Raw genomic sequence first — 70,276 nt, 5'->3', positions numbered from 1 at the left:
ACTGCACTCCTTTCCCCAACCACCAGGGGCCTGCGCGAAGCCATGAAAGCTGATGGTAATTTATTATTATTATTTTTTTAAATAAAAATATACCCAAATGCCCTTCTTTACTGAAATATCAAATATACAAGTCAAAAGAGTAAAAAACCCTCTAATGATTAGAGAACCAGACCAAGAGAAACTGAACTCCAGAGCTGAGCTCAAACTGTGTACAGACTGTGAGACTATGGTGATGATTCTGGTCATATCAAAGAAAGGGTTTTGTACTGACTTTGTCCTTCAACTCCCAGCTTCATAAAAACATTGAAACAGTGACTTATAAAGAGGTCGTGGCCCATGACTGGTTCTTCATGAGAAAACATATTTATTCAGTACTTCATAGACTAAATAATGTGTGTATGTAAATTTTTCATGAATAAAGTACAGTAAATCAGTTTGAGATGTTGGAGAATCAGTCAGTCCTACTTTAACATCAGTATTTCACACATGGATTGTCTGGCTGATGTGTGTGTGTGTCTGCAGGGATAGAGTTCTCACTACCTCTAGTGGAAGAGAAAAAGAAGAACAGAGAAAGCAGCTCCTCACAACTCAATGACAAATCTCAACTGACTGACGGAGATGAACAGTGCAGTGATCTGTGAGTAATGAATGAGCTGCTATTTATTTACTAAGCATGTGACATTAGCTATTTTAGCACTTCACATCATAACTGAACACTTTTTTTTGTCGTTTCAGGACATCAGAGTCCAATGATAAGGAAGATGAGGAGCATGAGGAGGAAGAGGAGGATGATGAGGAATGTTTCTCCTGGCTGAAAGAGATGGGGGTGCAAGACAAGATCAAGAAACCTGACACTATCTCAATCAAACTGTACGTTAAACATGCTGATGCACAGCATGCGCCTGTGTTTTGTGTCATTCGCTTATGAACTTAAAGCCCCTGCCACAGCATTTGGGTTGAGGTCTGGACTTTGACAAGGCCAATCCAAAACCTTGATATGCTTATTTGTAAGCCGCTTTGGTATAGATTTACTGGTGTACTTCGGCTCATTGTCCTTTTGAATGACTCGATTTCAACCGTGCTTTAGCTGTCAGACAGATGACCTCATATTTGCCTCTAGAATACTGAGGAGTTTATGATCAACTCATTGACTACAAGGTGCCCAGTAGTGATGAATCATTTCAGTGACTCGGTTCTTTGAAGGGTCTTTGAATCTCGTTCATCAAAATGAACAAATCTTTTTTTTGAGTCATTTAGTTCATTTAGTTCATTTAGTTCATTTAATCAGAAATAAAATTGCATTTTCAATAAAAAGACCCCCAATACGTCTACATACACAAATTTTGGCTATAAAATATTACAATTCAGCTAAGGACATATTATAATAAACAGAATGAGTAGCTCACCTCTCATACCCTCCAGTCTGAGTCTTTTAAATCTATTGTATTGTATAGCGGCTATGGGAGTCACGTGACAAAAGAGCAAACGACTCATAGTAGAAGAGTCATTGAGAAAGAATCGCTCAATTCTGTTTTCTGTACATGACCTAAGGGGTTTTGTGATGATTTGCGCATGCGCACCAAGTGGAAAATAAACAAAACAGTCTGAGAGTACTCGTTCTTCTGAGTCACGTTAAAGATTTGTTTAAAAAGAACAAATCGTTCATGAACGACCCGTCACTACACTAAAAACTAGGCTTTAAGGCCAAACAACTCCACTTTGGTCGCTTCTTTCCATAGGACTTGTTTCAGAAACCTTGTGGTTTGTTTAGATGCAGTTTTACAAACTTCAGTGGTTGTGTGTGGATGGATGGATGGATGCTCAGTAAATGTGTACACTGTGATATGAAAATGAATCTAAATCTTGTCATTCCTATTGTGCTAGGCGTAAAGAGCACAACGAGGTACGACTGGACCACAGGCCTGAATCAGTGGTTCTGGTGGAGGGCTCAAATACCTTCACCTTGATCAACTTCCTAATCAACTGCAAGAGCCTGGTGGCCGCAGCTGGTCCTCAGGCAGGGTTGCCCCCTACACTGCTCGCCCCAACAGCGTTCAGAGGAGCTACACTGCACACGATGAAGGTAGGAGTCTCTGAACAATATACAGCGGTTATTAAAATGTATTACATCAACAGATAAACTGTATGTTTGTGGTTGCTTGCTGTGTGACTCCAGGCACGAAGTGTCAATGTGAAGACCCAAGTGAGGACGGGGTATCAGGATGTGTGCAGTCTGGAGGTCACCGGCCCGATAATGCCTCATGCACTACACACACTTACACAGCTGTTGAGACCGGCACAGAGAGGAGGCTTCTCTATGACACTCTACACACACGAGCCCAGTGCTGTTCTCAATGTACCGGTCACCAAGTCAGCTGACTCTGACACAGCGGTAGGTCACGCCAGCAAAAATTTCTTTATGTTGTGTGTGTTTCGTGCCAGAAAACATTTTCGTTAAACTCCAATCTGGACCAGTGCAAAAACACAAGAAAGAAACTTTAAGGGAAGTGAAGATATGCTAATTTAAAATTTAAATGGAAAACGCCCTTATATCATAAAAAAATTAATCTTAAAAAAAATTATTATGAGTGTGTATGAGTGATGTGTGTGTATACAGCGGAACCTGGACATTACAAATTTAATCCATTTCCGGAGGTGAGTTCCTAAAACGAAGTTACGTATTGTGATTCACTTTTTCCCATAAGAAACAATGTAAATGTAGATAATCTGTTCCAGCCACATCATATTTTTTCATAAACTATTAAACAATTTAGAAAAGACATAAAAACTAAGTAAAAAAAATTATTTATGCTTCCTCTTGGCGCCGGTTTCTTTTTTTTTTATGATTAATTCTTTTGAAATTTTCACTGGTCTTCCTTTATTTATTTATTTTTCTTGCTACCGTCCATGATAACTTTCTTGGGACTGCGGGTGCTATGATTTCATTAAATTTTGCACAAATAAAAAAATAAATAAATAATAATAATAATAATTAGCAAAATTGGCTTGGCTTTTCACTGACGCAAACGGGCCATCGATGATTTGATAAAAATAATAATTATTATAATAGTGCCATTTATAGCAAATAATGCTTTTTGTGAAATATCCCTTATTAAAAATAAATAAATTCATTATTATGGCACTGTTACAATTTTACTATGATAAGTTAATGCTAATAAAAAACTAAATTTTAAATTGTGTAACTTTTTTAATTTCGAAAACAGTTGTTTATTTATATGAAAAAAGAAGTGTATAAACACTTCAGTGGGTTGAAAATTTTTTGAGAATACTCTGCAGTCTCAGTCGTGAAGCAGATCGGTGTTGGCTGGAAATGTTAATTCTAACCATCGCTCATCCTGTCTCGTCTCAGAGTAACGTGTCGGAGGAGTTGAGCCGCTGTGGTTTGCAGCAACACACAGTGCAGCAGCTGATGGAGCAAGCGACGCTGGGCAAGAGCGCACTGCGACACCTCGACATGAGGGACTATTCATACAGTTGGAGGTCCTGAGCACTTCCTGCATCACCACAGCTCGCCTCCATGTGCTCTACAGACTCGGCGTAAAACCTCACAGCCACAGAAACAGGCAGAGTTAGTTTACAGCACATACACAACCCATGGACCTCTTTAACCTGTGCAATGTTTCTTCACAAAAAGGAAGTCTGTTACTGCCGCTTCATAATTCTGAAGGTGGATTGTTTTAACCTGGTGTGTTTGTGTGTTAGTTTAAGTTTTAAATATGATTGTGTGTTGGTGTTTTATTCAGCACCGGATTTCTTGTAAATTTCCACTTATGATCTTTTTACCAACATGCATACGTTTATGATTCTAGATGAAAAAGCAGTTTTATTTAATGATTTGTTCTTTTAATTTTAACCTTGTAAAAGGCATTGTATTTTATGTATATTAAATTAACTGGGTTTTATGTGTCATGGACTACGTGTTTTTGTTTAAAAATATATAATGTAATGGAAATGTAAGAAGATTAATTCATGTTACGGTAAAAAAGCCTTTCATTTATCTTCTTTACTGCTTATACTGTACAGTGTCACACACACTCATTTATACATTATGGGGCAATTTAGAGAATGTGCAAAACCACACAGACAGACCTGAGACGGGAATCGAACCTGGATCTTGAAGCCTGGCTACAAATACTAACCACTCCACCACCATGTCACCTAATAAGACATTGTTTAAATGGTTTCTTTATACTGTACTTTTTAAGATAATGTTTGGGAGCCTTTACTTCTCACATATACTGTACATTGCAGTGTGATAAAGTAACATACAATACTTTTGTTCCCAAATTCTACTTAGGAGGGTGGATTATAAGTCTTGCAAAAAAGCCCAGCAGTGGCAGCTTGGTGGTGCTGGTGCTTAAATCCACAACCTTCTGATCAGTAACCCAGAGTTACATAATATAATCCTAAATAATATTTAATTCTTTATACTAAACATTTTCACCAAGTTTAACATTAAAGTGTTTCGCATTAAGACACCACTCGGACTCCAGTTTCCTCGCAGAGCCCAAAGACATGCAGGCTGTTGTTTCTATTTTGTCCAAAGTGTACAAGTATGTCCTTGTGCCCTGCGGTTGGCACCTAGGTTGGTTGAAGTGGTTCGTGGTAAGACATTGTCATCCAAAAAGCATTATTTCGGGTTCTTAAAACAAGTGTAGATACAGATACTGATCAGTGTTGTCTGAAAATTTAAGTTTACTTAGATTCCTTATTTCAAATCCTTACCACTATCTAAAGATCAGTGCTGTGTATTACTGAACACCACTGTTGGGGGATGTTATTTTTTAACACAAAATGACTGTCATTAAAAAGTAATCGGTTACATTACAGTGTTACATTCTGATGAAAGTAACTAGTAGAGTATTTTTCTACTGCAGAAAATGAAAACTCAAGTCATCTAACGGACAAACACGTTAGATGACTTGTTACATCAAAAAAGTAATTACACCCAACACTGCTGGACACGCCTCATATCACGAGTTGAATAAATCAGACTATCTTGGTCTTGCTTATAAAGGCCTTGCTCTTCTCTCCTGGAGAAATCGATCAGCCTGAGAACCTCACCGGTGTTTCCATGTAGCACTTTTTCAGCAACCATGTGCAGCATGAACTATGATGGACGTTTAAATAATAAATTATTTCACTGGCTTTCTGTTCAGCTCCGCCCACTGATTCCCCTCCCACACAGCCATTACAATTAGTCACTCAAGATGTTTTTGGAGACGACAAAATTTATTACATTTTATCAAATAAAATATTCTACCTGTCCGTAACCCAAAACACTGGGGTAACGGGAGTGGTCCGAATTACATCATGTGCACAGACACAGACCAACGCAACACTACATCACACCAGTAACTTCTTCATAAAGAAGAAAATAAAAAATAAGTATATTTAACCATTATGTAACTAGGTTTTCATTTCTTTTAATTTAACCATTGTGTATAAAACAGAACCCAGAATAACCGGGAGGTGTATCATCTCAGATCGTTTAACAATCAAGTCTGCGGTACAACAGAAGGAGACAATAAACAATCTGGATTACAGAAAAATAGGCTCTTTTATGAAACTGAAGATACCTAACTTGTTAGAATCTACTGGTCAGTAATGAATTTTGGCTAAACCAAGAGATCACGCTTCAGCTCAAACATATACCGTTACAAATACAGATGTTTATCCTGCTGGACAGGTTTGTGTGAAATCTAAAACCAGTTACGATGGGTAAAGAACCAGAACGGATATCCCGCACAAAAGTCAATGAGAAATGTGTGTGTGTTGCGATGTTAATCAGGTGCTGGTGGCTGCTGTAAACTGAGGTCCTGAATGGACGCTGTCCCCTGCGATCTCCCCCATAGCCTGGAGAGCGACTGTAGCCGCCATGGCCTTGGCATGCTTTTTGTTGGGGCTGGCCGTCTGGGGCTGATAATCACATCCATTCACTACGACCTGAAAGCAGACGGACGAGAAAAATGAACACACAAGCCACATTTCTATTGCTTGAAGTCAGAAACGGTCAAATTAAAAGAGTCAACTGAAGAGTCTGTTGGTTGCAGTTGGAGTGTTTAAAGATGCCACAAAATCTCTGCAGTGAAGTAACCTTAATGAGATTTATCCATTTTATATCGTTACACTTCTCTATCCATAATACAGAACTGCTTTCAGCTTATCAGTGATTTGTCATCTTTCAGTGAAGCTGAAATGGAACCTTTGATATGAAAGTGGCAAAAAAAAGATCCAAAATTCTGAATTTGAATGTTTCTGTAAAGAAGGTTTCTACTGAGGTGTTGCTTCTTCTCTTTAAGAGATGCTAAATTGGATTAAAAACGTATAGCTAGGAGACTTAGCTTAAGAGCAATTTAGGACGCAACTCCGAGCAAGGAGAATAATAAACTAGTCTCAGAGAGGGGGTACACTGTCCCTGTTGCAGGTTATGACAGTCTTATAAAGAATGTGATTGGCTGTTAAAAACATAACAAAACAAAAAACACAATGAAGTGCTAGGAATTTGCGGGTCGACTGAAAAAAACAGCACTGTTACAGCACATTTGATGTTTTGCACCAGAACCACAGAGTGATGGTGGGGTGTGAAGAAATAATGAATTCATTTCTATAGAAAATACAGTGCTCAGCATAAATGAGTACACCCCACTACATTAGTCAGAAAACCTTTGGTTTCCTTTCAGAATCAACATTTTTTATGAGATACTATACTACAAAATACTCCCACAAATGTGGGCCATTGATTGCAAACAAGATTTGTTAATTTGAACACACAAAAAAGTGATTTTTCTAACAAATTCATTCAAGCCCATGTTGCAAAAATATGTACACCCCAATTATAGTCTAAGGAGAAAAGCCATACTTAAGACTACAAAATTCTAATTAACAGGCATTCAACCACAGGTGAGTCTAATGATTAATTAAAAAAGTGTCCAGCAGACAGGTGACTATAAAAGGGTATTACTTAAAGAAAAGCCCTTCCTATTTTATGCTGTCAGCAATGGCTCCACATGGAAGAGAAATTGTGAGGGCTACAAGAAGATCAGCAAAGCTTTACATATCAGTCAAAATACTGTAGCAAAAGTGATCCAAAAATGTAAGAAAGATGGAATTGCAACCATCTTACAGAGACGTTCAGGCCATCCATGGAAGTTAACATATCAACAGGAGCGTCTTCTGATAAGAAGCGTTGAAGAAAATCGCCATGCAAGTTCACTGCAGTTAGCTAAAGCAGTAGAAAGCCAAACTGGAGTGACCGTTTCCCATGGCACCATACGGCGAACACTGCAGAGGAATGGCATGCATGGGTATCGTCCACGAAGGAAGCCTCTCCTAAAGCCCATGCACAGAAAAGCATGCCTAGAATTTGCTAGGGCCCATGCTGAATAAGATGAAGACTACTGGGACTCTATACTTTGGAGTGATGAGATAAAGATCCCTGTTTTTGGAACTAATGTTTTCAAAACTGTATGGTGTCGTAAAGGTGAGGATTTCAAAGAAAAATGCATGGTGCCTACAGTGAAACATGGTGGTGGCAGTGTCCTTATGTGGGGCTGCATGAGTGCTGCTGGTGTTGGGGAGCTGCATTTCATTGATGGCATCATGAACCCAACAATGTACTGCTCTATACTGAAGGAGAAGATGGTGCCATCACTCCGTGCACTTGGTCGTCATGCACTTTTCCAACACGACAATGATCCAAAACACACATCTAAAGCTACTGTTGCATTTCTGAAGAAGAACAGGGTGAGAGTGGTTGAATGGCCAAGTATGTCTCCTGATCTGAACACCTGTGGGGAATTCTAAAGCGACAAGTTGAGCATTACTCTCCATCCAGCATCCAGGCTCTAAGACAGGTTATTCTTGAAGAATGGAAAAAAAAATAGATTTTGCAATATGTCGCCAACTTGTTCATTTCATGCCTAGAAGACTTGGTGCTGTTCCTATTCATTTTTGCTTCAACCAATTTGAGTAAAACTGAATTTTGTGATCCGAAAAATATTATTAACCTTAATCTCATGTTATGGAGTTTAAAAAGTGTTCAATAAAACTCAGCCTTGTGAAAATTTTGGAAAATGTTCTTTTGTTCATTGAGCTACTGATTAAATTCATACTTTTAAAGGGGGTGTACTCATTTATGCTGAGCACTGTATAAGCATTTTAATCCCTCATTACTTCCTGGGCTTATGTAATTGTTTGTTTGACTGGTAGTAAATCATTTCCATAAATACTAATACCATTCTTTCAATTTAACACAAAGATGTACACCATGCACTGACCTTAAACAGAAAATTTTTCCGGTGATCAGGTCCACTGTGAAGCACCATGACAAACTCTGGCTGTGGCCATTTTTTCTTATTACACAACTCCATTAATGCAGATACTGGATGCTTCCCTGTGTGAAATTATATAACTTATGTCATAAATAATGGCATTTATATGGTATAAATAATATCAAATACAGCTCTAGAAAAAAAAAAGACCGCTGTGTGTTGAGCAGTTTTTGTTTCACTTTTTTGTGAACTGCTGATAATATTTCTCCTAAATTCAAAATATTAACTATTGTTATTTAGAGTGTATATTTAAGGGAAATGACAATATCACAACACATCAGAATAACCCAAGATCATGTAATATTTGCATAACTAAATGCAAATCGTTTGTAAACAAGTTGTGTTAATGCTTTGGCTAAATAATATTAGGAAATCAGTATTTGGTGGAATAATGACCCCGATTTGCAATTACAGCTTTCACGCGTTTTGACCCTTCACCAGTTTTTCACATTGCTGTTGGTTAACTTTATTCCCCCTTTTTTTGCAAAAATTGCAAACACCTCATTATTCCTCGATGGTTTATGACCCTCTATCTTCCTCTTGATGACATTGAAGAAGTTTTCAGGAGTACATTGCAGTGCTCTCTTTTTTATTTTTTTTCCAGAGCTATGTTTGTCAATGCCTGATAAGGCACCAAAGCAAACAGGATAACAAGATTTCAACATCTGAACATTATATTATACATAATATATAGACCCGCTGGATGGAATTTATGGGATTTAAGGGGTATGAAAGTCAAACCAGGACTTGTGATGAAATTTGTCATGAATTAAGGAGTAAAACTGATCAACATTTAGACTTACGACTGTAACCGCAGTAAAACATGTGAATGGTGCAAACGCTTCAAAGAAGCCTGCATGTCTGTGAATGAGGTGGCTCAGAGCTCACTGCAGTCGTTCCCGCTCGTTTGCGTAACTTAGTTTGGGAGTGTTTTGCAAGATGAGCAAAAATTTCAACTTGATAAATGAGCGAGGATTTGCACTAAAAGTAGTTTGTATACGCTTTGTCTACTGAGCGTCATAAGATCACAACTGATCCAACGGTTCTTCTCTTTCCAGCGCTGTGGAATTTTGGGTAATCATCTCCCATGCTCGGTCTCAGGGTGCGTGCACCACTCCTATAGTACTGTTTATTATAAAACTGTGACCGTGTGTGTGTGTGTGTGTGTGTATGTGTGTGTGTGTAGTGACTGCTCTTTAGTAACTGTACTGCAATAATGGCTCTGTGTAACGGTGCAGGAGAGGAATCTGTTTAACGACAACGCAAGTTACATTTCCATGAAATCCTCAAAAGGAAGCAAAAAAAGTGTCATTAGAGAGGTTCCTTGTTAAAGTCGAACAAAAAAAGATTCCAGTTTAGCCAACAGCAGTGATTTCGTTAGTGTGTGTGTGTAAGAAAGTCGTCCTACACAATAAACGCCTCCCCTCTCTCGTCTCCATCACACCAGCATAATTCTTTTCAAAAGGTAAAGTGCAGGTTAATTAGTTTTATTTTTACTTTCTATTTTTATATAAATATTTTTGCATTGTGGAAGAATTATCTAAGTTTGCATTATTTTTCATGGACTAATTGCTTCTATAAGAGTGCTTTGGATTACAAGCACATTTCTAGAAAGTATTACACTCGCAATAACTATCTGTTTAATCTTTCATTTAATACCTTTAAATATTCAGCTCTAAATATTTTTTTTATAAAAAGAGACTTGCCTAAAAGATCCTTCATCATGACCAGATTGCCTGATTTCTGGGTCTTTTCCCCCTCAGCTACCAGACCTAAATGGACAAACCAAACCCAATGCATTATTAGATGTTGGGAATAACCACATTTATTGTAAAAGTGTATATTAAAAAGAGTGAGAACGCCTCACCCTTGCGGTCAGTTTTGAAGTCTATTACGATGGGTTCCACCGTGCCTTCTCTGTGTTTGCCGAGGCCTTCTCCAGAGCGCCACCCCATCTTTTTCATCAGCAACTCTCCCATGCCTCCCGAGACCGGAGCAGCACGCAGGAACTGGTCCTGGATGAAAAGAGCAGAAGAAGAAGAAGGGGAGGGTGGGGGGGGGTGGGATTGGAGAAAGATGGAGAGAAAGAAAAAAGAAAGAAGCACAAAGGAAATAGTAAGAGGTCACAGATCAAGAATGGACTTGAGCTTCAGAGCTTGAGCTTAAACAGAAATTAAAGGACCTCTTAACCATACTAGCTACAGTATCTTCTGGACCCAAGGACCTACAGATATCAGCAAAATCTCAAATAATAATACTGCTCATTATAATAGTAGTAGTAATATTACTTTCAGATTAAGCATTTTAAGAATGCTCTAAAAAGCAGCATTTCCAAAGATATATTTAAAAAAGTTATTAGTTTTTCTCTTACCAGGTCCTAATCGTGTAGGCATAGTTCAGAAAACTTCAAAAGAGACTAACATTACCATGCTACAGAAATGATATAAATATTTAAGAAAATGTCATTGTTTTCAGTGACAGAGGAATCAAAAGCAACCTTACCACCCACCAGTTCAGTTGAAACACACACACACACACAGTCATGGCAGAAATGTTTTCATTAGAGTGGAGACAAAGCCACATGAATAGAAATATGGGTGTTGTATGACGTACGTACCTAGGCCCTCATCATCGGCTGTGCATCTGACGTGAATAGAAGGGGCCTGACAGTGACCATGGCAACAAGGCAGCTACAAGGACTGACCCTGCAACAAGTTTCCATATAGAGTGGTGAGAGTTCACAGGGCACACTGTGAACCCCCACCCCTCTTCTGCCCCTGCCCCACCACCCCAAACCCCACCAGCAGGGAAACATATCAAGTAGTGAAACACCTTGTGAAAATCCTTGAACCCAGAAAGTGAGATACTGACAATGGATGATAAATACTACATAAATTACATCTTAAGAAAAGAAAAAAAGAAAACTCTTCACACAAGTCTGTATATTTAAATTAAATGTTGTCTAGTTTGTATACAAGTCACCTCCTTGGACATTTTTGCAGATCTTCCTTACAAATGAAATGCTGATCAAATGCTATAAACTAATACTTAATACATATGTGTGTGTGTGTGTGTGTGTGTGTGTGTGTCTGTCTGTCTGTATGTCTCTCACTGTCTTCATTTATAATATAATTGAAAAGTGTCGTATGTCTTTAAGTAAGTGAACTTTTCCATGGCAGAAGCAAACCACTGATGAAACAGACTAAATCTCTCTGGATTTGTGAATGCTATGGCATTCACAGAGAATGTTCTTTACACACACACACACACACACACACACGGTTGAAAAAAGTTTAAAAAAAATGTGAAACAGTTAATAAATGGTTTTCATTTAGAATGTTATTGAAGCAGTAAGGAGCTTGGAATATTTTAAGAAATCCTCTTGGATGAACCCTTCAGATGTACACAGATCAGCCATAACATTAAACCCCCCTGCCTAATACCATGTACGCTCTGAAGGAGTGCTATGGTATCTGGCACCGAGACATTATAAGCACACATATATAAGTTGTGAGGTAGGACCTCCATAGATCAGACTTGTTTGTCCAGCAGATCCGATAGAGTAGGGTTCGGCAAACAGTGGCTCCAGAGCCGCATGTGGCGCTTTCATCCCTCTGCTGTGGCACTCTGTGGCTTTGGAAAATAAATAAATGACTATTTAATTTAAATAGATTTTATTTTAGTTCATTAGTTTTTTTTTTATTTTAAACTAAATTTTGGGATTATGGTGATCTTGTAGCATTAAAATAAAACGTGTTTAATTTTTAAAGCCTGCCAACACGCGATTTATTGAGCTCTGCGTGTACCGACACCCTTCCATTCACTTTTTTGAGCGATTCTGTGCTAAGGTAAATCTCCTGATGGATCAGACCAAACTAGACTTTATTCTCCACATGGATCAATGAGCTATGGCCTACCCCATCCCCCCAGTTCACCTTCCTTTGGTAAATACTAACGTGAACAACCCATGAGACCTGTTTTGGAGATGCTTTAACCCGGTCAATTAGCCATCACAATATGGCGCTTGTCAGCGTTACTAAGGACCGTATTCCTGTCAATTTGTCCTACACATCAAGTTAAAGAACTGACTGCTCACTTGCAGCCTAATAGATCTCACCCTTGACATGAGCCATTGTATGTAGCCACTGACGATCAATGTTTGTTTCTTCACCTGTCAGTGGTTTGAATGTTATGACTGATTGGTATAAACAGTTTTGATTTAACTTCCTGGTCACTGCATTATTCCATGTGTGTTAATGTCTATATAAAAACAGTTTCCATCAAAAATAGGACAGATTGTTGTTCCAGTTCCCAGGATGTCCTAGTAGACTCCCTATCACTACTACTGGAAGTTCACTCTTTTATTTTTGATATAATAAACTTTGATATTTCAATCAGGGTTGCTCCATGTGACTTACTTCAAGTGCTTTTCCTTCCTCCCATCTTTCAAAGAAAACTTACTAAGTAGTCTATAGTCAATGAGTGAGGCATGATGGCCCTCTTGCAATGCACCTGCTACAACAGAATTTCACACACACACACACAGACAAAAAAATAATAAAATCTGCATGACCCTGCTGGAAAGGTGTACCCACACCACAAAAAAAAAAAAAAACACATCATAAACACATCCAAATTAAATCACTGTGTTGGAGGAAGGTGTGTGTTCCAGTGCTAACAGAACAGACATCTCAAAAAAAGATTTTTACATCATGGTGAGACTTGCGTATCGAAACAGCAACAGAAGCTGTAGGAAAAGATATTAAATGCTTCCCAAGTGTGCTGCAATGATGGCTGTATATCTACAAGAGTTAGGGGGGACATGCTGTCCTAAACATAATATAAATCACACACACAAAAAAAAAACTAGATCCCTGTTCCAAATTCTGGCACTAGGTCGTGCCTTTACCTTCTTGATCCAAGCCTGTGGGCCACTGTTGGACAGCTCTTCAGATGAGAGCACTTGAGCACCTGTAGAACCGGTGAATAGGCCTGGGATAGTGTTGGACTGGGCCCAAGCATCCACCTGTAAATACACAACCAATTACATCTAAATAAAAAGAAGAAAAAGAAAGAACACTGTACACTAACCCTTGCTGTTAAAGATAAGTGCTAAAATATGTTGCTGTTGAGTTGAGTGCAGCATCTGTCTTTCTGACAAAGGGAATCACGCTAAAAGATCTCAAAAAGCCTGTCACCATGCCGCGATCTAAAGTAATTCAAGAACAGATGAGAAACTATGGGGTTTGGTCTGGGGTTGGTTTGCAGCTTCAGGATCTGGACGACTTGCCATAATTAATGGAACTATAAATTCTGACATTTAGATCCCAACGGCCCCCAACAGCAGTTCGAAAATATGCGGTCGCCTGGCATCACGTGGTTTGGAGGTAACATGTGACAGTCTTCGGCCCTCCCGACTGAGTTGTAGTAGTAGCCTTAATGTGGAAGCCCCCTAGTGGCGAGGAGGAATTGGACATGACTAAATTAGAGAGAAAATCCATTTTTTTTCACCATCTCTACAAGCAAGTGTTTGAGGAACAAAGTGCCAGTGGTACTAAACCCACCTGCAATAATTAGCAGTGGTGAGCCTATTCACATACCATGGAAACTATCTAATTGAATGGAAATTTCATGGTTTATTTTTACATAATTAAGAAACAAGTAAACTGTAATTTATTTACGTGCTTTTTCATAAATCCTCTCTCATCACTGTTGAGCCTACCTGCTCCTGTGCACGATTAAGCATGCACATGGCGTTGATGTCAAAGGGATTCTCTGCCAATCTCTTCTGCGCCACTGCTCTTTCACTAATTGCAAGCGTGATGTCCACTGGCTGAAGACATAAAAGAAGAAAATGAAACACTATTTAGAACTATTGCATCCAAGTTCATAAGGAGGACCGCAGTCTAAAATGAGGAGAACTGACCTGTGAGGGTGCCTCAGGGAAGACGCTATCGCTGACTTTGGTTTGATCCTCAGCCCCAGAAGATACTGACGGGGTCCCTGCCTTATCAGTCTTCTTGTCCACGGGCATCCATTCTCCGTACACACCATCTTCCTCTTTTTTGCGGTGCTGAGAACCCGAAGACACCGGGAACTCCTTGGCAAAGGCAGCCTCAGACCTGACTGTCGGCTTTACCGAAGGGTTCTGAAGAAGGGGAAGGGACATGGTGGTACAGGAAAATGGGGTTACTGTAAAATACAGGAAAGGGAGAAATTCAGTAACATGACTGGTTGAAGAAAATCTATTGGAATCACAAATGGACGACCAAACCAAATAAAATGTTGAAAAAAAAATGTTCAATTGTCTTATCGTTTTTTAATTATTGATCTTCAACCACTCATGTTGAGTTCATTTTTATTTCCATGCAGCTGTTATAATTATAAACCAGTGAATCCGATAACAGATTGCTATTTATCAATAAAACCATGACAAATCAAAAAAGTACTTCTGTATCTATGTGCATCATACATACACTGAGACTGAAGGTAATGCCCTTATTCTCCTTAAGGGCAGCACCTCCAAACGGCCTGTCATCGTCCTCATCATCTGAAACATGCGGCTTCGCGATAGCCATCTCCTCCTTACTCTCTGCGATCTTTTTGCATTTCTGAAAAGCACCATGACGAATATTTATATATTTAAACGTATATTTTTTTGGTTGTATGTGCAAAATCATAGCATCTTTCAAACAAAAATCTCATACTTCCGTGAGCTCCTTGATGCTGTAGCTGTTTGCTTGCTTTGCCAGTTTCTTTTTCGCTTCTTCGATAGAGACCAGATTGAGATTTGGTGTGGCTGACGGTGGAGGCTTGTTGGTTATTGTAGGCAGGGGGGCCAACTGTGGCATGGCAGTAAGAGCGTTCATGCCCGATAAAGCTGCGGTCATGGTGGCAGCAGTCATGCTAGCCACGGCAGCATTCATGGACATGTTCGACATCCCTTGTATTCCCATGGGAATATTAACAGGTAAGGGAAGAGATAAGGGCAATGATGCGGGATTTGGGGTTGGCAAAGGCAGCTGAAGGACGGTTTTTGGCCTTAGGCTCTCTGGAATTGGCATGCCGGCTTTAGCACACATGGCTGCGGCATTAGCCTTGGCGATTTCAAGAAGCTGTTCTTTATCTGTAAAAGGAAAAATGGTTTAGTGAAACACAACAAAACAAATGCGAAAATAATAGCATTTATAAGTTAGAAACTCATGTAACACTCGGTGAAAGAATCGACACTACTCTACAGTATATACTTGATAAAATGCAATGCAGTGCAGTGTGATAGTGATGAGTCGTTCATAAACGATTCGTTCTTTTTGAAGTCTTTACTGAGTCTCAGAAGAACGAGTAGTCTCAGAGAGTGATCTGTTAATTTTCTACTGGGTGCGCACGCGCAAATCATCACAAAACCTTTGTGGGTTATGTACAGGAAACAGAAATGAGCGATTCTTTCCCAATGACTCTTCTACTCCGAGTCGTTCGTTCTTTTGTCACGTGACTCCCATAGACGCTATGCGGGGCAATAGACTCAAGAGAATGAATGACTCGGACTTGAAGACTCGTGAGAAGAAACATTCTATTCCGTTTCCTGTGTAAAGCACTGCATAGCGTCCATGAGAGTCACGTGACAAAAGAACGAACAATTGAGCTGCTCATTCTGTTTATTATAATATGACATTGTAATATTTTCATTACTGAAATTCAGAGCCAAAATGTGTATATGTAGACGTGTTTCATTATTGAAATTGTAACATTTTATTTTATTTCTAAACAGAGGAACAAAATTAGCTAAATGACTCAAAAAAAGATTTAAAAAACCAAGTCACTAAAATGATCCAAACTTCCCGTCACTAGTGTGTGTGAATGCAATGCGATGTTAAAACAGTATAAGTGAAAAGAACTTTAAGGACAACGTCACTGTACCCAGCTCGGTAAGGCGTGGAGGTGTCTTGCTGGCACTACGGCGGGTTCGAGAGGTGGACCTTTTTTTCCGCAGGATGACAACAGGAGAACGGCTCGGTTCTCGTTTCCACCGATCCCTCTGACTAAACATTCGGCCCCTGAAAGCACCTCTTTTCCGACGTGAGCCAGACCTAGACCTTCTGGATTTGGAGCGGGACCTGTGTCTAGATTTCGAGCGTTTTCTATCTGAGGTCCTTGACCTTCTCCGGCGCCGCGGCGAATGGGACTTTGACCTTTTCCTTTTGGGCGACTTGGATTTAGAACGTCTGGTCCGTTTTCTAGACCTGGATCTTTTCCTTTGCAAAGGAGACTTTCTGCTGTTCCTGGAGGATGACCTGGACTGCCGTCGTTTATGAGGAGAACTTGAAGTTGATCTTTTTCTCGAGGGTGATTTTGAGGGCCTTTGCTTTAGTAATTTGGACTTCTGTTGAAATATTTGTGAGTCTTCCTGTTCAGCATTACTAATTTCTTCTTTTTCTTCAGTGCTTTGGAGGTGTACATCATCTGAGATACATGCTGGAACGTCTTTTATATCCATAGGTATTGTAGGTGTAAGGTTGGTCTCAGAAGAGCCAGAGACACACACACCTGCATCCAATAAAGGAATCGGTCTCCATGAGCCAGCAGGTCTGGGAACTTGCTCTTCGTTTATAATGACATCTTTAATAATAATGGCAGAGGGGGTCGCTGGGTCGTTTTTTTCATTTTCTGCTTCGTTTAAATTTGTCTTTAGAGAGTCATCAACGTGCTCTGTTTTTTCCATAGCTGTACTGTTAGTTTGTCTCTCGCTCTCAGGATGCTGATCACTTAAAACAGATCTCGATTTTGACCGGGAACTTGATGTAGAACGCCGGTCATTCGGGCGAGACCTAGACCGTCTGGAATGAGGTGAATAGGACCTACTTTTTGACCGAGACCTTCTGCTCTTCTTTACATTAGACCTTGATCTATATTGTCTAGACTGTGATCTGGATCGTGAGCGTCTGCCTCTTGTGGCTGAACGGGATCTGGACCGTTTGTTACGTCGTCGTAATCTCGAATGTGACCTGGATCTACTCCTTTGTCTTTTTTGTGTAGAACGTCTTGGACTTTTCCTTGAAAGGGATTTGGACCTTGATCTTGGAGATTGTTTTGGTGACCGGGACTTGGATCTATGTCTTGTTTTCTTTTTGCCCGAGCTGGAACGGGAGCGCTGCCTTCTCAAATCCTTGTCTTGCCGGGGTGTACTTGAGCGACTAGAGCTTCTTTTGGCTATTTTACTGACTTTGAGTTTGTCAGAAGTGGTCTCGAGCTTGGGAATTATGTCCGGTAAATCTTGAGGCATCTTCACAGTTAAGGATTTAGCAGTTTCTGCCAAGGGGATCATTTCAGAGACTGATTCAGAAGAGCTACCAGAGTGTAAATCAGATTTTTTTCCTTTTTCTCCATGTTTATGTTTTTTCTGTTTCTTTCTCTTCTTTTTCTTTACACTGCAAAAAACATTAAACAGAACCAAATTAAATTTTACCAAACTGATGTGGCTTTTATTAAAGTCCCAGGAAACAAAACATTTTAAAAATATTTGTATGTTTGTCTGATCTTCTCTTATCCTCTCAGATACATTACATTTGCATTTTCAAGTGAAATTTATTTAAATATTACTGTAAGCAATGGGTAGCTTTATAAAAAAAATACTTGAAGATTAAGCTTGGGTATCATGGCAGATCGATGTAAAAGATGTTTGTGGCATAAAATAATCAAGTAAGTATCTTCTGGAACCACAGTTCAATCTATTCAGTTAAAATTATCACAGTAATTTGCACTTTGCTGTCTAATTTTAAAGTTAAGCCATATGACTAGTCACTAGAATCACCACATAAATGTGGGTAGATATTGGCACGTCACATTTTATTTAATTGTTTAGAATATTTACGTGCAAAAAATACCTAATGATCTATAAATGAAACTCCATCTACTCAAAATCAACTGATATTTAACTTTAAACATGATCCGTGAATACCTTTCCTGCGTCTCTCCACCAGACTCTGAGCTGCTCTCTCTATCTTCTTTCCGTTTCTTCTTCTTCTTTTTGCTTTTGTGTTTTTTGTGCTTTTTGGATTTCTTGTGTTTTGTATTAAATTCTTCTTTGCCCCCATTGCCTTGAGATGTAGCGTTTGAGACTTTATCTAAAAATGGGGGAGAAAAAAGATTAGTTTTTATTGTTGGCGTTTGTTTGTGGTGAAATCATGGACTGAATGGAAGCCTGACTCACCTGTGGCTGTGCTCAGTGCGTCAACCTGAGGGGCGTCTTTATTCAGTCCCGTCCCTAGGTCAGTGTGTGACTCCCCATTATTAGTTTCCATTTGGTCTGTATGGCTGGGGGGGAAAATACAGCAGTTTTTAAGCGGTTCCTCGAAGTTTAATACTTTTCCTTCCTTTCACATCATTGTTTTCTTTTCATTTTCAGATGACTATTTTATTCTGTGTGAGTGTGTTCACTTGTTTCATTGATGCTTATAAATGCGGTTTTCTTATAAAACATTTTTTAACAGCCCTTTATTATGATTTCTGCTTAGAATGATACTGATCTTATTCTGTTTGATACCAAAACATATTTATAATACAGCAAGTCCGCAACTAACTAACGAGTTCCGCTCCGGAAGCACGTTCGTAAATCCGATTTGTTCTTGACAAAGTAAGTCTTATACGCCTATGACATAAATATACTGTACAATGTAAAGCATACCAATCCACTTGACTAAATCTGTCCTTTTTTCCCCAAAACCGAAACTGCGCCTAAGGAAATTAATTGCACGTGTCAAATGTAACAGTGTTGTCTCTGCACCTTTAAATCACGATAGGAATCCTGGACACCATTTTGTCTCAGAGCTGTTTTTCACTGTATTGGACTATGAACTCAGTTTTGTTGAGGATTTTCAGGAATTAGGATTATTCACCATCATTTTGACATTTTTAATCATCGTGCTCCCGGACTAATTCAGTGAAACCGGTGAGGGCGACTAATTTCTCCCACACACATGCGACATTTTATACATTCACTTACACACTGAAGATATTGTACATAAGTGTAAATATTGGTATCTGGTGCACTGCAGTGTCTATTTTTTTGTACAATACACGTGAGCTTGCATGTTAAGTTGATGCAGGAAAATGACTGAACATGGGCCCAAGCCATTAAACCTTAGTGCAAAGCACCAACCCCTGAGCTCACCACCATTAACCTTAAACAAACATCATGTCCACTGAGCAGAGAGTCTTTGTGACTGTGAGCAGACTTTGGTGACTATCCTGCACTTGACACAACTCTCTGCTTACATCACGTCTGCTGGTTATAGGGGTGTGGACATCAGCATCATTACACTCAACAATTCTCTAGGTGTAACACCTGTGTGAGTTGTGCTTCAAGGAATTGTCAATCAATCCCTCAACATCACTGATCACTTTGTCTCACCAAGCAGTTCTTAGACACGGATAAGCGAGTTTGGTGGTGGAAAACTTGAGTCCTGACCAGGGCTGTGCGATTAATTGAAATCGTATTGAAATCGCGATGTGAATATGCACGATTTCTAAATCGCCTTACAGCATGATTTTTTTGCACGCTCCCGACTTTTCAAACAGTCTAAACAGAGCGCGAGAACAGGAGACCCAGCTTAACGACAAATAGTCTGCAGAAACAGGGATAATGAGTTCAGCACAGGAAGACTTGGTGCCCCAAAAAAAAGTCAACATCTGTGGTGTGGGATTACTTTGAATACAGGAAAGATGATGTATCACAGAGCTAGGTAATTTGTAAAACCTGTCAGTCTGTCGTTGCGGCGAAACAGGGTAACACAACAAACCTATTTCAACACCTGAAGCAGCGTCACAAAGAGGTCTATGACTTATGCATGGCAAAAAAATCTGGGGACACGAAGAAAAGTACACCCCAAACACGTTTGGAACCAGGTTATTAAAAATCAATATTGCAGGCATTTGCAAGCTGCACACACACTTAATTTTCAGCATAGGGCTGTTCTAGAGACACCTTTACCTTTTGTTACACCTTTACTAGGTGATTTTTTTTTTTTTGCCTTATGTCTGTTTTAGAGACATGTTACAGGTCTTTGATAAAGATCTAATTGTTTTCTCAGGTCTTCTTATCCCCATTAAGGCCATAGAGATTATATTCTACTCTATATGATTTAGTGTACTGTATTATGTGCCTCCAGCATTCAGAACTGTAGAAATGTAGGAAAAACAGTCAGTGTTACACATCTCCACACTCACTTTCATAACAGATTTACTAAATGTAACTCAGTATAGGGTTTTTTTCATGTGCGTGCGTGTTAAGCTTGCAGACCAAACGTGAAAACACGCATTTTATTATTGCTGCACATTCAGGCAATGTAAACAAACAAACAAACAAACAAACACCGCGCGCGCTAGTAAACACCTGTCTGTTAGCTGCAGCTGGCTGTAGGCCAGGACTCTCTCTCTCTCTCTCTCTCACACACACACACACACACACACACACACACACACACACTAACCTTATATAATAAGACATTATCACTCTGTACACACACTGTGTAACTCCCGGTTAGCTCGTTGCTAACCGGGCCCGTTATTGAGCTCTGAACACTAGCGTTAGTATCACCGCCGCGCGCCGAGTTTTATTACTAGCGCTACATAAATACATCAATAAACACAAAGTCACCTCTTATCGTGGCCTTCATCTTCTATCTCCTTTATTTTATTCATTACAAAATCCCGAAATATTTGTTCTATATTGGTTGCCATTTCCTCCAGCCAAGCTCGGAGGACTCGATTGACTGATGTCCCACAATGCCTCTGTGCAGACCGGAAACGGGGAGATCGGACTTCCGGCTTCCATTTGCCGCCGTTTACACCTTACTGTTTTTTTGTTGCTGAAAACAATACCATTCAAATCAAACAACACAAGAGGATAAAAGTATAAAGATTTTTCTTCAAAGGATAAATGTATTACATTTATTATTTTTTTTAAACTAAAAAAAAAAATTATACAGATTAAATTTATTATAAAATATTTACCCCCCTTCTTATAGTAAAAAAAAAATACATAAATAAAACAACATCTTTATATATCAGGGAAAAAGAACAAGAATATTTGACCAAAATCTTTTGGTATAATCACAGGTCCAACACTCTTTACTGTTAAACTCCTCTGATAAAATTGGAAGGTTTTGTGAGGTGAAAATAATAATAAAGAACAGAAATAAACTAAGATAATTCATATAAAATATTTTAGATTAAAAAAAAAGTTAAAATATTAAAATGATTTAGAGGGGCCAAGTTTCAGTCAATAAAATTTTCTTCAAGCTGACGTCTGAATTTCATGTTCATGTTAGGATTCAGATCTCTATATTATATATGCAAGTATATAAAAATAGCATTTAAAATTTCAGTAAAATTTAAATAAAATGTATTGTCATTTTTCAGTAACCACGTTAATATGGACAGTTTGATCTTTGATGGCCGTGTTTATTTCCATGTATTTGTATGGAATACTAACAACAATGTTTAATCAATCTTTAGTGTGTATACATTTGCACACTGCTGGGCTGTAAATGTGAATGTGAAAGGACTCTCCTTGCTCTGTCGTACTGTGCTCTCAGTTCAGATATTTTTTACCTTGGACCGCTGTGGATAAGTTTGATAAAAAGACCTGTGTCTGATAAATGACATGTAAAGATAGTTCTGACCAATGCACAGACAAAACCTTTTTCTTATTTACTGTATAAAGATAATAAAATTATCACTCACTTATCTTCTATACCGCTTTATCCTGTATTCAGGGTCATGGAGGGTCTGGAGCCTATCCCACAAGGCTTAGGACACGAGGCAGGGTAAACATTGGACAGGGTGCCAATCCATCACAGGGCACACACACATACTCACACACACTCACACACTATGGGCAATTTGGAAACGGCAATTAGCCTAATCTGCATATCTTTGGACTGTGAGAGGAAACTGGTGTACCCGCAGGAAACCCACCCAGCACAGGGAGAACATGTAAAGAGCCTGGCCGGGAATGCAACGTGACAGTGCTAACCGCTACACCACCATGTCACATAATAAAATTATGTTGTAATATATATTTTTATAGCAAGTATGTAGGGGTGTGGGGGGTTTGGAGAGGAACCCGCCCCTGGGGGGCATTTTAATGCATAACACTGGACTCTCAGTTCAGGAATTTGTGCATGCCCTTACCAAGGACTGCTGCAGACATTTGCTCTGAATCTTGACTCTGGCCTAAGTTGGCTTTATTCATTCCTTTAATTTTTCAAAAGTAAGATTTGAGTATATCACAAAGAAAAAAAATATTGTTGGAAATACTTACAAAACTGATACAAATACAAGTCTGCTTTCAAGTCAAATCAGGACCTTTAACTGCACAAAATAACAGAACACAGTTATGAAAGCTAAATAAAAACTACCTTAATTTCTCTATATAATCCCCTGCTACACTAATGCACTTATATCAGTGCTTCATTAGTGCTTGGATACAAGTTTACTCAGTACACTGGAGCCATGACCGGACTGCCTGCTTCACGTCAGAAATGCTGGCCTCCCAAGAACTCCTTTAATGCCTCAAACAGATATTGTGTAAACAGATATTACAGACAGATGCATTTCTTATGCAATTTGGTGAGAAGTGACCTGTAGATTTTCAAGGATCAACCTGTTAAATGTTCACAGGAATGATTGCAGTGGGCTTCAAGCCACCTCGGCTGGGATCGTAATTCATGCCAAACATTTGCACCATCCATATGTTTTACTTTATGTGTTTATATCATCATATTGTGCTTGAAGTCTTCTGTATATGTCAATCATTTTCACACCCTTGTAGTCCTGGTTTGATTCGAACGCCCATCGTGATTGCCTCAATTTTTTTATTTGATCAAGCACAATTTGTTTACAGTATTGTATAATCTCTGTGGACTTTAAATATACTGTTTTGCTGTTGTTATCTTGTGTTAAATGGGTTTAGTAAATGATGGAATGGATTTGTGTTTAGGATGCAGCTGTTACTGCACTCTACATTCTCTTACTTGTGATGCTTTGTGTTGAAATGAATATAGGATTTCATGTTTTGTGAGACACATTATACTAATTGAGATCACAGACAATAAATGAACACATATTTTGAAATGCTTAATGTTCTTTATATTTTTGTTCACATCGAAAGTTCTTCGTAGTCACACAAGCCAGTGTACGATCTTTTAACATGAGATACAGTTCCTTTACAGGCTTTACACTGTTTCGGAATATGAAGAGCTTGAGGCTATCTTCAGACTTTATCCAGCACTGCTGTCCACCAGTTTTCATCTACTGTGTAAAACAGAAGCAAATAATATTATTATTAATAATAACAATGATAAAAATAATAATGATAATGATAACAATAGTATTAGTAGTATTAAGAGTAAAAGTAGGTTTAATAGGAGTAGTAAATAGTAGTAGTAAGGTTAGGCATAATGCATGCATGAATAAATTATATAAATCATGTCTTGTTGGCTTCACCTGACAATTCTCCACCACAGCTTTGGTTCAAAGTTGAATTTTACAAAACTGATAACCTCTAAACACTTAAGTAACCTGATAGGCTCTTTATTCTGTAACCTATGCGCTATCTCTTAAATTATACTTGAGGATGTCAATAAATAATTTATAACAATTTTATTGCAGTATATCGTTAACTACAATAAGCTTCAGTACACGTGGAAGAAGCTGAAACGATGCATGCATATTAACTGTGTTGAATATAATCTCATTAGTTAAAAAACAATATTAGACAAATTGACACAAAAATTCAAGAAATTGTAGCATTTGTTGAGAATGACAAAATCACACATTTGCTAAATGAATAATTAGGATAAACTGACCAAATACTCATCTGCTATAGTTACTGTACATGTGAAGTATGTGTGGTCTGTTACATTTATTCTTATTTTAAATGGTGTCATTCTTATGTATTTCAGGGTGAAAAGAATAAAAATCCTTCCAATGTTTATGATTCTTAGTTGAATTCATTTGAGTCTAAATTACTTTAGTCTAAATACCAATGTGTACAAATCCAGAATTAAGTCCTCACCAAACATGGGGGGCGTATAAAAGGATTGAAGTTTAAGTTTTAAATGTCATCTCTGAAATGGAGAATGGAGCAAAGAGAATCTTACCAATTCTGAATGGAAGGTTTGTAAATGTATTAATTGAAAATATAACCTTTGCCATTAATAATCTTTCCTTTCTTCTATTTTTAAAGTCATCATGAGAAACAGTTCTTCAGGCTTCCTTGGTGACTTTTTTGCCTCTCATTTGGGCAAGTTTTTTCTCTCTTTTTCAGTCCAGTACTGTACTGTATGGGCAGTTCAGTGGTTAAGGCATTGGACTACGGTTTGGACGATCCCAGGTTCAAACCCCGCAACCACCAAGTTGCCACTGTTGGGCCCTTGAGCAAGGCCCTTAACCCTCAACTGCTCAGATGTATAATGAGATAAAAAATGTAAGTCGCTCTAAATGCTTAGATGTACCTGACCAGTTTCAGATATACTGGTGATGCTGAATGTGGTTTAAACAGACAAGAGAGGAAATGAGGTTGTTACATAAACAACCAGAAACCGTGGATTACTACGGAAGTGCGTGCACTTCTGAGGACCAGAGACTCTGCCTTCAAAGCGGGAGACAAGGTGGCCCTCAGAACAGCAAGGGCCAAACTTTCTCGGGCCATCAGAGAGGCAAAGCGCGCACACGCCCAGAGAATCCACAATCACTTCAGGGACAGCGGCGACACACGGCTCTTGTGGCAGAGTTTACAAGCCATCACTTACTACAGGACGACATCACCTGCCTGTGACAGTGACGGCTCCCTCCCAGATGCGCTGAACAACTTTTATGCTCGGTTTGACAGGCAGAACGACGTGGCGGCGAGGAAGACCACCCCTCCTTCGAAGGACCAGGTGCTGTGTCTCACTACAGCTGAGGTGAGGAAAACTCTACGCAGTGTCAACCCACGTAAAGCTGCTGGACCAGACAACATCCCAGGCAGAGTGCTCAGAGAATGTGCTGAACAGCTGGCAGATGTTCTCACCGACATCTTCAACATCTCTCTAAGCAGCGCCGTCGTTCCCACGTGCTTCAAGGCCACCACCATCGTCCCCGTGCCCAAGAAGTCTACTGTGTCCTGTCTCAATGACTACCGTCCCGTTGCACTCACACCCACCATCATGAAGTGCTTCGAGCGGCTCGTCATGAGACACATAAAGACCCTGCTGCCCTCCTCACTGGACCCACTGCAATTTGCGTACCGTCCTAACCGCTCAACAGACGACGCCATCTCCACTACACTCCATCTTGCCCTCACACACCTTGACAAGAAGGACACATATGTTTGAATGCTGTACATATGCCTTTCACGCCTCAAACAGATACTCAGACAGTTCAGTTTGAAGCTGAACCTGTTGGGCCTGAACACCTCCCTCTGCAACTGGATCCTGGACTTTCTGACCGGTAGGCCTCAGTCAGTACGGATCGGGAACTGCACCTCCAGCACCACCACACTGAGCACTGGGGCCCCACAAGGCTGTGTGCTCAGTCCCCTGCTGTTTACACTGCTGACTCACGACTGTGTAGCAACACACAGTTCGAACCACATCATTAAGTTCGCTGATGACACAACCGTGGTGGGTCTCATTAGCAAGAACGACGAGTCAGCGTACAGAGAGGAAGTGCAGAGGCTAACGGACTGGTGTAAAGACAACAACCTGTCTCTAAATGTTGACAAGACAAAGGAGATGGTTGTTGACTTTAGGAGGACATGTGGCGACCATTCTCCGCTGAGCATCAACGGCTCCTCTGTGGGAATCGTCGAAAGCACCAAATTCCTGGGTGTCCACCTAGAGAAGGACCTCAGCTGGTCCCTCAACACCAGCTCCCTACACAAGAAAGCCCAACAGCGTCTTTTCTTTCTGAGAAGACTGAGGAAGGCCCAGCTTCCACCACCAATCCTGACCACCTTCTATAGAGGAACTATCGAGAGCATCCTGAGCGGCTGCATCACTGTCTGGTTTGGGAATTGTGCCATATTGGACAGCAAAACCCTACAGCGGATAGTGAGGACAGCGGAGAAGATCATTGGGGTCTCTCTCCCCTCTATTGAAGACATCTACACCACACGCTGCATCCGCAAAGCCACCAGCATTGTGGCTGATCAGACAGACCCCTCTCACACACACTTCACACTCCTGCCATCTGGAAAAAGGTACCGAAGCATTCGGGCACACACATCCAGACTGTGCAACAGCTTTTTTCCACAAGCCATCCGTCTCCTCAACAAAAAGGGACTGGACTGATAAACACAAACACACTCACACACACACACACACACACACACAAACATTATCACACAGCTTAACTCAACTACCATAAAATATTGGGACTGGACCGACTAATCAACACAAGTGCAGACACTCTGACCTACACCACCAACTTATCGTACACACCAACCTGTAAATGCTTCACTGTTTTTAACAATCTTTTGCACAATGATCATTACTGGACTACATTTTGCACTAATTCCTCAATTCTTGCTGCTGTTTTAAGGAATGTTTATGTTTACCCACTACCTCAACACCATATTTTATGTTCCGTTATGTCGTGGTTGCGCACTGTCACTTTGTTGTTGCTCTTGTTTGCACATTTGCACGTGCACTTTATGTTGTCTATAAAAATGTTACTTAGCTAGTTGGTTTTTGTTAATTTATGTTGTAATTTATGTTAGGTCTCTCTGTCCTGTCTGCTAGCCAGCCAACTAGGCCTCTTGGTTAGCTAGTTTAGTGTCTATGTTAATTTATGTTGTAAATTTATGTTGCATGTAGCACCTTGGTCCTGGAGGAACGTTGTTTCGTTTCACTGTGTACTAACTGTATATGGTTGTAATGACAATAAAGCCTACTTGAACTTGAACTTGAACAACAACGTTTTAATTTGTATCTGTTGGCTTTTTCGCAGTTTGTCACAGTAAAACATGTTCTTATTTTTTTTATGTATTTAATTAACATAATTTAACATGAACAAATAAGGGGTGGCTCAAGACTTATGCAGAGTATTGTATATTCTGTTTTAGTACTGCAGAATAGGATCATAGAACATAATACTTAATGCTTCTAATCTCCTGATCCATGCTTTTCATTTATCAGATAGAAATAAACACATTTGCTAAATACAATTTAATGTCCTTGTATAGTGTCTGTAACTTTGTTTTGAATTTAAATCTTTTAATCATTTTAATTGTCATTCAGATAAACCTTGGCCAATTTAGATTTAATATGACAAGACATAAACCTGAAAAAGTGTATTATTTCAAAATGCGAAATTGTTAAGATATTGCAACATGAATTTTTCATGGTTACGGACACTACAGATTTGTAAGTTTTTAAAAGTTTTTACCAAACAGCAATTTAAACAACATTTTTTATGTCATATACCTCTAAGCTTACATTAATTGAGTATCAATACTCATAAATAAATGTGAATTTTTAGCATTTTAAATTATTTAATTATTAAGTGAGACGCTGAAAATGGCAATTTTTGAGGCACATATAAATTTTTTTTCCAAAACATGGCTGAAGTTAGCAACTTGAAGTTTTTAGGGTAGATAGATTGGTCACTTCCAAGTTGCATAAACTTCAGAAGTACTGTAGCTTCTTCGGCACACATTTTCTGTATTATAGGTATAATATATATATTAAAAAAAAGTTAAATCAGCACCACCAATATAGTCTTTTTTTACCTTTCGTATTTCAGTTAATTACTATTACTAATTATTTTGCATTCATCAGAAGCTAATAACATATGTTTCTTACTTATACTTACTTTGCTTCTCTTTAGAGGGCTTCATGATTCATAAATCTATAATATTGGCGTGACTGTATTCCATACCACGTTTGAACTCCTCCAAGGGGGAAGAAAGAACCACTGAACAAAAATATAAAATTGGTCAAATACTGGTAACAATAAGCCTTAAAAATACACGAGTTGCAATTCTCTGCTCACCTTCATCACTTTCTAGAGCTTTACGATCTAGGATGTGTCGTCTTTGAGCTTGTGAATACTGAAAGCCACGTTTGAACTCAGGAAACACTGATGATGATGATGATGATGATGAAATACATATTCAATTAGTTTTGAGAACACAAAGATATGTGCACATTCAGACAATACTTTGCCAGTACGTACCCTCATTGGTTCCCATTTCCTGTGCAGTTTTATCCTTGCTAACTTTGGTCATCGTGTGTGCCTTCCTGAGATTCATCAAGGTTCCCGTATGGTACTCGGTGCCTTGTCTGAACTCCTCTACAGAAGAGAATACCAAATTTAAACTCAGGATATAAATAATCAGTCACATTGATCAGTTAATTATTGCTAATCGTGCACAGAAATACTGACAATTTTACAGCTAGAGAATGTGCATTGGTAATGCTATGTCATCTTAAACAAGTCTTTGTTTCCTTACTAATTGCTGCCTTTGAACCATCCATATTGTGTTTCCATCTATCATTAATGCTAGTTAACATGATGCCATGCTCACGCCAGCGCACTGACAGGTTCATGACTCATGGCTAACACGAGCTACAAAGCTAACTAACTTCTAACACTCAGCTGATTCCTAAACCCCTCTCTAATCCGTGAACAAGGAAAACTACTCCACAACTACTTGGTTTGTGGAACAAGGGATTCTACATCCTACACAGCAGACTAGCTAGCCAATTTAAGCTATCTGGGAACGAACCCCAGAAGAGTTAGTTATCTGAGGCTGTTCTAAAGTGGAATAAGTGATGACATTTGAGATATAAAGGTCATATCTACATGGCTACAAGCGTGTGTTATCTGCTACAGAGTATAATTCCCAGTGGTGTAGTAACACCGGTCCAGCTGGACTAGTTTGTAAGTTGGTTTTGTTCAACAGAAAATTTGTAAAACTCAAGAATCATTGCTCTCAGAATTATTCAAGAGCAGAGTTTATAATTATGTATAATTTGGCTTATTGTAATGTGTATTGCCATTTATTGCCATGGGTCTATAAAATCTATCATTATTTATCTTTTCCATTTTTATAACTGGTTAGGATCAAATAAATATTTTAATTTGGCCTTGGCATTGTCAGTGCCTTGCCTAAATCTTACCAAGCAAATGGCACCATTACACTAAAGGTGTGGTAATGATGATGTCCATAATAATAACTTTAAACACTTACCTGGTGCTGCTCTCCTCTGCATCTCTGAGAGCTGAGGCAGTTGCTGTCCAGTTCTAACATTCACCAGAGTTACACGTGAGTTCTGAGTGCCCTGTCTGAACTCGGGATTAGAGACGGGATTGTAGACTGTGGAGAAAAAGGAAATTTCTTACAATAAAACTTTAAAATTGATAAACTGTATATAGTGTGCTGGACACTACATGTGATACGTACAGCCTGAAGCTCTTCTTTGCATCTCACTGACATTCTCCTTTACTAATCCAGTTTTTGGGTCCACAAGAATGCGTCTTGAAGGCTCTGTTCCTTGTCTGAGGAACTCAGGCAGACCTGCTTTGTGGACGGTTTCCATGCTCTTTATCACGGTAGCCTCATTATACTCTGTGCCTTGTCTGAACTCAGACGCTGGGGAAAGTCCATACACATACAGTCAGGTCCATACATTTTGGAACAAAGATAGGTTTTATGTGCATTTGGCCTCTGTACGGCTGCACATTGAGAATGGAACGAAACATTCAAGGTGAAGTCACGACTTCACTCATTTGTCTACACACAAAATCTTAGGGGGCTCATAAATAATGGAACAAATGGCTGACAAGCAGTTGCATGGCCAGGTTCCAAAATGTATGGACCTGATCTATCAGTTTTATCATCAATGTAAAGTAGATATATGATGTAGACGTGATTGATACGGGAACCTACAGCGCCATATAAGTAGGAGAGTGACTCTCTGTTTTCTCAGTGAAACACTCACGTGCTTGTGCTCTCCTTTGCATCTCTGAGAGCTGAGGCAGTTGCTGTCCAGTTCTAACATCCACCAGAGTTACACGAGAGTTCTGAGTGCCCTGTCTGAACTCAGACTTGGAGACAGGATGATAGACTGTGGGGAAATGGAATGTTGATATAATATAATGTGAATATAAAAAACACTGTTTTTTTCTGTAAATGCAAAAAAAAAAGGCACACCATGATTATGAGACACGTACCTTCAGTTCTTCTGTCCATCTCACTGATGTATTCCTTTATCAAACCGGTGTTCAGATCGACCAAAAAGCGCCTAGACGGTTCAGTGCCTTGTCTGCGCTCCTCGGGGGGTGCAGCTTTCTGGTTCTTACCATCTCGCATCTTTACTGTATGCTCTGGAGCAAGAACAACTTTCCACTGAGGTTCAGCTACAATAGTAAAAATAAATCATTATCATTATTTATTATATATAGTAATGTAAGAGAGTTATAGACACTGTCACAATCACAGGGTGGGGTAAAAATAGTCAGTAAATCTTTTCAATTTGAGCAGAAATAGTGTTTTATAATTTCCTGTTGAGATATAAAACACGTACGGTTTGTGTCCCGTCTGTGCTGTTCAGCAGGTCCGGAGCTCCCCATGTATTCTTGGCCATCTTGGACCAGTTGTGGGGCTCCAATCACCCATCCCCCATTTTGGATCCGAAGAGCATTATATTGCAGAGGTCTGGCATTAAGGCCTACGCAGACACAGAAAGTGACAACATCATAATCAAATTTTGATTCATACATCTTTTCTTACACATTTCCATAATATTCTTTTGATTCTGTAAAGCTGCTTTGCAACATTGACTATCGTTTTAACAAATAAAATTGAATTAAATTGAATCTTCGCACTCATTTCTGAAATATTTCACATGGAGCTGTACGAGACGCCCAGTTTACACACTAAATTAACTACCTGTGTAGAATTAGCAACATGCGAAAGCTACCACCTTCTATTAATGAATGGTTAAATGTTCAAAATAATTAATCAATACATTTTGTGGAATATTGATTTAAACAGCTAACTAGCTCATATGGTTAATATTATCATGGTTACTAACAGTTATAAACCGATCAGCCATAACATTACACAAGCAAAAAATGATGAGCCAATATAATGTAGGTTTCCCCTTGTGCTGTCTGGGCAGCTGTGACCCCTTCGGGCATGACCTCACAAGGCCTCTGGGGGTGTGCTGTGGTGTCTGGCACCAGGATGTTGGCAGCAGATGATGATGATACGTGATACTCAATGTTTTAATATTATGGCTGATGAGTGTATTTTTCTTGATTATTCTACCAATGTCTCATAGATACATAAATTGGACTATTGTTATTGTTATAATTATTTCATATTAAGGGTCAGTGGTGGCTCAGAAGGTTAAGGCTGTGTGTTACTGTGCTGCTGATTGGAAGGTTGTGGGTTCAAGCCCCAGTAACACCAAGTTGCCACTGTTTAGCTCTTGAGCAAGGACCTTAACTCAATCTGCTCCAGGGGCGCTATATGCAACAAATACTGAATCTTAATTATTATTATTTAATAATCGAAATAAAATTGAAATTAGCACTGAGTGTTGCTTTTATAAATTTTATATGTACTTTTATGCATTTAATAAATGTATTTTATTAAATATTTTGTCATATGAATTGTATCAGTTGTTAAATTAGAAGGATATTCTTGATTTTCAATGATTTGCCTGCGCAGAGATTAAAAATCTAATCAAAAATCATTTGAACATAGCATAAACCGAAAGTACTATTTTAACATCAACTTTGATAAAAAATAAAATATAAAAGACAAACCACTTACCAGCCGCAGCAAGGAGTAGCAACACAAATTTGAACATGTCTCCGCTAGACAGAGTATTCAGGTGTCATGCAGGATGTGCACTTAGCACACTGAACCTGTTTATCACATGCACAGGTTTAAATATTAAGTTGATATTCTTTGCCCTAAATAGATATCACTAATAATACAGCTGGTCCATAGTCATAGACTTTGAACTTAAATCTGGTGTCAGCAAGTATCAGTATAATTTAACATCATTTAAAGCTTTTCTTATCACAATAACTATAAATGTTGTTCCACTTCTGATATCATTTGTGCAAAATAATTGTTAATGATTAATTGTGTTATCACTTAACACTTAACATTTCTAGGACAAACATTATCGAAACAGTTTTCAAAGAAGAGTTAGATAATTTATTTATTTATGCCAGACTGGTACAGTGCATTGTGTGTGTTTTTTTTTTGTTTTTTTTACATCTTGTTCTTTAAAAAGCTACAACTGAAATTGGATCTACAGGATCAGTTTATAAGTGTATCTCCAATGGTGGTGGCAAAACCTCCCTGAGATGACATGAAGAAAACACCTTTTTAAATAATTTGGGTGGTACTTACTCACACACTCACACACTCACTCACTCAGGGCACACACACATACACACATGCTCATTTACACACTACAGGCAATTTTGAAAGGCCAGTTAACCTATCCTGCATGTCTTTGGACTGTGGGGGGAAACCGGATCACCTGAAAAAAAAACCACCAACGGTAAGAACATGCAAACTTTACAGGAACTGAACCCGGTGCCACCTGATACCTGGAAGTGATTACCATAAATTGATCCTTTCTATAACTGTGTTCTACTGTAAGCGCTTCTGTATAACAGTAAATTGTTCTTTTATTTCATATGAAGTGCACTTTTTGGTAACAAAGTCTTTACAATATTCTCCAGGTGGAATGTACGTGTGCAGAACAGCTTTGGTAGCAGGTTTTGACCAAACACCGTCCCTGCTGTCCAACTGCAGATTTGTATATTTTAGTATTTTGTTGCTTTTTGTTTTTTATTTTTTTTTATGTCATGTATTTTAACTTTAATATTATTTTAGATGAAAGGTGAAATAATGTCAATGTAGGCAGAGGTTAGCACTATACAGATGCACAAATAACAAATGCACAGAATTAATGAAGTAACTGGTTTTGTATAATACAGATTGGCCTACACACTGTGTTTAACTTGTTCCGCTGTTTCGCCACAGCATCCATCCATCAGTTTCCATCCTTTCATCTAGGAACCTCTGCAGTCCAACTAGTGACCATGGAAGCCAGAGGTGACCTTTGTATTTATTCACACACACATTCACACACTACAGGTGATTTGAGAACTCCAGTTATCACACTGTCCAAAGACATGCAGATGGTCTAAGTGGCGATCCCAAATTGCCCATAATGTGTGAATGTGTGTGTGTGTGAATGTTTAATAAATACAATGATAATCACCATCACAGTCCCTAGTTGGACTACAGACGTTCCTAGTGATGGGTCGTTCATGAACGATTCGTTGTTTTTAAATGAATCTTTAACGTGACTGAGTGACACGAGTATCTCGGGGAGTGATTCGTTTATTTTCTACTGGGTGCGCATGCGCATATCATCGCAAAACCTCCGTAGGTTATGTACAGGAAACAGAAACGAGTGAGTCGTCTACTCCGAATCGTTCGTTCTTTTGTCACGTGACTCTCGTATGCGATAGTTTCAAACGACTCGGACTAGAAGACTCATGAGAAGAAACGTTCAGTTCTGTTTCCTGTGTAAAGCACCGCATAGCAGCTATGAGAGTCACGTGACAAAAGATCAAACAATTTTTCATCATCAGTAGAAGATATGAGAGGTGAGCTATTCATTCTGTTTATTATAATATGTCCTTAGCTGCATTGTAATATTTTAATTACTAGAACTATAGCCAAAATCTGTGTATGTAGACGTGTTGGGGGTGTGTTTATTGAAATTTGTAACATTTTATTTTATTTCTGATCATAAGAACGAAATGAACTAAATGACTCAAAAAAAGATTCGTTCATTTTAATAAACGAGATTCAAAGAACCGAGTCACTGAAATGATCCAAACTTCCCATCACTAGTTTCTAACTTGAACGTGTTGTAATACAGTTCTATAATGCAACACTGCCATCGTGTGGTCAAAATTCTCAATCGCGTTAACGCCAGACGTAGAGCTGCATCCGCATTTGATTGACAGAAGGTCGGGCCAATCAGAACGCGCTATCTGAGAGCTCTGAGCCAATCCCTGCCAGCGGACCGGACTCTGTCGGGAAACGCGGAAGAAAAATAAACTCAGTCCTGCAGCAGAGCAGAGTAAGTGTGTGAAAACTGAGCTATTGATGTATTTTAATTAAAATTAGCGGATCTTTATTACATTATAACATTAAATAAACAGTTATTTTGTGTATGGTATGGCTAAGACTCTAGCTTGGAGTAGTTTGTTGGAGCATGGACTGTTTTCTGTGTTATATTTAGCAGCATCAGAGTTATTTTTGGCCAAGTGTGTAAACCATACAGTCAGTTTATCTCAGGTGCTGTGACTCTAAGTGTACTTTCACATGAGAACTAATTCTATTTTAATCCACTTTTAGAAAAGGCATCGTTTTTCAACACAATCTCCTTGCTTTTGCAAACCTTTTGTCCACCTGGGATCCAGTGTTTCCCCATCAGGACTGGCTCCAGTGTGAGTGTTTTGACATCTATTGTCCAGGTCTGTATGGACCAAAATGAATTATGGCTAATTTACAGTACTGTGAACAAAGTTACGAGAAGAACTCCGGCATATTCTCCAGCGCGCTCAGTACAACCTCACAACTGTTTTACTGCACACCTGTATCTCATCCAATCTGAAAACTAGTCTGTCATGATGTTCTCTCCTGAAGATGATAAGACCATTGCTTTACAGCACATCCGATGATGATTCTACACACTTGCATTAGTTATGCAGTGGTACGCTTCTCACCACCTGATTGTTACGAGCACAGTTTACGCATAGTGGATGACATTTACATTTAGGCATTTGGCAGACGCTCTTATCCAGAGAAACTTACATTTTTATCTCATTACACATCTGAGCAGTTGAGGGTTAAGGGCCTTGCTCAAGGGCCCAACAGTGGCAACTTGGTGGTTGTGGGGTTTAAACCTGATCTTCCGAACCGTAGTCCAATGCCTTAACAACTGAGCTACCCCTGGTGGATGACGATGAAGATTTTTCTACTCCTTGTGCTTGGTGGGTTTCCTCCAGGTCCTCCAGTTTCTTCCCAAAGACTGAGTGAATTGGAGTTCCCAAATCACCCAAATAGTGTGTGTATGAGCAAGCGCATATGTATGTGTGTGCTGTTTGATGGATCGGCACCCTGTCCAGGGTTTACCCCCCCCTTGTGCCCTATCTCTCCTATGATAGACTTCAGGTCCCGATGACCCTGAGTACAGGATAAAGCGTCATAGACGATGGGCAAGTGAAAGATATATTAGCCTGGTTGTTAATATCTTTCTTTTTTTGTCTTTCTGTTTTGTATTTAATTACAAGAAAATGTATTTTTCTTGTAATTAATACCCTGGAATTAAGATGGAGGTCACTTCATTCAGTACGGCTGCAAGTGTTGCCGTTACGGAGAAGGATGGGAATGGAGGACAACACAAAGCCATGCTGTGGTCAGTCCAGGAAGCTGCAGAGAGGTATACAGAACAGATTGGAGTTTCAGCTTGTGGCGCTACAGCAGTAGTGGATGTGCTCCAGGCTCTGGGGATTACGGTGGCGCCGGAAACAGCTGACCGCTGTGTTCAGACAAAGTTAAGAAGGAATAATTCTCCATTGCCTGATTACCTTCACTCACGCAGCGAAGCTGGTACGTTGTCTTTCACCATGTGTGACAGAAAGATAAGGCTTTTTAGATGTGCATGCTATAGTTTTGAATGTACCTTTGCTTATGTCTAGGTGTACAAGAAAATAAATAATAAAGAAATGATGTACTCATAATTATTTCTTAGGTGCCACGCATGTTCAGCTAATAGATGGAGCAAAGGAAGCTAGTGGTGGACGAGTGCTGGGCAGATTCTTTGGTTTCTTCCCCTCGAGGCAGGTGAATTTGGTGCCTTGGCTGGCACACTGGATTCGACAGAGAGCTGTACCTGTGGCCACCATGAACATGCAGCGTGGAGTGGCAGAAGGTGAAGAGATCCCTGACGCCTGGCATCACCAGCTGATATTTGGGGTGACACCCAATGCTGTTTTCATGACAAATCCATTGGATATGGGTATGTGGAGTGATTTCAGAGAGATGCAATATCAAAGCTGAAAAAAAAAAATGTCATCATTTTTACTTGTGAACGTTTTTGTATTTACACAAAATAACAAGGTTTTTAGTTAGTTTATAGCACTGTAGCTTTGCACCTCCGGGGTCCAGTGTGTGAATGAGTGTGTGTGTGTGTGTGTGTGTGTGTTTGATGGATTGGCACCTTGTCCAGGGTTTACCCCGCCTCGTGCCCTACAGTAAGTCTCCTGGGGTAGGGTCTGGGCCCCCTGGGACTCTGTACACGGGATAAAGTGGTATAGACGAAGAGGGAGTAAGAGATATATTAGCACAACATCTATTTGTCTGGTTGTTTCTTGCTTTCTTTGTCTTTCATTTTTGTATTTAATTACAAGAAAATGTCTTTTTCTTGTAATTAACACCCTGGAATTAAGATGGTGGTCACTTCATGGTGGTTTAGATGATGAGTGAGTGAGGGAGTGAGTGAGATGCAGTCAGAGGTTTACATACGCGTCATAAACATGAGTCGAGTGTTGCGATGCAGTTATTTATTTCTTTGAACTGATTTATTTCTGGAGCAGAATGATTGAACATTTGGTTAAATTTATTTTCAGGTTTTTTTTTAACAACACAGGTTAAAAAATATACACACAGAACAACTAATATTTTTTTTTAGATTGTGTACAGTTAAGTGAAATCTGCTGGTTTTCTAACAGAGACAAGACTTTTAAGCACATTCCACAAATTAATCAGTAGGGGTGTGGCTTTAGAGATTTAAGGTTCGCCTGCTTTATGCATTCTATAACCAGTTCTGATGTGTGTTTGGGATCATTGTCCTGTTGGAACAATCAGTTATGTCAAAGTTTCAAACACTTACGGTTATGTCCTCCCTTTTCATTATTCCACCAGTTCCACTGACACCAGCATGTGTACCAACACCTTGTACAGTGTTCTTGGGGTTGAGTGCCTCATCTTTATGCCTCGAAATTTACCTCTGGTCAGGAGGAGGCTTTTATTTTAGTGAGCTGTCAGTTATGGAGCAGGGGCTTTCAGTCCATGGTGATCGACAGCCCACCATCACATCTACCAGTGGACTGATCTAAACACACATCCTACATCATACAGGACTAACTGCACTCCCAGAGTTTACGATTTCTTTTCTGTCTTTAATTTATTCTGAATAATGTACAGTATACACTCCTTACATTAGTATTTTAATTCTGTTATAGTTTGGTAACTTTGTAAATATTGTACATTTTCCAGCTTGATTCTTTTTTAATACATTTATATATATTTTTTCCTATTCTTATTACTTTACCGGAAAATTCTATTTTTTATTTAATTGTACTCTTCGTTGCAATTTATTTCTCACAAAGAAATATTTCTATTTAGATCATGGGCAGTTGTAAAAGCATTTCGCTGAATACTTTACTGTGTATGGGACAAATAAAAATTGAAAAGTAAAGTGGTTCAGTAGACAGTGACACTGAAGTTCCAGCAGCTTCCAATTCATTGCAGTCCAGTGCCTTGGTGGTTTCTGGGTTGTTTCTGACCATCTGAACCAATTCCTTCTCAGAAAAATCTATTTAAAAAAAAATATTATGTTGTTGTACATTTATTCTGCTCCAGAAATACAAATCACTGAAAGCCAAATATTGGCCTTGACATTCATTTTCCAAATAAGTCTGCCTATGAAACGGGACAAGTGACTGTTGGTCCAAGACTAATCTGCGAAGTTGAGGTTCAGAGTTCGCAGATTTTTCTTTAAAACCTAACTATTAATTGTTCGCGGAAACCCCTGCAATTTGGGAAAAACTGCAAATATCCTCTGCAATTGTTCGCGGCAATATATAGTTTTTCATGCGTATCAACTCCAATATATTAAGAACAATATAATTTACTAATTTTGTAACATAAATATTAAAGTAAATTCAGCTAAATTTCCATATTAAAATATTTCTATATACTTTTTTAATTTTTAAATATGTAGAGAGAACGCAAAGCGACCGTAGGGTAAAACGCGGCTTGTGGTGGTGAATTATTACCGTATTTACTCTACAGTACTGATACCAACAAAAAAATGTGCATGCATAAATTACAGTACATATAGAGCGGTAACATTTGTATTTTACATTCTAGCACTGCAGGAGACACAGCTGTACAGTACTGTACAGTATACGGGTTTATCTTTACATTCTGTTTTTTTTTTTTAAGGGTAATGTATTAAACTGAGTTTAAAATAAATTAAAGTGTTTTGGGATCGTATTTGGGGTTTAAACTATAAAATAGGCATTTATGGTATAGGCATTTTTTAATACATCCAAAATTCACGTTTTTTTCACAATTGGCAGGTGCTATAGAAATGTACTGTAACCCCGTGAATTTGAGGGTCGACTTTATAAGACCATACATGGATTATCTTACAATATTACATATTGGCAAAAAATATGATGACACAGTATAAAGTAACTACAAGAAGCCACAGGAATGGAAATCTGTGTAAAACTTAATAGACAATGAGGCTGACGTGTATTTATAATCCACAATACTGTATATATCAATATCTCAGAGTGTAGTTTTATAATGATGTGATTTTGATTCCACAGTTAGTGAAGAGGAGTTACATGTGCGTCTGTGCAGTGAGTCTGTGCTGTTGATACGTCGTGAAGATGTTTTAAAGAGATTAACGTCAGACTCGCTTCTGCCACTGATCTCAGACCATCAGAACGATCCCCGCTGGAAAACTCTTAACGTGGAAGGTACGAGAAAAGATGTTATTTCAGGTTTTCCACTATTATTTCCTAACTTAATAGAATTGAGCAAAAATAAGTGCAAATAAATTATGCACACAACCCGTAGTCTTCCACTTAAACAATAAGAAAAACTACCTACTGGAAAAACAAGTGTAATCAAAAAAATTATTTAACTACAGTATTTTTAGCGAAATAAAAGATTGTGTACAAAAGTTTGAGCACCCCTGGCTAAATTGTTACACATTTTGGCAATGGAAAAAAATGAACACACCCACTATAACCTGCAGCCAGCTATAATCCTATATTGATATTTATTTTAGGTCAAGTTAGAAAAATGATCGATGAAGAAAACTGTGAGGAAGACCATCCAAAGATGACGCACATAACAATCCCAGCAGCGTACAGCTCAGGAATTACAATTTTTGCTCTCAGGAATTCATCTACTGGTCAGGAGCTCCTCGGTGCCCCTGAGCTGCCTTTGCTGTGATTTGAAAGTTTCTGCTGTGTTTTGTCTAATTTTCAGAACTGAGATTTCTCCACCTGTAACTGATGTTTGGTGTCAGAAACTGTTAATAATTCCCTATTTACTATTTCATAGTCCGGGCAACAACCGTCCACCTGTAAACCTGAGAGATTGATTTAGTTTTTTTGCAGACACAACACTACCATAAATCTATGATTACCCCTTCTGCGTTCATTTCAAAGGGCAGCAAACTATTTTTGTTATATATAACAGGTTGTGTTCTGTTTTCAAAAGCTTGAAAATTTTTCATTCTTTTTCTCATTTCTAGGCTAATTATTTGCTTGCTGACACACAAGATAAGTTAAATCAGGCTACATTGCCAAATAGCATGATTAAGTATCAGAACTGTGCTTTAATCACCAGATGGTGACGTAAAAACTAACCAACATCATAAATAGCCTACATACACAGGATTATGGCTGCAGGTGCCCCATCTGTCAGTATTTCAGACTCCTCCATCTCTAAACAGAAGGTTTTAAATGCAACTGTGAACCACCAGGACTAGTTTACCTTGGAACAAAAAGCGCCTGCATGTGAGTCCTGGAACATTATAGTAATATGTCTGTCAAATCTCTTTATTTATTTTATTAAAAAGAATGGAAATATACTTGAATAAAAATACTGGTTTTTAATTTGTTTTAATTAAAATTTAATAACATGCCAAACTGTTGTAATGTCCAGACTTATTAATTGCTATTCCACATCCATTTTTTTTTGGAGACCACTGCATTTCTTTCAATCAATGATTATGTAAAATCAGTGTTCAAATTAGGGAAGGATCATTGTGTTCCTCAAGAAATAAATTTTAAATGATTTTTCACACAACTAAATCTTCAGTCATGTAATGTTCGATTCCCGTCTCAGGTCTCTGTGCATGGAGTTTGTATGTTCTCCTGTGCTTAGTGGGTTTCCTCCCAGTACTCTGGTTTCTTCCCACATTCCAAAGATATGCAGATTAGGCTAATTTGTCATTTCTAAATTGACTGTAGTGCGTAAATAAAAGTGTCTGTGCTCCACTCTATAGATAGTCTCCAGGGCCCCCTCAACCCTGTACACAGGAAAAAATGGTATAGACGATAAGTGAGTGAGTGAGACTTTTTCACACTATAGGCAATTTAAAAATGGATGGATCAGCCCTACATTGTGCATCTTTAGACCTCCTCAAGATAACTCGCATAGTGCCACATCAAACCTCCAACCCTAAATGTGGAAATTATGATGCTAAATGTTTTCAGCTACTGTGCCTTCAAATTATTATAATTAAGTAGAATTGTAAACTTTAAAGTCATTATAGCACATCACACTAGGCATTTTATGAAAGGGATTAATTTTGCTTTCACAATAATCAGTAAGCACTAACGGGCATGCTGGTGTAATGGTTAGCACTGCCGCCTTGCACCTCCATGGTCAGGGTTCGATTCTCTCCCTTTGCGTGGTAAGTTTCCTCCGGTTTCCTCCCACAGAACAAAGACATGCAGATTCGGTTAATCTGCGTTCCCAAATTGTCCATACTGTCTGTGTGTGTGTGTGTGTGTGTGTGTGTGTGCGCGCCCATGCCCTGTGATGGATTGACAACCTGTCTAGGGTGTCCCCTGCTTTTAAACCAAAGTCTGAAAAAAGGAATTAATAATCAATAAGCAAGAATAATAAGAGTTCTGTATGAGAAGACAAAAGTTATGAGGTGCATTCTCATTATAAAATAATTTTCTAAAGGTTTAATTAAACTACATTACCCATGAGAGACAAATATGATCCCGGAAGTGAGAACAAAAGTTGAAGGACTTTTTTTTTAAACATACATTTTTTTTTTATTTATATATCTGTGCAGACTTTAAACCAAAAACTGAGTGACCCTTGTGTTTGTTAGTTCTGGTATTAGTTTGAAGGTTCACTCCACATGTTCACGTCCTATTACACCACAGCTTCTCACTCAACCGACACCTGCACTGTGATTGGCTCACACCTCTTACACTTTGCTTGTGGATTGGTTAATAGTATGTGACATGAGCCAATCCAGAAGCAGGGGGCGGATACCACTCGCTGGTCACCCCAAAGAAGGCGGAGTTTTACTAGAGTGAAAAAAAAAAATAACAACGTGTCTTTGAAGCCCTGGTTTCTTCCCGCTTCTCTTGAACCCGCAGAACACCAGCGCGTGCTTCATCTTCAGTCATTACAGCAAGGTGAGTCAGCAGTTTCTCTCTTTATAGTTTTTACTAGAACGTATTTAGGTACTTTGTAACTTTGTTAAATGTTCTAAAGAAGTTTCTGTTTGATCATAACTTTACTGCACAGTTCTAAACTCTGAACAAGTGCGGATGTAGCAGTAATACAGTACGTTGTATATATTTTCAGTTTGTTGTGCACTGCAGTTGGATTCTTTACTTTACTAATCACGTGATCGAAATGCTGATCAAAAGTAACTAGGTTACAGAAACCACGTGCTGCTGTGCAGCATTGATCCGGGTCATGCTGTGTGAGTGATTTCACAACCCTGAAATCCCTGCAGGTTATCTACACCTGTAGAGGTCAGGGGTCAGATCAGTGACTGTCCTTCTGTAGCTCCTTCTGTACACTTACCCTCATCACCTATCACTGGACCAGGAGAAGTGAAGAATTCAGCAGAATGCATTCACTGACATCATAATGTGTATACACTGATCAGCCATAACATTATGACCACCTGCCTAATATTGAGTCCTCCCTTTGCCCTGTAACAGTGATGACGCACACTGGTATGTTCTGACTGCGTTTTATCACAATCAGCTGTAACCTTTTTCATCAACTTGAACTGCATTAGTGCGGTGCGTATATTTGCTTAGACTATACGGGCCAGACTTCGCTCCACATGTATATCAGTGATCCTTGGCCACCCGTGACCCCGTCATCAATTCACTGGTTTTCCTTCCTTTCATCATTTTTGGTATGTATGGTGTAGGATCTGTTTTTCCATTTGCCAAGTAGTGCCCTTGTTCAGGGGTTAGAAAGGGGCTTGGGATTCGGTCTTGTGTTAGAAGTTACTTAACTTTGTACCTTGTGTTATGAACAAACCCAGCAAACATTAGTCCAATTGCAATAATTGGTAAAAGTATGTGACGCAGAACATTTCTTAAAAATGCATTTAGATATATTTGTACATGAATACAGTTGCCTGCGGTTGTATGTATAGCTGTGACTTTTAGCTAAGTGTTGTTCAATAAATACCCTCCAAGCAAAAAATGTTTGACAGCTGCTGTGAATCAACAGTCATCAAACGTCCAAATGTTTGCTTGGAAGTGATAAGGTGTATAATGAACTTGTCAGCATGTTGGTGGAAGTTTGCGTTCACGTTAACTAGCATTTATGAAAGATCGAAACACAGCATTGACGGTTTAAGGGCAATCGGGAATGAATAAGAAGCAGTTATTAAGGAAACAAAGTGTTGTTTACGATGATAACTGATAACTAAGATGTGTTTTCTTGCTGAAAGTGCGCTTCCCTGACTGGTTTAGAATGCGGCTTTTGGCAGGCAGCTGCTCTCTTCTCTGTCCTGTACTGCGTACTGCTACTGAATCTTACTTGCTTCCACCCATGGATAAAATGTTATTCATAATGGATATCTGGATCAATAAAACTAAAATGTTTTGAACTTATTTGTTTATTGGCATGGAACAAAATATCGTCTTGACCATCACGTCACAAAATACTCAAGAGAAGAATGTTATTAATGTTTTACTGATTTGTATTTAAAATTGAAAATTGTTTATTAAAAGTCTAATGATTACACAGGCAATCTATCGACAATCAGCCTTACCATATTAATAATGCTGCCATGAGATACATTTACGAAACTGAGGAAAAAATGATGGTAGACGATGATATAGAAAAATTACCCAATGTATTATAAGGAGGTTAAACATTTGATTTTTGATTGGGCAGAATGAGAGAATACAGAACCTTCATGTCTTTATATAATCCCCTGCTACACTAATGCACTAATACCCCAGTGTTTCTTTAGTGCCTGGATACCATAAAGGTAAAAAGTTTACTCAGTATGCCGGAGCCATGATCAGACTGTAGTCTGAAACCCTGGCCTTCCAGGAACTCCTTTAATGGCCCAAACATGGAAATGACTTGGAGCGAGGTCAGGACTGTACTAGGATGTGGCAATAACTCCCAGCTGTGTTCCTGTAATGTGTGAGTGGTGTTGGTGAATGATCGTGTGTACAGATGCCACAGACAGATGTGTCTCTTCTGCAAGTTGGTGACCGGTTATATGTCGATTTTCAAGAAACGGGCGCTCCCGAATGTTCATGGGAATGATGCAGTGGACTGTGAGCCACCTAACTTGGGTCTTCTTTAAAACCTTTGCACTGTCCAAATGTTTTACAGCAGCTAAGAGTCTCTTCACCGTATTGTGCTTGATGTCTTCTCAGGTCCTGGTTTGGTTCTGATGTACTTTTCTTATAATAATATGTTGTATTGATTTTGCAGTAGTATCATGTCGCTGTTGTGTTGTGAAGTATCGAGGTATCTTACATATTGAGGTTTCAGTGTATTAGCGGTTATTTTGTACCTACTTATCTAATCTGGTTGTTAAACCAAACTAAATAATGAACTGAACAAATTTATCAGTTTAGTACTGAATCAGACTTGACAATCTAAAGTCTGGAAACCTATTTACCTTATTGTTTCCAGACTAATCTGTGTACGAGTGTTTCAGACAAATTAAAGATGCTTTATGGTTGCAGTAATGCTAGTGGCTGTGGCATTTATGTCATATTTAGATTTAGAGGGTTTGTACAGTGGAAAAGTTCACTGGCTCCGTCTCAAAGGTCAATTTTCCATTCGATCAACTACACAGCTTACATGAGGCTATACTGTAGGGCAAGACAAATTGGATGACATTGTGAGAGTGAGAGTATGGCAAAATGAATATGAAGAGAAGTCCAATAGTCATTGCGCTCTGTAGTCGTCCTATTGTGTATTTTTAATATTTAATATTTTTTAGTTTCTCAGGGTCTAAAGGAAATGTGACATTTTATGTGAATGAATTGAGCAGATTTGTTCCATATGACCCACTTTGTGTGGGTTTTGATCACAGCAGTAAAAGTGTATATAAATAAAGATTTGAATAGGTATATTCATTTATTTGTATTTTTTTGTGGGGAGACCGGTTATAATATAATATTGCACAGGCTAGTGATCTCAAATCAATATCAAGATTGTTTAAAACATTTTACCTTGATTATGATCAAAAAGTTTTTGGACCTCATGGTTTACTGAAGGTTTGTACGGTAAATGTGCTTGACTATTAAGGCTGGGATATATTTCTTCAACAACAGTATGGTGAAAATCTACATGTGGAAATTATGGTCAGGTGGCCATGTACACTGTAAGGACAAAAGTATTTGGACAAACCTGTTAATTATTGAATTCAGTTGTCTCCTTATCCCCAGTGAAGGACAATCTTAATGCTTCAGCATACCAAGACATCTTGGACAATGCCATGCTTCCAACTTTGTGCTAACTGTTTAGGAAAGACCCCTTTCCTTAGCTTTGGGATGAACTGGAATGGAGATTGTGAGCCAGGTCTTCTCGTCCAACATCAGTGTCTGACTTCATAAATGTTCTACAGAATGAATGGACCCGAATTGGACGAGACAAAGTACAAAAAGGGCTGGATCAGTGCTAGGAATAGAGCTCGACACTGTTGAGGCAGTAGCGAAAAGGAGGATTCTATCCAAAACACGATCCATCATGAACAATCCTTCCCACCCACTATTCCGTGATATCACTGACCAGAAGAGCAAATTTAGCCGGAGACTGATTACCAAGTGTTCTACAGATCGCCACAAGAGATCTTTTGTCCCTATGGCCATAAAATCATACATCTCTTCTCTGTAACGTAAACACTATAGAGAGAGCCAGCTTTAGTACCAATAATACAGTATTTTTACGTAATTGGACAATTTGGGCAATACCTACCAATGCTCTTGGGTCATACCACTTCTCAAGTGCAATTTCTGATTTTATTTATTTATATTTTCGTACACATATAAGTTAATTTATTTAGCAAAATTAATTACACATATAATATAATTTATTTACACATATAATTTACCCGTGCAATATGTATTTAACAATGCTCATAGGCAAACCACTGTAAATTACCATAGCAAACCCTGAATTGCCCATATGACTGCACGTATTGCTATTGCACATACTGTGTAACTGGTGCAATATCTTTCCTTTTTTTTCCCCTTCACATGTTATATCTGTATATAAAATTATAGAATTATGTTTAGTGTGCAACTTAGATTTTTTTTTTTCCTGTGTAGAGCAGAGAGAAAGTTTGTGTGTGTGTGTCTGTGACGGCAAAAGTAGGAGAGCTCTGTGTGTGTGAGTGTGTGAGAGTCAGTTAGTCAGTCATGGTGTCCAGTGATGCGCGTGCACACAGACACAAAAAGTAGGCTGATACAGAGAGAGAAAATGGATCTTTAACCTCTCTAATGAGACTTGCTTTTGCTTTACACGTGCGCTGTACACACACGCATACAGACACAAAATAAAATATGTTTTACACACACACATGTGGTCACAGTGTTATAGTAAAAAAGAAAACAAGAAGTGCATTCGTGATACATGATACTCAGTACTTGTAAAACAAGACTTGCTCGTATTCCAAGTCAAAATTTATTAAAAATCTTTGGACATCTTGTGGAACACTTGCAAACTGCGTTACTCGCAATCCGAGGTTTCACTGTAGTCTATCTTTAGCTATATAATCTAAAGAACAGTGTTTTAGCAGACCCTCCATAAGCCAAATAAGGCTGAAGTGCATGTTTTATGTGTCACTGTGTGTTGCTCTTTCCAGCCTGAAGCTGCTTGGTTAAACACGGCGCCTGGACGTCTGTGATGTATGTGTAGAGTCTATGAATGTGTAGAGACATGAAACTAACGCGCCATTAATTCGAGTTCTCGTTTGCATTTTGTGACCTTTTGCAGCAGAAGCTAATCGTCTGATCACAATTCAGGTCCATAAGTATTTGGACAGCGACATGTTTTAGCTTCAGTAAATAATATACTTTAAAAAAAAAAATCATTAAATAGAATTTTCTCCTCGATTTGATCATGTGCTATCCATTTTTAACTCGAATAGAAGAAAAAGCCACCAGGTGGTTCAACCCCGGTTATCTGCGTTTCCATGACATTCCATAGTTACATTTCTGTGGAGATGCACTTTGGTGTACGGCATAGGCTTGATCCAGAGGCATACATCAGGCTGTACTCTGAACTCTAAAACTCTTTAGGCTGAATCTGTACGTTTACTTTTTGCTCTTTTTTTTTTTTTGTGCAGGAAGTTGGCCATGGCTGAGCGTGTGCTTGTTATCGGGAGCGGTGGGCGCGAGCATGCACTCGCCTGGAAGCTGGCTGAGTCACCTCATATCCAGCAAGTCCTAGTTGCCCCCGGCAATGCAGGCACAGCCAGCTGTGGAAAGATCTCCAACTCTGGTGAGTGGATGGACATCACTTCCCTGCACTTAGATCTCCAATGAAACTGCACATGCCTTGTATTCCATCATGTTCAGGTTTGTTTTTGTATTCCCTCCAGCTGTGAGTGTAAGTAATCACACCATCCTGGCACAATATTGCAAAGATCATAATGTGGGACTGGTTGTGGTTGGCCCAGAGGTTCCCTTAGCTGCAGGTAGGAGCTTTATTTTTATTCTGCATTAGACATCTTGTTTGATGTATGATGTATAAAAACTATGCAATTTGACGTAGGAGAAATAATTACATTAAACCTCTTTATACCACAGGTATGGTCGATGATCTCACTGCAGCGGGCATAATGTGTTTCGGGCCGTCTGCAAAGGCTGCACAGCTGGAATCGAGCAAAAGTTTTGCTAAAAGTTTCATGGATCGTCACAGCATCCCCACAGCACGCTGGAGCTCCTTCACTGACCCACAGGAGGCCTGCACCTACATACGAGAGTATATATAATGGAAGATTTTGGGGGGGGGGATGTGTAAGAAAAGTAATAACATTTTAAGTGGTGACTAAATAATATCAATGAGTTTATAGGACTGGGCATACAGCTGGCAAGTCACCAGTCTTGAATAATGTTGGAAATGTGTGATAATGTTTGTTTTTATATGAACCTCTCCACTGCCAATCGGACATTTCTAAAAATTTACTATTGAATAAGTAAATCACAATAGTTTTTTTTTCTTTCTGAAGAGCGGATTTTCCAGCATTGGTGGTTAAAGCGAGTGGACTGGCTGCAGGAAAAGGAGTGATCGTAGCAAAGGATAAGGACGAGGCCTGTAAGGCAGTGCTCGACATCATGAAGGTCGGTCATCACGAATTATTTCAGTTTAGCGATTGTTGTAATGGTCATACAGCGAGTTATATCCAGATTTGGACAAAATGTATGAATTGTATGATTGTATTAATACATGCAACTAGCTGCAAAGTGAAGAGGTTCTCTGATGAGACTTCACATATACAGACGTTTACATTTACATTTTTTGAAAATGACACAAATGTTAATGTTAAAGTCTGCTACTTCAGTGTTTTTTAGATCTTTTGGACACCGAACTGTTCTTTTTTTTGCTCTCGTAGGATGTTTATGTACCATTCTTCTGTGTCATGCCAACAGTAACGCATCCTGAGATCATTTATGTGTGTGTGGTCGCTTCTCAGCCAAGGGAGGGGGAGCTCACTTACAACCATGAGTAAAGAACGGTACAAAAACGTCCTTTGAGAGCAACTTCTCCCAACCATCCAAGAACAGATTGGTGATGAACAATGCCTTTTCCACCATGATGGAGCTCCTTGTCATACAGCAAATATACGTGATAACTAAGTAGCTCGGGGAACAAAACATTGCAGTTTTTGGTCCATGGCCAGGAAACTCCCCAGATCTTAATCCCATTGAGAACTTGTGGACAAACAAAAACCCACAAAATCAGTCAGGTTGTGGCCCAGCAGTTGATTGACAGCGAGCCGGGGAGAACTGCAGAGGTCTTGAAAAAGAGGGTCAATACTGCAAATATTGAGTCTTTAAATAAACTTAATGTAATTGTCAATAAAAGCCTTTGACTTTTATAAAATGTTTGTGATTATAGTTCAGTACACCAGAGTAACATCTGACAAGATCTAAAAACTGAAACAGCAGACTTTATGAAAAAATGTATATTTGTGTCATTCGAAAACTTTTACCAACACCAGCGTGCGTGCGTGTGTATGTGTGTATGTGTGTGCACAGTATATGTGTGTGTGTTTGTGTGTGTTCTATTTATTTATTTGTTTTACTTTTTAAAAAATATATTCTAGGACAAAACGTTTGGTGTTGCTGGTGACACTGTTGTGGTTGAAGAGCTGCTTGAGGGAGAGGAAGTTTCAGTGAGTGCATTATTCTTTTCATCACACACTCCATTTATACACCTGCGTTTGTGTGTTAGCCGCTCCGTCTCTCTCTCAGTGTTTGTGTTTCAGTGACGGCTCCACAGTGGCTGCTATGCCCCCGGCACAGGACCATAAACGCCTGCTCGATGGAGATCAGGGTCCTAACACGGGGGGGATGGGGGCTTACTGCCCCACCCCACAGGTGAACACAGGCTTTTATACTTTAATATATATATTATTTTATATATAATATATATCTACTGATATTCCAGTCACAATCCTGCACAATGTTACATTGCCATGGCGTTGCGCTTGACGTATCCAGTGATATTTATTTATTCCTGCTTCCATTATATTAGATATAGTTAATATGCCTTTTTGTACGAGGTCTGCATGGTGAATTTGGTTAACAGTAGACGAATACATTGAAAACGTATTAAAGGATGCCATATGACGATCACACGAATGACGATCCCGGGCGAGGTGACTCTGAGTCTACGGCAAGTGGACAACAAGTGACCGCCTGATCCTCGAAAATCGACAAATAACTTGTCGCCAGCTTGCAGAAAAGACGCATCTACCTGTTGGACAGGATCATTCACAAACACCATTTGCACATTACAGGAACTTAACTGGGAATTATTGCTACATCCCCAGTACAGTCGAGACCTCGCTCCAGCCATTTCCAGGTTTGGGCCAATAAAGGAGTTCCTGGGATGCAGGAAGTGTGATCACGACTCTGGTGTACTGAGAAAACGTTCTACCTTGAGGGACCCAAGCACTAGTGTAACACTGGGATAAGTGCATTAGTGTAGCAGGGGATTATATCGAGAAAATAAAGAGAGATTTTACTGTCATGAAGGAAAAGTCCTGGTTTGACTTGAACGCCCTTTGTATTAAAATGTGCTACGTATACTGTACTGTATTGTTTGCTGATTATTACTGCGGAACAACATTTTAACATCCACCATCCAGTTTAGGTTCATGATTATCACAGTCTCGACTTCTAGTATTACATACTCGGGCGCTGAAATGGTGAAAATACGCTGATTATTCTGGACAGTAATCAATTCTCACAAGCCTTATTATTGTTCCATGGAGGTCCTGCTTAATGCATTTACATCAGTCCTCGTGTACAGGATAAATATTCCCCCCCCAAAAAAAAAATTTTTAGAACTGATTTTTTATTTATGTAAGTTTGCATTTGAGGTGGTTAAACACTGCAGTTCCTCTAATATCCTACAGGTGGTGCTCTCTAAACTATTCACACATCACAATCAGATTATTTGTGTGAATTCTAACAAAATCTGCAAGTAAAATCGAATCAGGATATTTTATATTATCTAAAGTGATGCGTACAAAATCGGCATTCAGATCGAATTGGCGTTACATATCATGATGATATTGTGTGAGGTGGTGTCCCTGGTGATCTCTATCCCTACAAATTCTTCCAGATGCTCATCAGAAAATCTATGAAGTATATGATCAGCACCACTATCAGACTGTGATACTTGTTTATTTATTTACATTTATTTGAGGTGCCTGAGGAGATGCTTCAACAGATTAAGACCACAGTACTACAGAAGACCGTGGACGGCATGAAAGAAGAGGGCGTGCCGTACGTCGGTATGTGATTTAATGCAATGTTTCATTGTTTTAGAATCCTGCAATAATAATAATACTGGTGTAAGAAGCAAGTTGTTTGCTAAAACAAGCAGGTCGGATACCTTTGATCCCTTCCCCCTCCTCCTCCCCTTCCTATAGGTGTGCTCTATGCAGGGCTAATGTTGACTAAACAGGGGCCAAAGGTGCTGGAGTTTAACTGTCGATTTGGCGACCCCGAATGCCAGGTTAGTAAACACTGGGTTTGGTGTTTCGACATGCGATTTATTTAGTTACGGTCAAAGTTTCTTTCTTAAAGGAATGTCTTCTGATGATATTTCAATTTTAAAATTTTTTTAATATCTGATCCTTTTGCCCTTTTTTATTGGATTAACGTTTCCAGGTGCTGCTGCCCCTCCTGAAGAGTGATCTGTACGAGGTGTTAAAGAATACACTCCAGGCTAAACTTGCCTCCAGTCCTCCTATCTGGCTGGAAAACAGTGCCGCCGTTACTGTGGTCATGGCCAGTGAGGGATATCCTGGAGCCTACAAGAAAGGAGTTGAGATTACAGGTATCGTCTTTAGTCATGAGCTTTAGTTTGCAAAGCTATTGTGGAGCGATATTTTGTATTATTAGCAGATAAGGGTTAAGGTTTCAGGACTATTCTTCACTTATATTTGTCAGTTCTTATGTGTTTTGAAGATCTTTAAGATTTAGATTATTACAAAAGTATTATTGTGATTAAATATATATTAAATACCCTTTCCTATTCTCATTATTATATACATGTATAAATTTAAATTTCAATATTACACACAGAATATATTTTGTATTTCAGGGCTCTCTCAGCTCACAGACATGGGGCTGCAGGTATTCCATGCTGGCACTGCCCTGAAAGAAGGGGGCGGAGTTGTTTCAAGCGGTGGGCGTGTCCTGACCGTCACAGCGGTCCGTCCCACTTTAGAGAGTGCCCTGAGCAGCTCCAATGCCGGTGTTGCCGCTGTGGGCTTCCCCAACGCAGTGTATCGCCGTGACATCGGCCACCGCGCCATCGCCTACCTTACTCGTTCCAGGTGTGTGTGAGGAACTGAGAACTCCACATCTGTAAGAAGCTGCTCTGTGACAGGCTCTACTGTTTATAACGTTTGCTCATTGACTTGCTCCTGACATTTAGCCTCGCGGAAAGTCAGGTCACAATATTAATATCCGTTCTAGTGAAGTAGACATCACCTGAGGTAACAGGAATATAGACACTAAGGGTAGAACTTATTCACAATCTAATGATTTCTGTGGACAACACTTTGGTTTTCTTGTTAGTTAGAAAGCTACGGTAGACAGTTAGATTTTTGCCTAATAAGCTAATAACATTGTGATCCGTATAATAATGCATTGGTACCACAGCATATGAATTTAATCCGTTAGGCAAAATTTCATATTGGAAATAATGTAACGGGCAGATAATCCGTTCCAGCCACCTGAAAATATCACCAAAATTACCAACTTCAATCATTTTTGCAAATAAAAACAATTAAAGCATTTAGAAAAAACACTAAAATTAAGTTAAATCTATAAAATAAATGAACATTAAACCTTACTTAACCTTAATTTATAATTCCCTTTGGTACCGGCTGCTTTAAAACCGAAACTGAAAGTTGCTTCGTTTTCTTTTTGCTACCGTCTTTGATAACATTCTTAGGACCCATGGTGCTGTGTCTTTAATAAATATTGCACAAAATGCCAAAAAAAAACTACAAACAATTATGTAAACTCGCCTAGCTTGGCTTTCCACTGACGCAAACAAAGTTTTGAACGACTCCAGGACGGACAAGCTGGCGTTTAGTTCGACTTGGGTTAGGTTAGGTCGCTTGTATGCCAGTACGACAAATTTCTTGCAAAATTTCAGTTCTTAAAGCAAAAATCCATGAGATGGGTCATTCGTATGCTGAGGTTCCACTGTACACAGTTCTCCTGTTATTGTATAAAATACATTGTGTGTGATCTGGGTAATACACACTTGACAGTCATGATGGGGAATTAGAACGAGGTTTGTCTAAATTTACTGAATAAAAATGTTATTAGATAATGGGACCGATGTTGTACTGCTATTTACTATGTTTGTGTTTTTCATTTTTTAATAAACTCCATCAACCCACTGACAATTCTCTGCGTCTTCAACTCATGCCAGTTTGGCAGAATGAATCATCAAATAATTAATAGATTATATTAATTATTTATTTAAATATCACTAAAAATCATAAAGGTTGCACTGACATCATGTCTCCATCCCACAGAGGACTGACTTATAAGGACAGTGGAGTGGACATAGCAGCAGGGAACAAGCTGGTGGACATAATCAAACCTCTAGCCAAGGCCACATCTCGCTCAGGTACTCAACCCACAGAAACAACAGTAAATGGCCTACAGCACTGATGTGTAACTTTGGCACCTGGGTAATGGCTTAGATCATTTTTATAGCCAGTTCTATATGAAAGTAATCATTGTACAGTACGTACTGATTTACACTGGAGCTGTAGAATAAAAGTTTGTAGCAGAGGAGAGTGGTTTGCATCATGACTTTTGAAACATAACGGGTATAAATGAAATGTACTCCTACTATTTACTAATACTTTTTCACTTCATATGTAATCATGTGGTCGAGTTGTATCTTTTTTTCTTTCTTTACTCAGCCGGAAATCCAATTTTGGATGATGTCATGTTTAGTTGAAGGTTGTTTTTGAAAGTTGAACTGATCCAAACACAAACCTCAGCCTTAAAACAACTGGATTTCCATCTTTATTTGGATTAACATTTTATCTTTTATGATGATTAACATCCATTTGCACAAAGTCAAAGCCCTTTCATTACAAAGGGTTTAGAATTCACATAGGAGGTTGGAACTGACACAAATCTCAGACGTTATGTATGATTTCTTCCCCTTTAGGCTGCTTTCCAAGTTCATGTTTTGGTAAAATTACAGTAGTCCATATTTTTTTTTTTTACTTGGAGGAGTTATTTTATGTCGCTCACTGTTTGATGAAGCAGTACATCATGTGTATGCATTCACTGTCCTCAGCAGCAGGCTCCCTAATAGTCCTGGGGTGGGCATGCTGGACTCTCACAGCAGGCCTGAGTCCTGAGGAAAAACTACAAAACTATTATTAGCGGGATTATCATTACACATATTCATTTTAGTTAAGAGATGAAAATATTGTATGTTGAAAGTAATTTTAACTTTCACAAACAAATTGATAGCAATGGTGGTCCCGGAAATAGGCCCCTCTGTGACCCTACACAGAATAAGTGATGTACATACTGGAGGGATGGATGGATGGAAATCTCGCATCATTTTATTACAGCTTTGGTGACTAAGTAGACTTAATGCTTTGGGTGCTGTTTCTCCTTGTACATTATCATTTCTGTCTTTATTGACTGACTGACTCAGGGTGCAGTGCTGATCTCGGAGGTTTTGCTGGGCTGTTCGACCTAAAAGCTGCTGGATTTGTTGACCCCATACTTGTCTCTGGAACTGATGGAGTTGGCACCAAACTTAAGGTACTGACATTCTTCTTCATCTGGTTTTCTTAATTTTTTTTATTCTGCTGGAGAGTAAAATGGTATGAAAACTCCTTTTCTGGTCTACATTCATGAAGATCGCACAAGCATGCAGCATCCACAACACCCTCGGGCAGGACTTGGTAGCCATGTGTGTGAACGATGTTTTGGCTCAGGGAGCAGAGCCACTCTTCTTCTTGGATTACTTCTCTTGTGGGCGGCTGGACGTGGGCGTGGCTTCCTCTGTGATTCGCGGGATTGCAGAGGCTTGCCAAATGGCGGGTTGTGCCTTACTGGGTAAGCATTACAGCTTAGCATTCATAATGTAGAATATAAATGTAAAGTACAGGCCTGTGGACCTCCCTTACAACAAAGTTAATGGTTTAAACATGGTTATACTCAATCGTCTTTGTTTTTAAATCTCACCCTCTTACGTTTACAGAATGTGCTTCCTTCTCTTTCAATCATTTTTGTGTGCTGTCCCCAAGTCCCCCTTTGTGGAAGTAAATTTTTTTTTAGCCAACCAGACTGCAGAGACAGATAAGATACACCCATTTTTTTAATCCACTGATGTTTTGGCCATTTATAAGGCATTTCCCACCCGTTTTGAGGCTGTTCTGATAAACAAAACAAGCAGAAAAAGGCAGCAAAGCATTTTTTGTGTGCATTCTAAATGTTCATTATGACACCCACAGTGGTGTCATTGGTATTAAAACACAACTTGTATCTGCATCTTTAGCTTGTAAGAAACTGTAGTGTAATTTGGGAACTAGTTGGCTGTCTGAACAGCTGAAGGGTTTCTTTATATACCAAACAACTACCTACATTTTCACTCTTTTCAGTGAGTTAAAGTGTGTGAAAATGTGTTTAGGTGGTGAGACAGCCGAGATGCCTGGAGTGTACGGTGCAGGAGAGTACGACCTGGCTGGGTTCTGTGTCGGTGCAGTGGAACGAGACTCCCTTCTTCCCAGATTAGGAGACATTCAGGAGGGTGACGTGCTAATTGGAGTCGCGTCCTCCGGAGTGCACAGCAATGGCTTCAGTCTAGTGAGGAAGATTCTGGAGCGGGCTGGACTTCAGTATAGTTCTCCAGCTCCGTTCGGACAATCAGGACAAACTGTTGGTGAGTCTTAGTGAAGCTTTGCAATTGTTCTTTAATTGTTCTAATTTTATTTTTGTTTGGAGCATGGAAAATAATAAAAGGTAACCCCCCAAAAAACAATTAGTTTAGGTCTACCTTTTCGTCTCAAGTTTTATAGGTTTTTTATATAATTATTACAAATTGCAAATAATGAATAAATGAATTGAGACAATTAATATGTTTACATGGACCCTAATAATTAACTAACAATCAAATTCAAATTTTATTTGTCACATACACAGTCATACACAGTACGATATGTAGTGAAATGCTTACACGACTGCCAGTGACCTTAAAAATAAAAGCTTAAACATAAGAGATAAATATGAATAAAAGAAATGCGTTAGAAAGTAAAATTAACTAGTAAAATATATTGTACAAGTAAAATATACTGTAATAAAAGAAATATGGTGGAGAATGAAATTAACAAGTAAAATATACTGTACAAAGTAAAATAAAATATACTGTACAAATAAGAACAAATATCAATATAATAATATAATATAGAAAGAAAATAGAAATTTGTCCAAATCAGAAATGTAGAAATGACTGAGGTGTGCAAATATGCTTAAAGTGACTTCTTAAAGTGACTTGTTATTAAAGTGATTTGTGCAGTGGTCCATACTGTAAATGAAAATATAAATACATAGTGCAAAAGTATGTTTGAATCATCACTCAATCAGAATAAAAAAGCATCATATACACACCTCAATCAGAAGAGTCCCTTCTCAAAAACGGTCTCAATGTGGCCCGACTGGAACAGGAGGGGGGTGTAAACTTTTGATATTCCATTCAGTAGGTAAACATTAGCCGTGTGAAACCTAGATGAGATCATTTCTTTAGCCCATGTGGGGGTGACCTAATGTGACGTGACATGAAGAGTTTCCATAAGGGACATTTTGCCTCCCTTCCTAATCAGTAAACTCAGAGCAACTTTATCCAATCTCTATTTGTTTTCATCCACTGGGTCTCCAGCTGACAAAGAAGGCGAGATTTATTGGAAATAATGCAAAGCCTAGCATAACTTCAAGGGTGGAGTAAAATATTTCTCATTCTTCTGTTAGCGTTACCTACAAATCCAGAGACGAGTTCTAAAGGCAACATTCTGTATTGCAAAACGCACTTTCCAATAGGAAATAGTGTAAATGTAGATAATCAGTTCCACTCACCCAAATATTATATCTTCCTCTTGGCACCTGCTGCTTTAAAAACTAAACTGAAAGTGGCTCCCTTTTCTTCTTGCTGCCGTGCACGCTTCAAAAATGCAAAAAAAAAAAAAAAAAGTAAACTCGCTTCGCTTGGATTTCCTCAAATAATTTTCCTCCAAAGTTTTGAATGGCTCCTGGAGGCAAAGAATTAGTATCACTGTATATTTCCAGTATATTAAACTCTTCCCAGAGGACAAATTGTCAAAAACACTTACATTCTGATTTAAAAGCTTTGTGCTTGTAAAGAGTTCATTTGGAATTTGGAATCAGAATGATTTCAGTTGGACTGTGTACATATTGTCTGTGTAAATGTAGCTAATAATCCCAAATCCCGCTCTAACCCCTGATCAAGGGCACCTCTTGGTGTTTGGAACAAGGAATTGTATACCCTACATAGTGCACTTGCTTTTTATTTAATGCTTTTCGTAATCTGGAATTTAGCTGATGTTCTAACGTGAAATATGTTCTCAAGACTATTCACAACCTTTATGGTTTAATTTTCTTTACCTTTTGGCTACATAGTAGTGGTAGAAACTTAAAACCACTTTCAACCCTGTTGATTACGCTGTCAGTCGCCAGCTTCGGCACTCGCGGATAGTTAGTTTTGCCACTCGCAGAGGGGTACGTGTTACAAGACATGTTTAACTGTTGTATAAAAGCAGTATCACATTTGAAGTCGTGCTGTTGTAATGAAAATTAGCACGGCTCTGATATTTTTAGCTGATTTATTGTTATGACGAGTTACATAAGTAGCGGAGTGTTTCTCTTATGTTTAGTCTGTGGGCTGTTATTCTGTCACGCACATTAGACATAAAAATTAAAAGTTTAAACGTTGGAGAGATATTTAGCCATGTGCATGCACGTTTGAGACCCTCGCATGCTTTCTAAGCGGTTAAATAGTGTAATAAAATTAGTACTTATAAAACTGATGACCAGATTTTTAAGCCATTTTTAATTTTTTTCCCCCCACGTTGTTTTGCAGGCGAGGTGCTGCTTACACCGACGAAAATTTATAGCCGGCTTCTCCAACCGATCCTGCGCAGTGGAGCGGTGAAAGCCTACGCCCACATCACTGGAGGCGGGCTCTTGGAGAACATTCCCAGAGTTCTGCCTAAAACACTGGCTGTGGACATGGGTAGGTCGGGGCGCTTCAGTTGAGATGTTTGATTCTATGCTATTGGTGAAAATGTACAACTATTAAAATGTATTTTCTTCTGAAATATTTAAGGGGTTTTGTAAAATTTTGTCATATCATACTGCAGTTCTTCAAGTAAATACAGTTAGTTTAATATAAGGTGGTATCAAAAAGTTTCGAGACGTTCATGAACGACCCATCACTACCCCAGGCTGCTGAATCAGGAGCAGAAAGAGCATAAAGTCGAAGTCCGGCAAGAACTCCGTCAGCGTCCCGTGGATAACCCGTCCTTCATGTTGAGGATCATTACCGGTGATGAAACTTAGGTGTACGGGGAAGACCCTGTGACTAGGCAACAGTCTTCACAGTGGAAGAGCCCATCATCTCCATGATCAAAAAAGGCGAGGCAGGTCTTTTTTGACATGTGGGTCGACAATTCGTATCCAGGAGCCAGACAAACAATAGCGAATTCTACTGACAGTTTTTAAAGTGTTTGATGGAGGAAATTTTCTGATACCACCTCATGCCTTCCATGTGCAATAACGACTGCAAAGGTCATGCTATTCCAAGCAATTCCCATATTAATGCATTTAAATTTTGTTTGTTTTATCTTTAAACATTAAGTTAATGCCAGTGCTTACCTTCTGTTTTTTGTTTGTTTGTTTAGATGCCACCCATTGGCGGATTCCTCCGGTATTCTCCTGGCTCCAGAAGGAAGGCGCGCTCTCTGAAGAGGAAATGAGCCGCACTTTTAACTGCGGCCTCGGAGCGGTGTTGGTGGTAAGCAAGCAGGATGCGCAGAGGGTCCTAAGACAAGTCCAGGCCCAGGAGGAGGCTTGGATCGTCGGCTCCATTACCCACAAACTGCCTGGTGAGATTAACATGGATAGGAAATCCCAGTTTGATGTCCAGGTTAGGATTAATATCTGCAGATCACTATATTAGTATCGGATTGTAACCGGGAGAACAGGTACGGTTAGAGATGCACTCAACTCCTTTTATTAGATATTGAAAGGAGTTGCATAATCATGCATGCAATAAGTTGTGTTTAGTGATGTTTAAAGCACTTTTTAACCTGGAAAGACATCTTTAGTTTTGTAGTTATTACAAAAAAAAATTGGCATAACACAATGAACAAACAGTATTTTGCTAAAATAAATAAATCCAACTGAAAACCTGATCATCCCTGGTTAGTGTAAAGCTCTGCAGTTCATTTAGTTTTTTGCTGGTTGGTTCATTTAAAGGTTTCGTTTCAGAAACCATCTTCACTTTGTATGAGACGTATTTGTATTTAAACAATCAAGGCACGGCATGTGTTAAATACATGTAGTATATTTTAAGACTTCAAAACCTGTTTGAGACAAATCAGGCAGTGCATTAATAACGTGCATACCAATGCAAAACGTGCATGCCCAAAAGCATGTCGGGTCCCCTCGTGCCCTCGGACACACGACCTCTGCAGTAGGGGTGTGCTTTCCCTAGGGGTGGACCCTACTGTAACTACTTGCATATACTTGTTAGTTTATATGGTCGATGACAAAAAAAAAAAAGACATTATGAAAAAAGTTCAACAGTTCACATGTATTGTTGTGGTTGTATCATCATAATCTGATCACCTGTTGTTGTTGTGTGCATGGCTGTAGGTGCAGAAGCTGTGGTCATTAGAAACCTGAAGCACAGTCTAAAAGCAGGTCCCAGTCCAGCTGCTGACTCAAACATGGCACAGAACGGCACGGGTCAGATAACCTCCAGCTCCCGCAAGAGGACCAAAGTGGGTGTGCTTATCTCAGGGACAGGTCTGTGTTTTAATATAGTATTATATTTAAAGTAGATTTAGAGTATCATGGAATAAAACAGGAATAAAACAGTGTGTGTGTGTGTTGGTAGGCACCAATCTTCAGGCACTGATGGAGCAGACCAAGAAGCCATCAAGTTCTGCTGAGATTATGGTGGTCATCTCAAACCGGCCCGGCGTGCTGGGCTTGAAGAGAGCCTCCATGGCAGGCATACAGACACGGGTAAGACTTGATCGTTTCTAATTGTATCTATTTCAAGTTATGAAAATTCCCATCCCTAGTGTGGTCTTATTTAGAATTTGGAATGAAAGAGGCTCTTCGTCATGAGTCTTTGTTCTTACACAGGTGGTGGACCATAAGCTCTATGGCAGTCGTGCAGAGTTTGACAGCACCATCGACCGTGTTCTGGAGGAGTTTGGAGTGGAGCTGGTGTGTCTCGCTGGCTTTATGAGAATCCTCACTGGACCGTTTGTCAGAAAGTGGAACGGTACGGTACCACGCTCGTCATACACGTGCTCCTGTGTTAGTTAGCAATAGTGATTGATTTAAAGGCGGAGCTTTGGGGGTGCTGTCGTCTGCAACAAAATGAAGTCAAAGGCTGCTGTCCACAACTCTATCCTGTTTTAATGCCAGTGTACAATGAATGTAATGAATATCAGCATGATATTTAGCACAACAGCACGATCTTGAGTGTGATATTGCTTTTATACAAAAGTTTTACAAATATACAATTTATTATCAATAGATTCGAATTTGTTTGTTTATTTAACCGATAATTTTGCTTCACCAGGACACATCCATGACTGGCGGTAGTACTTTAACTAAGTCCTGAGTAGTGATTGGTCGTTCATGAATGATTCGTTCTTTTTGAACGAGTCTTTAACGTGACTCAGATGAACGAGTAGTCTTGAGAGTGATTTGTTAATTTTTTATTGAGTGCGCATGCGCAAATCATCGCGAAACCTCCGTAGGTTATGTACAGGAGACAGAATTGAGTCGTTACCTCTAAGTCTTTTGGTCCAAGTCATTCGTTCTCTTGTCAGGTGACTCTCATAGACGCTAGGCAGTGCAATAGATTTAAAAGAACGAACGACTCGGACTAGGAGACTCGTGAGAAGAAACGTTCAGTTTTGTTTAAGGTGTAAAGCACCGCATAGCGTCTATGAAAGTCACGTGTCAAAAGAACGAACGATTCGGACCAGAAGATATGAGAGATGAGTTGCTCATTCTGTTTATTATAATATGTCCTTAGCTGCATTGCTATAGCCAAAATTTGTGTATGTAGACGTATTGGGGGTCTGTTTATTAAAATGGAACATTTTATTTTATTTCTGATCAAAAGAACGAATTGACTCAACAAAAAAAAAATCCAGATTCAAATAACTGAGTCACTGAACTTTCCATCACTAGTCCTGAGGGACTTATTATTCCGCTTTAGAATATCAGCGTTGAATGGACAGCTATCGTGCTAATCACTAGTTCCCCACACACAGTAGTGCCCTTCATTAGGGCCTACAGAGGGATTTGGGATTCAGCCTTGTGTTAGACTCTGGTTAGCGCTGTAGCTCACCTTATATTTGAATAAAAAAACATGGAGGAAATCTGGAAGCAATTGGTAAGTAGACAAAGTGATGACATAACCAGCTGTGTTTTCTATAACAATAATGTTAATAATGATTTATGTTAATAAAAAAAATCCCTTTGCAATGGTGTATTTGAAAAATTGTGCACACTACAAGCAGCTGTTTTCTGTTTAACAGGCAAGCTGCTGAATATCCACCCGTCACTGCTGCCGTCCTTCAAAGGGGTGAACGCGCAGAAGCAAGCCCTGCAGGCTGGGGTTCGGATCAGCGGCTGCAGCGTGCACTTTGTGGCTGTAAGTTAGTTTCTTTTTAGGTGGACGTAGGGACAGGGGTTAGTCTCTAGCACGTAAAAACAATCTATACTTTTTGACACAACAACAGGAGGAGGTGGATGCAGGCGCCATCATCGTACAGGAAGCTGTCCCCATTCTATCGAACGACACAGAGGACAGTCTATCAGAGCGCATCCGGGAGGCGGAGCATCGGGCTTTCCCAACTGCTTTAGAGCTTGTAGCGAGCAGCGCAGTGAGACTTGGGGAAGATGGGCGCATCATCTGGAACCAGCCAGCGTAGATGCTGTGGCTTGAGTTAAATTACAGATAAGGTGTAGTGCACGGACTCCAGGGTCCACTGGTATTGACAGGACTGTGGTTCTGAATTAGTTTTGAGTTACTGTTCATTTAATCTCATTTCATAAGTCGATGTTAGTAAATGTTGTACGCTCTCCTTTGTGAACACGTCACCATCATGTATTTTTAAAACATTAATGTTAGAACGTAGCTTCTATTGTGAGTCCATTTTTCTCTCTCTTATTGTGTTGAAAAAACTGACACTGAATTGCATGCATCAGTTTATCAAAAACTTTAGTGGCTGATGATAAACGTCGGGCAAGGGTTGCAAAATTGTTCTGCGCGTATATGAGCCGACACTGGCTGGTACTGAATACATTCACTCTTAACAACCTGTTCTTGCACTACAGTCTATTAATCAGGATTGAAAAAACAAGTATGTTTCAAAGCAAAGCTTGAATTTAGATCAAGGTGTAAACGGTTTTACAGTTTCAAAATAATGTCAAAATTGTACGCATGTTTTGAAGATATTAAAAAATGTGCTCGACATTCCTGTTGGACCAAACTACTGTACAGCATTATGTAATAACTGAAGTGTGGAGAGCTTCTTCCCTTTCATAAATTCCCAGTTCTGTTTATCTGCTTGTGATGGTTTCTCTTGCATCAATAATAAATGTTTCCATTTAAATTGATTCAGAAGTCAAGATCAACACGTTTAATAAAGTGCTTTTACAGCTGTTGTTCTGGAACATTGTTCAGATAATTGTTTTACCGCTATACAAAAAAGAAAGCGATACCGCGCTTGGTGTCTACTAGCACGTATTATTAAGATGACGTGATCAGAGTAACAGTAGGACTGCCTGCACACAGAGATGCAGCATCCCCATTTTGTGGGAGTTGCTTCTATATTCAACACATTGACTTTCAATGAAGTGTAGATTGGTGACACGGTGGTTCAGGGGTCGCCTCGCACTTCTGGGGGCAAGTTTCCTGGGATATACAGGATATAGCGGTATAGATAATGAGAGAGTGAGTGAAGTGTAGGTAAAAATTTAAGAAGGAAAAAGTGATGCAGGAATAGCCAATATTTCAAACATAACTCCTTTTAATGACGGATGTAACCTTGTCTCCACTTTGATGCATGTCCTATTGTACAGCTGTGCTACAGAAGCGTCTTTTCCATCATGTCCATTCTCCTCAGCATCACTTCTTCATCAACCACTCTGGAAGTCTCTTTAATAAATCAGGTCCTTCATCTTCAGTGCTACAGCTCCCTCTAGAGTCGGGTTAGCTTTTGACTGCTAAGAAGGCTTTAACATACAGGCAGAGACACTGCACACTAACACGCTGACACTTAGGACATAATTTTTGTAATCAAGATCACTACTGTCATTGCTTAGTCACTTCATTCTTTAACCATTCGAAACTAGATAACTGTCAAAAATTCTTCACAATATCTTTTCTTGTATCCCTTTAAAGATATCCACTTCCAAATCAAAATTCACAGACTGTATGTGACCTTGGACACCTGTGTATCGCTGTCCTGAGATAAGAGTTCATTTAGTGATGTTGGTGAACACAGAGAGTGTTTAAGCCAGTACGCAGTGTAACTCTGAGGATTCAAAGTCCTGTGATGTCACTCTTGCTGAAGCGCAGGATGGACAACTTCTCTCTCCCCGCCTGGCGAGTCATACACACCTCTCCTCTTAACCCGGATTCAGCAAGCAGAGACAGGATCTCGTCTAGACCGAAGGGCAGAAAAGACAGATGGATATCACTGAACTGGAAATGGAAGAAAGTCAGTGCTGGAAATGTCGCACAATACAGGCTTGGACCTTCCACAACGTCATGTAGGTCAGTATACGGTAGTGCTGATCAGCAACATGAAGTCCAGTCATCACTATAGTGAAATATTTATTAAAAAAAATGTTTAACCTATATACCAACAAGCTTCATGCTCTAATTTATATTTATTTTATTGAACCTTAGTGGAGTGTTTAGCAACGTTTAAGCAGAGCGCTTTAAGCATCTTGTGCCATCGCATTTAATTTGTGAAAAAAATAAATATGTAACTACTGAAATATTGAACATATGAATTCATTAGTTCAATAAATGTCATGAATTAAGAACATCATAAAAATTCAACACTTAAATATTTAAAATAAATGTTTTTCATGATTTATTCATTTCATTTTAAATCTCTGATAACCTGTGGTGGAAATGAATGATTATAACAATACTGACAAAAAGTAATGACATGATAATGTGCACGGAAGCTAATTATACAAAGCACAGCTACTGTACTCAACTTTGATCTAACTATTTTTTTTGCCTGGCCAAAAAAAACACACACTAAAATCTCCTTTTGCTTTGTTTACAGTGCACATTGTCGCGAATTCATGTCTAAAAATTATTCCTCATGCTCCGAGAGCCACTCGGGTCGTCAGCGGACATTATTTTATTGCCACATAACGTTGCTGAGCCTGGACCTGAGCAACTGGAGCAACGCCAGATCATAACACTGTCTCCAGAGGCTTGTACAGTGATGCGTAATAGGGCAGAGGGGTTTTGTTTTTTCAGTTCCAGTTCATCACCATGTGCATACTTAAAGCCTGACAACGAAGCCTTAAGGTTGCCGTTAATCTGCAGTGAGTCTAATAACTTTTTCTCAGATCCTCTTACCTGGATTGTTATCAGACACTGTAACCAGGTAGAACAGGCCCTGTTTGGATAATAACTGTGAAGCCACAGGGAAAAACCTGTCCATCACCTCCCTGCCTCCCTTTCCTCCTGCCCAAGATGCCTCAATGCCGTGACTGCCCACCTGTTCAACAATAATAGGCAAAAAGGAAAAATGTAGAGCTTATTATTTAACATTAACATCAAAGTTAAATAATTACAGAGCGAAAATAATTCCGGTGGTACTTTTAAAGCTCTCAGAACATCTGCATAAAATTAAAAACATAAATTTGAGCTATTTTATTAATTAAATTTCTACATTTCTTAGTGATCCTAGGAAGCAGAGTTCTGATAAGAGATGATTTTATACATGCCCAATAAATGGCCATTTTTCAGCGTTAAACAATCTTACTTTAAACAATAATAATTAAAAATGCAAATGATTTACTCTTTATGAGTACTGATACTAAAATTGGTGTAAGTTTTCAGGACCATATGTAAAAATTGTTGCTTAAATAGTTTTTTAGTTAAAAGCTTAAAAAGCAAAAAATCTGTAGTGTCCGTAACTATGTCGAATTCATATTGCAAAATCTTAACAATTTAGCATTTTAGAATAATACACTTTTTCAGGTTTAAGTCGTTTCATGTGAAATCTAAATTGGCCGAGTTTCATCTGAGTGACAGTTAAGATCATTAAAAGATTTTCATTTTAAAAAGGTTACGGACACTACATAAAGGGGGCAATGAAACTGTATTTGGCAAATATGTTTTTTTCCCCCCGATAAATAAAAGTGTATGCGGATTTACAAAAAAACTAAGCATGGATCAGGATAAAAAAAAAAAAAAAAAAACAGTAATTATTTAAAAAAATGGTGTTATATGATCCCATCTGAAAATTTACTTTTTGAACTGGGTGAGACACTTTTTAGCACCGATACCAGGTTTCGGTCATCTATACACACATATTTTAGATCAATTAACATACTGAAGAACTTGTTTGTTAAATCTATAACACTGACTACAAGGTTTTGATAAGGAAAATATAGCTCACATTTAGCTGGCTAGCTTGTTACTAAACAATTCATACATTATACAGTATGTCGAGTGTGTGATGGTCCAACTTCAGCTGTGGAATTTCAGGACTGAATTAAGCAGATCAGCAAACAGGGAATTTCAATACTTTTTTTTTTTTTACATCTGATTTACAACTGGTCAGTGGTACAGTACCTCCTCAGACGGGGTAACTACATATGGAGGGTTGAAAAGAAGAACATCCACCATTTCAGTCAACCTGGGCAACAGACACTCAGTCTAAAGAACAAAAAACAAACAAAAACAACAAAACTCAGTAGTGAGTAACAATAAAAAAAAGAATGTGTGCATAAAAACAGAAACACAGTGCCTGAAAATCATTAAATAAGCATGCTCTGATTCACAATACTGTTCAAGTCAAACCGGGACTTTGGATTCCCAAGAATACATCTCTTTTTATTTCTCTATATAATCCCCTGCTGCACTAATGCACTTTTCCTAGTGTTTCACAAGGGCTTCAGATGTGTTAGCGCCACTAGAAGTCTCATCACCGCACTGTGGTTGAAAATCACTCGCTTTTACGCCTTCATTCACGAGAAATTTAATCATCGGTCCTGGTTTGACTTGAACACCCATAGTATTTGGAAATTTAACATACGAGATAATGTTGAACTAACTTGTTTTGAAATGAACAACCAGAATGAATTCTATTTCCATGTAAAGAGATAACTGTTGATCAAGAACTCAAATAAAACCTTTTATACATTTCTAACCTGTTTTCCAAATGAGACAGTTCTTAATGTTAGCTGAATGTAAAGGTAATTATGATCTTTTGATGATGATATTATACTGTACGTACAGTATATCTTCATTATCACAATGTCCTGCAGTACTGATTGACTGGTGCTTAAACACTTCTAGCTAAATGGTCCAAGAGAAACAGGAAAGGATTAAGTGTCTCTCACCAAGTCAGTTATGACTGGCTGCAGGTCGAGGTTATTGCAGCGAGATGTCTCTGCTGTGCACTGGGCTGCTGCCGGGTTCAAATCGGTGCAGCTTCGACATGTACAGGATATCAAAACAAGACACGCTACAATAAAAACATGCACTCTATTCGCCCAGACCCACAGTCTGAGTTTTATTTAAAAATTTTCCCACAAGGTAACGTCAGCAGAAAGGCAGTAACCATGACTATATGATCAAAATTAATATTGCTTAGGTTCTTTTAAATTATAAATTGCTGAGTTTATACTAAATATTGATTACTTACAGATATAACGCCCCAGGTCCGGTTACTGACGCCAAAAAGGCAGAGACGACACCTGAGCCACTGCCAACTTCAAGGCAGACAGCAGGTCTGAAACACATGAACATGCAAGAACATGAGCTCACGTGATGTGAATGTCAGTTCACAGGAATGTTTGTAACACACGTTCTTATAAATAACAGAATGATAAATCCTGATAACACAGATGTGTGAGTGAATGTATAACCCCCCCCATCCCCCCCCCCAATTTCCACATGTTTGGCAATTTAAGGAGTTCCTAGGAGGCCAATGTTTCAGATGTAAAGCGTGTCTGATTTATCTAAATTAATGTAATCAAAACACTGGTATAAGTGCATTAGTGTAAAAGGGGATTATATAGAGAAATAAATAAAGTTTTTACTTTAATAACTGTGTTTTGTTATTCTGTACAATCAAAAATCCTGGTTTGACTTGAATGTCTTCATGAGATTAATATGGCCTTTAAATCTGAATGAGTTGCTGCATGGAATGACTGAGTGCATTTTTCTATACAAATGCCACAGTCATGTTTAAATAATAATAAACTGTTTTAATTAACACAAGCACAAAGTGAAATGTAAATACCCACTTGCTTCGCCGCAGCAAATCAGCATCCATCTCCAAGATATCAATTAAAAGGAAGGAGTCTTCTGCTGGATCATACACCTCTGAGTAAGGCCCATGACCAGCATGGGAGTACAAAGGAGTCGGGTACATCAGGATGACATGACTAATGGACACAGTCCTGAAAAAAAAAAAAAAAACATTGCAAGCATGAACTATAAATAAAATAACAATACTAATACATAAGAGCAGGTTGGCACAAACCAAAGCACACAACATTGGCCTAGTCTGCACCCAAGTACACGATAAGTTTGAGAATTTTTTAAAGAAAATGTTCAAGTCAAACTGGGACTTTTTGATTGTCTGTGTGATAACAGAACACTGTTATGAGAGTAAAATCTTCATGTGAGATGAAAGTGACATCACTTAGGCCTTGTTCAGAATGCAGGAACATCTTTTTTTAAAATGACTGTCCACACAGTTATTAAAAGTGATCAGATCGGATTCGGGCTGATCACACTTCAGACCTGACACACAGATAGGGTTAACGCCTTTGCTCAAGGGCTCAACAGTGGCAAGTTGGCGGTGATGGGGCTCTAACCGCTGACTTTCTAATCACGAATACCCAGTAACGTACTTAACGTAACCCATCCTTAACCCTTTGAGCCTCCACTGCCCCACTGTTATTTCCTGTTGTGCCATTTCAGTACAAATGGGTTTGATCTTTCTGCAAGAAAAATCCATATACCAAATCCACCAATGCTTCAATGAGCACAAATTCAGGCACCAGACCAAACCTTTACTGTAAGACTGTGACATGGAGGGTTCATGAGGAAAGTAAAGAGGTGATTTGGAGAGAGTGTGTACTGCAAAGTGATGTCAGGCTCTCTGACTTTATCTCCAAAACATCTAATGGGTTGTCCCTCTGATGAACTCATTCTTGATCCTATCCATCCTTATCACTCCCAAGGAGAACCTCAACATCTTCAGCTCTGCTACCTCCAACTCTGCCTCCTGTCTTTTTTTCAGTGCCACTGTCTCTAAGCTGTAGAGCATCGCTGGTCTCACCACTGTCCTGTACATCTTTCCTTTATTTTCGCTGATATTTATTGGGGTTATATTGCCAAAAAACTTCTAAGGAGAGGGGTGCCAATAATAATCACGTTTTTAATGAGTTTTTTTTTTTTTAGCTATTTAGACACCAAGGTATTTCTCTATAGGGTTTGTGCCAGCAGATATAGAGCTGTTTCTGTCCTGTTGTGGACTGTTTCCCCTTCGTTATGTAAATGTTCTGAGGTAATAAAGCGCGCGAGACCCCACACTAAACCTCCAGCTCACATGATTCACTCCACACACACACACACACACACACACTACAGAAACACTAACAACATTCACTCCCTCTTCTTCTACAGTACTTACACACATGACAAAATGCAAACTCACTCAATAAACAGCGTTGCAGCGGACCGTTTCTGTTTTCATAGCTGGTGCGTAGATCCACACGCACGACTTCCGCTTCCGGTTGATATGAGTGATGCATTCTGGGAGTTGAAGTTCGTTTTCCACAATAGCCAAACAACTGTACAGTAGCTATTATTATATTATCACTCTCACTCATCTTCTATACGGCTTTATACTGTATAAAGTAAACGTGATCTAAGATGTTTCATAAGGTTTATTTTTACTAACATTGTAGAGTTAAAGCCAGCCAAGTGTATTTTCTGGCATTAAATTAAAAAAAAGGGAACAGTGTCCGATAAGAAGAAACTCTGAAAGTATTGATATAATTTTTATAATATAATAATATTTTTAATCTTCATTATGTATGTTAAATAGTCACATAAAGGATTACTAATCATTTTTTTTTGTGTAAAGTGAAATTATATCATTCACATTAAATGAGAAAAAATATAAGAAAATAAAACATAGTTCATTAGTCGACTATTACAATCTTAATCAAAAGTTTGTGGGAAAAATATTAGTTTTTAATCAGTATTATATGTTTAAATTCATCTATAATATCTTTCTAAACAGGGATAGGATTAACATATAATCTATGGAGGGACTTAAAACAGATACATGTACATGTTTATACAATACTATCAATATAGTAAAAACCTTATCTGAGGAAATGCTTTTAAAAATACAATGTAGTTCTGTTTTTGAGGTTTGTAAATCTGACATGAAGACGATGTAACACACTGGCAACAAAAATACATTAAACTGTACCTTGCCTTGTCACTGGGGCTATACCCTTACCTTTAAACCATCAATAAGTAACTTTTATCTGGACAATATACAGTACTGTACAACAGTCTTGAGTCACCTCTTATTTCTTCATATTAAATAAATTAAAGAAATGGGAGCAAATGTTTTATTGCAACAGGCTGCAAAGTGAGAAACTCAGTAACAACCTCATTTCCCCTCTCGTCTGTTCCAACCTCTCAGCATTCAGCATCACCAGTATACTCATCACCGGCCTGATCATCTCTCATCATCTGCACCTGTTTCTCAGAAAGTGTGGTTTTTGTATAGAAAAATATAAATAAATGAGAGCACGGGGGTGTCAAGATTTTTGCACATTACTGTACACCTATAAAAAAGATTTAAGGTACATAATTGGACTGTAATTCCTTTTCAGAGTTCAAATGTACAGTAAGCTGAATGCATGTTCCTTAGTGAAACAGTTTCTAAGCATAAAAAAAAACCTAAAATCCTCACGGTGTTTATGTTCGTGTGCAGAAAAATTATCACTTTCTAAATGAATAATGGCATATTTTGTCATGTTTCGTAATTTAAAGCTCAAGTTTTTATTAAGTTTATTTCTTCACTTTTCTTCTCAATAACATGTTTAAAAACTCAATTATGACAGCAGTAACTCACATTTCAATAACAAGATTTAAACAGAGTTGACAAAATCTTCAATATTTTCCAAAACAAATCTTTTCTAAAATTTAGTTTGAACAGATTACATGTCTCTCAAACCAAAAG

At 38.8% G+C, this 70,276-nt stretch overlaps 6 protein-coding genes across 10 annotated transcripts in view; 3 read left to right on the top strand and 3 right to left on the bottom strand.

Annotated features, from left to right (window-relative positions):
* The window catches only part of LOC128506690 (protein downstream neighbor of son homolog), a 9,046-nt gene extending 5,119 nt beyond the window's left edge, over nt 1-3,927 (top strand). Inside the window, exons 5-10 of the mRNA XM_053477256.1 lie at nt 1-55; nt 523-637; nt 736-870; nt 1,885-2,083; nt 2,177-2,392; nt 3,371-3,927. The exon at nt 1-55 is cut by the window's left edge and continues 124 nt beyond it. Of these exons, the coding sequence (XP_053333231.1) occupies nt 1-55; nt 523-637; nt 736-870; nt 1,885-2,083; nt 2,177-2,392; nt 3,371-3,508 (858 nt within the window). The 3' untranslated portion in view covers nt 3,509-3,927. The remainder of the gene's footprint in view (nt 56-522; nt 638-735; nt 871-1,884; nt 2,084-2,176; nt 2,393-3,370) is intronic.
* Nucleotides 3,928-5,232: 1,305 nt separating this feature from the next.
* On the bottom strand, nt 5,233-21,205 carry LOC128506449 (protein SON). Of its 4 annotated transcripts, XM_053476887.1 has the most exons (13): nt 21,007-21,197; nt 18,562-18,665; nt 18,310-18,475; nt 16,272-17,779; nt 15,062-15,480; nt 14,831-14,965; nt 14,281-14,502; nt 14,077-14,187; nt 13,264-13,380; nt 10,222-10,369; nt 10,061-10,126; nt 8,301-8,416; nt 5,233-5,967 (listed from the first exon to the last, which is right to left on the bottom strand). In XM_053476887.1, the coding sequence occupies exons 1-13, from the start codon at nt 21,087-21,089 to the stop codon at nt 5,809-5,811; spliced, it is 3,354 nt and encodes a 1,117-aa protein (XP_053332862.1). In that variant the 5' UTR covers nt 21,090-21,197; the 3' UTR covers nt 5,233-5,808. The 4 variants fall into 4 exon arrangements, 3 of the variants coding, with proteins under 3 accessions (XP_053332862.1, XP_053332864.1, XP_053332863.1); XR_008355713.1 differs by lacking the exons at nt 5,233-5,967; nt 8,301-8,416; nt 10,061-10,126 and adding an exon at nt 10,972-11,059 and having other exon boundaries at nt 10,231-10,369; nt 21,007-21,203; XM_053476889.1 differs by lacking the exons at nt 5,233-5,967; nt 8,301-8,416; nt 10,061-10,126; nt 10,222-10,369 and adding an exon at nt 10,392-11,059 and having other exon boundaries at nt 21,007-21,203.
* Nucleotides 21,206-23,478: 2,273 nt separating this feature from the next.
* wu:fa56d06 (uncharacterized protein LOC795664 homolog) lies at nt 23,479-32,291 on the bottom strand. Its single transcript, XM_053476663.1, has 10 exons — nt 32,182-32,291; nt 30,926-31,069; nt 30,573-30,758; nt 30,341-30,466; nt 29,803-29,991; nt 29,590-29,715; nt 28,572-28,688; nt 28,389-28,475; nt 28,209-28,310; nt 23,479-23,666 (listed from the first exon to the last, which is right to left on the bottom strand). Exons 1-9 carry the CDS (start codon nt 32,216-32,218, stop codon nt 28,237-28,239), a joined length of 1,086 nt encoding a protein of 361 aa, XP_053332638.1. The 5' UTR covers nt 32,219-32,291; the 3' UTR covers nt 23,479-23,666; nt 28,209-28,236.
* Nucleotides 32,292-34,471: 2,180 nt separating this feature from the next.
* On the top strand, nt 34,472-40,279 carry LOC128506269 (uncharacterized). Of its 2 annotated transcripts, none has more exons than XM_053476638.1 (5): nt 34,472-34,528; nt 35,745-36,063; nt 36,206-36,472; nt 39,075-39,227; nt 39,542-40,279. In XM_053476638.1, exons 2-5 carry the CDS (start codon nt 35,784-35,786, stop codon nt 39,706-39,708), a joined length of 867 nt encoding a protein of 288 aa, XP_053332613.1. In that variant the 5' UTR covers nt 34,472-34,528; nt 35,745-35,783; the 3' UTR covers nt 39,709-40,279. The 2 variants fall into 2 exon arrangements, with proteins under 2 accessions (XP_053332613.1, XP_053332612.1); XM_053476637.1 differs by lacking the exon at nt 34,472-34,528 and adding an exon at nt 34,591-34,898.
* A 1,548-nt stretch (nt 40,280-41,827) lies between these two features.
* On the top strand, nt 41,828-62,078 carry gart (phosphoribosylglycinamide formyltransferase). The gene is made up of 22 exons (XM_053477514.1): nt 41,828-41,924; nt 47,081-47,235; nt 47,336-47,431; nt 47,544-47,718; nt 47,966-48,077; nt 49,064-49,132; nt 49,212-49,337; nt 50,674-50,761; nt 50,900-50,985; nt 51,141-51,309; nt 51,577-51,811; nt 53,030-53,124; nt 54,181-54,290; nt 54,389-54,587; nt 55,162-55,413; nt 57,622-57,774; nt 58,442-58,645; nt 59,418-59,570; nt 59,662-59,792; nt 59,916-60,057; nt 61,331-61,446; nt 61,535-62,078. The coding sequence occupies exons 2-22, from the start codon at nt 47,091-47,093 to the stop codon at nt 61,724-61,726; spliced, it is 3,048 nt and encodes a 1,015-aa protein (XP_053333489.1). The 5' UTR covers nt 41,828-41,924; nt 47,081-47,090; the 3' UTR covers nt 61,727-62,078.
* A 729-nt stretch (nt 62,079-62,807) lies between these two features.
* n6amt1 (N-6 adenine-specific DNA methyltransferase 1) lies at nt 62,808-68,841 on the bottom strand. The gene is made up of 7 exons (XM_053477253.1): nt 68,729-68,841; nt 67,308-67,463; nt 66,704-66,790; nt 66,399-66,489; nt 65,629-65,712; nt 64,405-64,546; nt 62,808-63,464 (listed from the first exon to the last, which is right to left on the bottom strand). Exons 2-7 carry the CDS (start codon nt 67,433-67,435, stop codon nt 63,343-63,345), a joined length of 654 nt encoding a protein of 217 aa, XP_053333228.1. The 5' UTR covers nt 67,436-67,463; nt 68,729-68,841; the 3' UTR covers nt 62,808-63,342.
* Between the last annotated feature and the right edge of the window lie 1,435 nt (nt 68,842-70,276).

This window comes from Clarias gariepinus, chromosome 18 (genome assembly GCF_024256425.1).
Source record: "Clarias gariepinus isolate MV-2021 ecotype Netherlands chromosome 18, CGAR_prim_01v2, whole genome shotgun sequence".
Lineage (NCBI taxonomy): Eukaryota > Metazoa > Chordata > Actinopteri > Siluriformes > Clariidae > Clarias > Clarias gariepinus.
The sequence above is the reverse complement of the archived record's forward strand: the minus strand, read 5'-3'. Positions and strand labels throughout refer to the sequence as shown.

What these genes read in the sequence shown, in the direction of transcription:
- LOC128506449 (XM_053476887.1), bottom strand. Translation starts at nt 21,089, where the DNA reads ATGGCAACCAATATAGAACAAATATTTCGGGATTTTGTAATGAATAAA. An exon ending in TCCCTGAGGCACCCTCACAG is followed by an intron (nt 14,188 to 14,280) that starts GTCAGTTCTCCT and finishes TTATGTCTTCAG; the next exon opens with CCAGTGGACATCACGCTTGC. An exon ending in GGAAAAATTTTCTGTTTAAG is followed by an intron (nt 5,968 to 8,300) that starts GTCAGTGCATGG and finishes GTCTGCTTTCAG; the next exon opens with GTCGTAGTGAATGGATGTGA.
- wu:fa56d06 (XM_053476663.1), bottom strand. Translation starts at nt 32,218, where the DNA reads ATGTTCAAATTTGTGTTGCTACTCCTTGCTGCGGCTG. An exon ending in GCTACTCCTTGCTGCGGCTG is followed by an intron (nt 31,070 to 32,181) that starts GTAAGTGGTTTG and finishes GTGTCTGCGTAG; the next exon opens with GCCTTAATGCCAGACCTCTG. An exon ending in GCAAAGAAGAGCTTCAGGCT is followed by an intron (nt 29,716 to 29,802) that starts GTACGTATCACA and finishes TTTTCTCCACAG; the next exon opens with TCTACAATCCCGTCTCTAAT.
- LOC128506269 (XM_053476638.1), top strand. Translation starts at nt 35,784, where the DNA reads ATGGAGGTCACTTCATTCAGTACGGCTGCAAGTGTTGCCGTTACGGAG. An exon ending in GACAAATCCATTGGATATGG is followed by an intron (nt 36,473 to 39,074) that starts GTATGTGGAGTG and finishes TTGATTCCACAG; the next exon opens with TTAGTGAAGAGGAGTTACAT. An exon ending in GAAAACTCTTAACGTGGAAG is followed by an intron (nt 39,228 to 39,541) that starts GTACGAGAAAAG and finishes TATTTATTTTAG; the next exon opens with GTCAAGTTAGAAAAATGATC.
- gart (XM_053477514.1), top strand. Translation starts at nt 47,091, where the DNA reads ATGGCTGAGCGTGTGCTTGTTATCGGGAGCGGTGGGCGCGAGCATGCA. An exon ending in CTTACTGCCCCACCCCACAG is followed by an intron (nt 49,338 to 50,673) that starts GTGAACACAGGC and finishes CATTTATTTGAG; the next exon opens with GTGCCTGAGGAGATGCTTCA. An exon ending in TGGCAGGCATACAGACACGG is followed by an intron (nt 59,793 to 59,915) that starts GTAAGACTTGAT and finishes GTTCTTACACAG; the next exon opens with GTGGTGGACCATAAGCTCTA.
- n6amt1 (XM_053477253.1), bottom strand. Translation starts at nt 67,435, where the DNA reads ATGTACCCGACTCCTTTGTACTCCCATGCTGGTCATGGGCCTTACTCA. An exon ending in TAGTTACCCCGTCTGAGGAG is followed by an intron (nt 64,547 to 65,628) that starts GTACTGTACCAC and finishes ATTGTTGAACAG; the next exon opens with GTGGGCAGTCACGGCATTGA. An exon ending in AGTGTCTGATAACAATCCAG is followed by an intron (nt 63,465 to 64,404) that starts GTAAGAGGATCT and finishes CCTTCGGTCTAG; the next exon opens with ACGAGATCCTGTCTCTGCTT.